Here is a 57,555-nt window from a genome sequence, read left to right as displayed (position 1 = left end):
TTGTCCTAGCACGGTTGCTTGAAACCTTCAAATGCTTCCCTGACTCGGTGGCCGCTAATTGCTGTTCTGGCCACTTTGGTTCTGGTTGGCTTGGGTGTTTCTGCGGAAATTTCGAGTTTTCTATTTTCGCTGCGTAATGCGTCATACACTGATTGTCGAAGCAGGTTATCCAGTGCATTGCTTTGTGGTGCGGGTGTCGTCTATACCCTATGCATGAACATCCGAAATTGGTGCATGGACAGTGATCCTTCCTGGCTTCTACCACTTCTGGTACTTGTGGTCGATATGTCGCGATGTACTTCTGGTCATGATGTGTGGAGCACATATCCGTGTAGCACACAATCCAAGGGAGTTCGTCGTGTTTCCAGTGTCCCTTGTTTCCTTTGAAATGTATACACATGCAGTTTCTGTGATCGCATCTCGGATCTGTCCCGGCCACCTGTACCTTGCGGCTGACTTTGAACAGGTGGTGGTGATAGTCCGTGTTATCTCGTCCACATGTTGGGCAAAATTCCGGATGACGGGAACATCTCTGTAGGTGTTGTCCCCAATCCTCGTTTCGCGTTTCCCAACATCTCAGGTCCCAATGTGGACAGTGTTGCATGACTTCTTTGAGTTCTGGGCAAAATCGCGCTGGATTTTCCTTAAACTCCTTCATGATGCGGTCCAACCAATAAGAGACGTCACCTTCGTCATCTTCCTGGTTCTCTTTATTTTCATCCCATCGCATGGGGCATGATTCATTGATGTCTGATGGGGGTTTTTCCGGGGTATCGGGTATCTCACTGAGTCTCTCCTTGCTGGGTTCAAGGCCATTCAACTGAGTACCGTACTCTTCGTCCAAAGGGTCGAACTCGTCCCAAACTATATCGGGGTATTCGTCCTCTAGAGCTGGCTCATTACTATCGTCGACTCCCGTGGGCCAATCGAATGGTTCGGATAGTCGGTGGATTTCTTGCGGTTCTGTTGGTGCTGTTGGCTCATCCGTGTCGGCCTGTTGCCTCAACCGGTTCTGGTACGTTCTGCTTACTGGCACTAGCAGTCGTCCTTGTTGTGTGGCGCGTAGCTCCTTGCTACTTCGTATCTGTACTGCGGATTTGATCCAACCTCCTGCTGGTCTAACCCCAGTGGTATCGTAGGCTCCTCTGGCCTCTTCATTTGGTTCTGACCGATCTTCGTCTGTGGCCCTCAGCTGCTTCTGAGGCTGTTGCCGTTTCTGCTTGCAGTCCTTCGACTGGTGACCTGCCTTGCCGCAGTTAAAGCATAAGCGGTCCTTTTTGCGCCTTTCGAGCTCCTCCTTGGAGACTCCATTTCGTCGAGTCTGATGCTGCGTTGCATCCAGCTCCATTGGTTTTGGTCCGTAGGGATCCTCGTATCCCAGGCTTCTAGGCTGTGCTGGCCGTCTATCATTGGCTCGGTAGCCCTGTTGGTTGTTTCGTCGAGGCATAGACCCACTGGTCCATCGGCCTTCCTTTCGTTTTGTGTTGTACTCGTACAATTTATTGTCGATCTTGACCGCCGCTGCGATCATTTGCTGCAATGTGTCCGGTCGTTCTTGCCAGATGAGTTTTTCTTGGATCTCCATCTTGAGTCCTTCTTCAAATCGTGCGACGTAGGCGTCTTCATCCCAGTCCAAGTGACTGATGACTTGCAAGAATTCGGAGGCATACTTGGATGCCGATCCCGTCTGCTTGAGTCGCCATAGTTTTCGTTCAGCGTTTCGTGCTGCGTCGATGTCTCCGAATGTCTGTTCGAGGTGTTCCTTGAACCTGGCATAGCTAGAGAAGATTCGTTTGGTATCGTCGTCCTGATCCTTTGCCGGCTTTTCCTGATAATCGCGGATGAACGGCTCGAACCAATTGAACGCCGTTCCGGTTAGATAGGTGGACGCGAAGAAGATTTTGTCAACCTCATTCTTGAGCTTTTCTTTGTTCATGTTGAGGTACAAGTCTAACTGGGTCAAGAAAGCCCTAAGCTTTGATCGATTGCCGTCGAACGGTTCCGGTGGTCTGACTTTGACAGACTTGACTGCCAATCGACCTTCGAGTAACTGGTTCCGTTGCTCCAGGGCAGTGATGCTTTCTTGCAACTGACTAACCATACCCATCAATTCCTGCGTCGTCGGGCCTTGCTGTTGCCCTCCTCCTTGGGCACTGGAGCCCTGCTGCGGAGTGCGCGGTGAACTTGAAGTAGTCGACATGATGGATGGTTATAACTGGTGAACACTCGTACTGACTGGTGCTCAATGTGTCAAACCCTAGGATCGCTTCTCTGTCCCGGTTAGCTTAGCTTCACTGGTATACGTACCGTCGAACTGGGTCGAGGAAGTATCAGGCTGATGACTATCTAAGGACAACTGGTCTTGGACACGAGAAGAGAAGTAAGGCCAGATAGTGCCGCGCAGCTATCCGTAAGTAAGTGCGGACGAGTGTTCTATCGCTAAGCTTCCAAATGTATGGTTACTTAAAGACAGTGTTATTGAGCACGAAGAACAGAACTAACTAAGTACATGAAGGAGTGTCCTTATATATCCTATCCTCCGTATACCATATCATATACCATTAGGTCTGTCGTATACCGCCATGGTAGTTGTAGACCGGGATGGTATACCATATACCATAGATCCGTGTGTATACCGTGATCACGTGATGCGTGGCCGTTCTGGGCGTCGTAAAGGTAATCGGGAATTGTACTAAATAACAACTTGGCTTTGCCCGAGCGCTGCCCTTATCGGCGCTTTCTGCCTGGCGAGTCCGCCTTACTAGTAGATTAACTAGCAGGGGTCCGTAACAATATTTTCCTGACTTAATGGCTGTTAATTACTGTTCTGGCTAATTCAGTTCTGGTTAGTTTAGATATTTCTACGGAAATCTCAAATTTTCCATTTTTGCTGCGTAATGCATCATACACTGATTATTAAAGCAGACTATCTAATATATTATCTTATAGTACAGGTGTCATCTATACCCTATACATAAATATCCGAAGTTAATGCATGGATAATAGTTTTTTCTGGCTTCTACCACTTCCAGTACTTGTGGTTGATATGTCGTGATATACTTCTAGTCATGATATATAGAGCACATATCCGTGTAGTATATAATTTAAAAAAGTTTATTATATTTCCAGTATTCCTTATTTCCTTTGAAATATATGCACATGCAATTTCTATAATTATATCAGGGATTTATCCCGGCTACCTGTACCTTGCAACTAACTTTGAACAGGTAGTAGTGATAATCTATATTATCTTATCCGCATGTTAGATAAATTTCCAGATAACAGAAGTATCTTTATAGATGCTGTCTCTAATTCTTATTTCACATTTCCCAATATCTCAGATTCCAATGTGAGTAATGCTGCATGACTTTCTTAAGTTCTAGATAAAATTATACTAGATTTTTCTTAAACTCCTTCATGATATAATCTAATTAATAAAAGATATTATTTTTATCATCTTCCTGGTTTTCTTTGTTTTCATCCCATTACATGGGGTATAATTTACTAATTTCTAATAAGGATTTTTCCAGAATATCAGGTATCTTACTAAGTCTCTTCTTGCTAAATTTAAGATTATTTAATTAAGTACTATACTCTTCATCTAAAAAATCAAACTTATTCTAAATTATATTAAGATATTTATTCTCTAGAACTGGCTCATTTCTATTATCAACTCCTGTAGGCCAATCGAATAGTTTGGATAATCAGCGGATTTCTTATAATTCTAATAGTACTATTAGCTTATCCGTGTCAGCCTGTTACCTCAACTGATTTTAATATATTCTACTAACTGGTACTAATAGTTATTTTTATTATATAGTACATAGCTTCTTATTATTTTATATCTATACTGCAGATTTGATCCAATCTCCTACTAATCTAATTCTAGTAATATTATAGACTCTTCTAGTCTCTTTATTTAATTTTATCTAATCTTTGTCTGTGGCCCTCAGCTGTTTCTGAGACTGTTATTATTTCTACTTATAGTTCTTTAACTAATAATCTATTTTATTATAATTAAAATATAAGCAGTCTTTTCTGCACCTTTCAAGCTTTTTCTTAGAAACTCCATTTTATCAAGTCTGATACTATGTTACATCCAGCTCTATTAATTTTAGTCTATAAGAATCCTTGTATCTCAAGTTTCTAGATTATACTAGCTGTCTATTATTAGCTTAGTAGCCCTGTTAGTTATTTTATTAAAATATAGATTTATTAGTCTATCAGTCTTTCTTTCATTTCACATTATACTTATATAACTTATTATTAATCTTGACTACTACTGTAATCATTTACTGTAATATATTTAGTTATTCTTACTAGATAAGTTTTTCTTGGATTTTTATCTTAAATTTTTCTTTAAATTATGTAACGTAGGTGTCTTCATCCCAGTCTAAATAATTAATGACTTATAAGAATTCAGAGATATACTTGGATGCTGATCCTGTCTGCTTAAGTTATTATAATTTTTATTCAGTATTTTATACTGCATCAGTATCTCTGAATGTCTGTTTGAGATGTTCCTTGAACCTAGTATAACTAGCAAAGATTTATTTAATATTATTATCCTGATTCTTTACTAGTTTTTCCTAGTAATCGCGGATGAATGGCTCGAACCAATTGAATACTATTCCAGTCAAGTAAATAAATACAAAGAAAATCTTGTTAATCTTATTCTTAAGCTTCTCTTTATTTATATTAAGATATAAGTTTAACTGGGTCAAGAAAGCCCTAAGCTTTGATTAATTATTATTAAACAGTTCTGGTAGTCTGACTTTAACAGACTTGACTGCTAATTAATCTTTAAGTAACTGGTTCCATTACTTTAGAATAATGATATTTTCTTACAACTGACTAACCATATCCATTAATTTCTGTATTATTAGGTCTTACTATTACCCTCTTTCTTGGGCACTGGAGCCCTGCTGCAGAGTACGCAGTGAACTCAAAGTAGTTAATATAATAAATAATTATAACTAGTGAATACTCATACTAACTGGTACTTAATATATTAAACCCTAGGATTACTTCCCTGTCCCTGTTAGCTTAGCTTCACTGGTATACGTACCGTCGAACTGGATCGAGGAGGTAATAGACTGATAACTATCTAAGAATAACTGGTCTTAGACACAAGAAAAGAAGTAAGGCCAGATAATACCGTATAATTATCCATAAGTAAATACAGATGAGTGTTCTATCACTAAGCTTCTAAATATATGGTTACTTAAAGACAGTGTTATTAAGCACGAGGAACAGAACTAGCTAAGTATATAAGAGAGCATCCTTATATATTCTGTTCTCTGTATATCTTTGGGTCTGCCATATACCACGATGGTAGTTGTAGACCTTGATGGTATGCCGTATACCATATATCCGTGTGTATACCGTGGTCACGTGAGGCGCGGCCGTTCTGGGCGTTGTACTAGCAGTCAGAAGTTATACTAACTAATAGTTTGGTGTTGTCCGAGTGCTGCCCTTATCGGCGCTTTCTGCCTGGCGAGTCCGCCTTACTAGTAGATTAACTAGCAGGGGTCCGTAACACTAGTTTCCTATTTAGGACTAGTATCACCTGACCTAGTTATATAATCATTACCTGACCATACCTTCTTTGATCAAGTGATCAAGATATTATATTAATTTCCCTATTAGGCCTAGTCACACTAGACCGCCTACCGTTTTTGGCCTAGTGGCACCTGGCCGCCCGACAATTATGATCCCAGATTCACCCTAGAATCCAACAATATCTATTTTTTCCAGGTTTTAAAAATTTTGACTTATATGAAATATATTGATATATCCAGAATTACAGATAAAATACATATATTGTACTGTGATAAGATACTATTCAAATTTATATATATTTTTGAGGAGTATTAGATAGTTATTTATATTATTTATAATCCATCTATGCAATATTGAGTCTTTCAGGCTTATAATGGTTGAGTTATCTTGTGTTCAAAAAGAGTCTATTGTATAGTATCACCAGATGGGCCGCCCAACCGTGTGGGCCGTCCAACCGTTGATACGTTATATTATATTATGTGTTATATACATGTCATCATGTGGCATGTGGACGCGGGGGGATAAAAATAGAAAGAAAATAGACGGTTGAGCCCAACCCGAATCGAACGGATAACCTTACGATCTGGAGTCGTACGCGCTACCAATTGCGCCATAGGCCCAGCCTTGTTGTTGGAGGCTTTGAGTTTTGGCTATATGCTTTAAATTTAAACATACAGTAAGGCAGTATCAATCACCTGTGAAAAGTATCGCATAGCATGGGCTTACTACCATGTGAAAGAGCAATATAATAAGGTATACAATATAAGCATCTGTACATTATGTCCTAGAGGCTAAATACAGACAGCTGCAACATACCGAGCGAGTGTTATACGAAGGCTGTGCTTACTTAGGCTTTGTTGCCGTATATCTACACGGAAATCGGTAGACTATCTGTTTGTACACCGAAGTTTCCAAACAGATTGACTGGCCGCAACGTGCTCGGTAAATACCTGACCATGTTATAAGCACAAAGGAAACCCAATAGTGAGCAAACGTTGCCTGGGACGAATCACCTGGATGTTGTACATGATACTATGACTATGAGGTGTTTAAGAACCATTGGCGCCGCTCTACCCCAGCACTAACCTCCTGAGAAAGCTGTGCCCATGCCTCGCTCTTACGAAGGAGTGAAGGGGATCCACAGAAAAAAAAAAAGTAACCGAATATGAGCCCAACCCGAATCGAACGGATAACCTTACGATCTGGAGTCGTACGCGCTACCAATTGCGCCATAGGCCCAAAGGTCATATGTTGGATCGCTGATTAGCGGCTCCTATCACAAGGCTTGCGAAAAAGCGATAAGAAATCCAGGAATAAGAAAAAAGTAAAAAGTAATGTCAAAATGAGCCCAACCTGAATCGAACAGATAACCTTACGATCTGGAGTCGTACGCGCTACCAATTGCGCCATAGGCCCAAAGGTCATATGTTGGATCGCTGATTAGCGGCTCCTATAACAAGGCTTGCGAAAAAGCGATAAGAAGTCCAGGAATAAGAAAAAAGTAAAAAGTAATGTCAAATGAGCCCAACCTGAATCGAACAGATAACCTTACGATCTGGAGTCGTACGCGCTACCAATTGCGCCATAGGCCCATTTGTCCTGAAAATTCTTTCGGTTTATCTATAGAAGTCACGTGTCAGAATGACTGACACTCGACGTTTATGTCCTTGTATCTCTCACATCAGTATTGCAATAAATTTATCGTCCCTCTAAGTACTGCAGTTACCATGTTTGTATAGGGACCAGGGCTTTGATTAGGGTTATATAAAAACCCATAATATCAGATGTACATCATCTTCAGTCGGTCGATCATCTTCGGATACGATGCTGTACGCTTACTATATATATCAGCGTGATTTACAACCCATTACTAGTCATCATTTCACGAAATGCAGAAACAAAAGGACTGTTATATACACTCCATTAATATATGCCCGGGTAGTTCTAATCCCCGTCATAATACATGTCTATCGTGATTCATTAGTCATACACATGGCCTCGGCCTGTCTACTCCCAAGCACCAACACACTCTACTACCAGCAAGCCATCAATTCCCGTTGCCCAAGATCAGGGCCCGCGCCTGTTGAGGGTCCGTTCCGAGAACAGTGATTAGGTATTCGATGCTGCTATTATTAACCAGTGGCCCTATCACGGATCTTATGGTATGTCTCACCTCGCTTCTGATGCAAGTCGGCGCTTCTCGTTCTGGAACTCTTGCTGACATGACTCCCAGGTTCCGGCTCGCTCAGTCGGTAGCACTGTCTTGACGCGCAGCTTGAACGTAGCGCTCACTGGTCGATGGTCGGATGCGCGGACTTCGTGTCGGCGGTATTCTAGTTGACGGACGCGGCCTAGTCCACGGTAGAGAACTCGGTCACACCATGCGGGTGCGCGCTTCTTGTCGCTGGAGTCGTACTCGTCGGTGCCGACGTCGTATTTGTATGTCGGTGCGAACGTGATGGGTGCCTCGTTGAAGGAACGCAGACGGAAGCCGGGGTTCTTGCGTCGCGAGGCCAGCAACTGGTCGCGTCCCAGTAGCTTGGTCAGGTTGTTGCTGCGGATGTCGTCGATGATCACGTTCCGTGGAATAGAGTCGATACGGTAGTTGAGATCACCGTTCAGAATACAGATCTCGTGATCCATAATCATTGAGCCATCGCCACCGCTCACGTAGTGATTCGCGCGAGTTGCGAGACTGTTCTCCGCGGGAAGCGACTCCGCCTCGAGAATCGCCGCGATATCATTGTTGCGGTGAGCCGTCTGCGTCTGACCAGCTGCCAAGTGGCAGTTGATAAAGCAGAGGGAGCTGTCATCAAGGACAAAGCGGAGTATAAGTGCACCCTACAGCCATCAGCAATCAGCAACTGACAGCAACCAGAAGAACTTGAGCCTACCTTGTTTCCATGCAACCCTCCCATACCGCGCTTAATCTCCGAAGCACCGATATTCTTGATCCGCTGGCGCTCCTTGTGCTTTACAAACACACACGTAAAGAGACCGATCAGATTCGCGCTATGCAGCAGCACATACGACTCCTCAAGCGGCATGCAGTCATTGATGCAGCGGGTTAGATGCTCCATCCACACCCTGTATTGACGACTCATGTGTTCCTTATCGCCGTGCTCCTTCTTCTTACTCCCGAGGAGCAGACTCTCTGGACGGAGTTAGCTACACCCAACAAAGTCAGTGGTATACGTACTGGCTGTGATCTTCTTATTCTCAAGGTCCACCAGCTCCTGAAAGCCGAACACCAAAATTTCTGGTGGGTTCTCAGGATGAATCGCATCCTGGATAAAAGTGGATGTGCGCACGCTTCCAGGGGTAGAAGCACCGGCGTTCCAGGTCATGATTACCGCCTGAATCTCACGGAACTTGCAAAATTCCACGTCTCTGGCCTGCATCCTGGTTTCTAAAAGGTGTTAGCTCATATCAGTCGGACAATCGCAGCCACTTACCCAACCAATCATCCTCCAACATGCCGTCCCAAAGACGGATGCAGTTGTCGTCTCCCAGCGAAGTCACTTGCAATCGGTTCATTGTCCACACGCTGCTAGAATCAAGCAAGAACCCGCTGACAGGGCTATCATGAGCACGCCAATCTTTCTTCACCGTCCACGGATTCGTAGATGTATCGTAGACATAGATCATGCCGGTCTTGTATGCTGCCCACAGATAGTCTCCCACAATACCCAGACAGTTGATCTTGTAGACACTGACATTGACGACAGACAGACAGGTGTAGTCGTGGGCTGAGTATACGGTCACCTTGCCATCTGCATGACCCAAATATACACGTCCACCATCCTTGGTAGTATAAGCACCTGAAGTTACATCTCCCGTATGCTGCAAGCCCAATGGCCTGCTGAGAACCTTAAACGAAACATCATCACGAGCATTTGGCTGATAGACATGCACCTCCTTGCCGGAAGCCAGCCACAAAAGGTCCCCAACCACCATCGAGAACGTATGCCCGCGGGCAACCCGATCGTAAGGGTTGTGGTAACTGTACTGGAGATTCGGCGTTCCAGTCTCATCTGGCGGCCATACCAGCAGCCGACCCTCATCGTCGAGGGTCCACATTTCCTTCTTATGCCGCAAGATCTTGACAATCTCCCGTCGAGAAGGGTAAGACCGCGATGCGACAATGGACCGGGTTGCAATGTCGACCTCGTGCAGATCCCCGGAGTTTGTGCCCAACCATAAGCGCTGGCCTTCATCCTCCAGACCCAAACCTGGCTTAAATGCAACCGACAGACATTTGACTGTCTCACCATGGCTAAGACTCATAATCTGCTCTCCAGTCGTAAGATCCCAGACCCGCGTAATGTAGCCGGTCGTGCACACATGCTTCCCACACACATCCATGAGGCGCGTATCGTACCGCGTGTGAATCTCCTGAGGCCCAGACTTAAGCAGCGGTGGCCGTCTGTTCGCACTGGACGCATCTGGATAATCCGTGCGAGCAACTGGCGTCTCATCCGGGACCTGCTCATCCTCACTGGGAATAGGGCGAACAGCTTGACGTTCCACCACAGGCCGTTCTGGTATAGGACGCTCTGACATAGGCCTCTCTGGCATCGGGCGCTCCGGGACAGCCGGGGGCGGCACTGGCCTAGTCTCCCTGGAAATGGACGGCTGCCGGGATACGTGCGTCGGGGTTGGCAACTCATCTCGATAAAGGGGCCTCGTCTCTCTGGAAATGGATGGCTGTCGGGAGACATGCGTCGGAGTGGGTAGTTCGTCTCGATAAAGGGGCCGAGATTCGCGGTAGGGTGTCGGGGGAGGCAATGAGAACGCCGGGCTTTCCACCTGATACGAATGCCGCGACGGTGACGGACCGCCCCTTCGTGCCAGAGATGGCTGTCGGGGAGGCAGTCCGGGGCGCTCCTGAGGATCATGCATCGGGGGCCTGTAGTTGGAGAGCGGGGCGCTTGCCAGCGGCTCCGGCGCTACATACTGCCTGGAAGGAATCTGGACCATAAGCGGCTTCGTCTCCCGGGGAGGCTCCGGAATTGGCCGCCTCAGCGAAGGCTCTCGATGTACACTTGGCTGAGGAGCGGGGGACCTCTCCTCAAGTGACCGGTGCGTCGGAAGACCAGGTACTGGACGGGCTGGCGAACGCCGGGAGGGCGAGCGCGGAATTGGTACCGCTCTGGTGTGAGGTTGCTGTTTCGGGGACGTTTTCTCGGGACTGCTCGGAGGAGTGCTGAACGGCGATACGCGATCTTCCGAAGACGCACGCTCAAGCTGTGGAGCAAGAGAGCTGGCTTCGTGGTGTGACAATGCCGCCGGTTTGGCGGGGATCTTGGGCTTCTCCGCCCGGTTAGCAGGCGGGGGAAGGGAAACGCTCTTGCCTTTGCGTTCCGATGGGCTCTCGCGTCCATTTGCCAGGGAGCCTGATGTGCCTGGCGACAAACGATCTGCTTTACTCTCCGTAGGAAAAGACGCAGAGACGGGGGTGGTTGGTCGATGAGCAGGAGGAATCCCTTGCGGTATGGTAGGCAGCGATTCCCGGGAAGCGTTCGGCGGGGTGCGAGACGAGCTGATTTCCTCCTCATGGTCTGCTCCAAACCCGCGCGGCGGAGACCGTGGTGAATCGACCGTCAGAGTCGGTGCCAACTGCGGCGACGAGTGGAGGTTCATCGACATGGGTCTGTTCTGCCGTCTGCCCGGGGAAATCCCGGGGGATTCAGCGTGCGGGGCTAGACCATTGCCATGTACGATGCTGTGACTCCTCTCCACCTCAGGCACTGAGCCCCAGGGAGAGCGTGGACGTGGTAGATCAAGAGAGGCTCTGTTGGAGCGGATATCATCACCGTATTCGGGCGTTCTCAAAAAGGACGGCGGATCGCGTGAACCGTTTGTAGCAGCGGATGGAGCCCGACGATGCGAAAGATTCTCGAAATGCGAAAGTAGGGAAGACACCGGTCTCTACAGAAGCCAGTAGATTAGTATGAAGCTCCAGAACAGCGGGGGGAGTGGCCGGCGCAAACGTACAATCGGAGCATTATCCGTGGCGTCCTTTTGCTTGCCGTTTCCCTCCATGGCCACAACAGCGAATCCAACAAACAGGCCGAGAAAAGGAATGGATCATAGGCTCCGCCAATTGCGATGAATGCAGACTACCACTGGGGAGAGGCTGAGAAATGGCACAGTAAATTTAATGGCCAGATTGGATAAGATAACGGGTAGCAGGGAGTTGAGCCGGGACTGACGATTGTGGCGGAGCTCCAGTTTAGGCGGAAGGAATTCGGGAGCAGTAGAGACAACAAGACGCCGTGCAGGGATAATAAGGGTCTAGAGCTGGTGATCCTACTCTGCGGAGGACGTGGAGGATGACACGGACAATATCAGATGAAAATCGGAGCGATGGGAGGAATTGAGCAATGAATGTGTGGAGAGAGAGAGGGGGGGAAGGACGGAGGAAGGGAGGGATCCAAACTAGAGTGGGGAGGAAGAGTAGGAGGAAGAGTTAAAGGAAGAGACAAGAAGAGGACAGGCGGGAAAAGAGAGGAATCACCGGGAGATGAAGTCACCCAAACCGACAAGAGGAAGTTGAGGAGTAAGTGGTAGTATTAGTAGGGAAGGAAAGGAAAGGAAAGGGGAGAGAGAGAGAGAGAGAGAGAGAGAGAGAGAGAAAAGAAACCCAGCGAGGCGAGGCGATGATCGACCCGCGCGTGATATGCATTGATGGAGGGAGAGGAATGAATGAATGGATGGATGGATCCATCCATCAATCGTTCTTTATTTTTAGCCTCCCCCCCGACCTGAACCACTGCATACTTTACTCCAACTTCCCACCACATTCAAGACATCTTTGTGTCTTTTGAAACTTGTCTATATTTACTTTTCTCTCCTTCTATACCCTATTCCCCCCCCCCGTGTATAAACTTTAGAAAATGTGGTATGAACCATACCCCTCACCTCCCATCCTCTCTACTCATCAGCTTGAAACCCAACTCACCAATAATCCTCAAAAATCCAGTAAACACATTCTGAACGCCCAAGTGGCCATCCGCTCTCCTTGCTGTAAGCCCTCATCCCCCCTTTAACCCCCCCTTCTCCTCAAAAACCAAATCTAATTATTCCTGGTGTGTCCGTGACAGGCAAAAAATGGTTCGACTGCGCCGAATGCCACCAAGAACAAGAATCGCACTCGCTCACCAAAACCACTGAAATGGTACTTTTACTACCTTACCTACCTACCACAAACCCTAAATCACCAACCAAATGAATCCAAAAATCTAGGTCTTCGCCTGCAAGAAGTGCAAGAAATGTTTCCGGAAGGACGCGACGGAGTTTGATGAGAGGTGCGTCCGGTCGTCGTCACCCGCCCCCACACCTGCCCTTAGTTACTGGGATGATAAACCGGAGGGGCTGGCCCATAACTATAAAAAGAGAGAGAGGAAGATAAAGGGGGAGGGGTAGAAGAGGTTACGAATGGTTGGATTGACTAGTTGACACCTATTTTATCTGGGTTTAGTGACGAATACTGCCCGCACTGCGATAACCATTTCGTGATTGACGCTGTGACGCCGACGCCCACGTTGCAGGTCGAGGGTGAAGATGCGAGAATTGATGCCAGGTGAGTGCCCCCTGATACTGTTTTTATGGATCTGGGATTTACTGACGATATTCCTTCGTGTAGAATGCTCAAAGACGACCGTGTTCGCGGACACCAGGAACGCTCCATCTTCAACTTCAAGGATATTTCCGATCGCTTGGGTTAGACGCCAGACCCTGAAACGAGGGGTCGATGAACGAGTTTTACGAAATTATGCATACACACTACTACACTTTACCTAAATAATTCCTGTATATCACCTGGAACCTAGAGCTTCATATATATATCCGGAGCACATCTGCATTACAGTATAACGGAGTTTATTTTCGTGAAAAAAGGACGTAACGCTTCTTGCAAGATCCCTAGACATTTAACCGGATAGAAAGCACACCTCCGCAACGAGAGTCTCATAGTTGCTTGTTCGACGTAGCCTCTACTTGGACGGCATGGCATCCACCTTACTCCCGGCTCTCACTCACTGCCCTCGCCGCCACCAGGCCGTGTTAGGATAGCAGCCGTCGTGGTGCCACCGCGACCCGTCTTCTTCTTAGCCGCCTCCTCCTGCTTCTCCGTCTCTATGCTCTTAACGTACGCCTCGATCTGGTCATCCGGGAGCATCTCAATCGACTGCCCAGGCGACATGATAGCCACCTCGATGTTCTTCGCACCGGTCTGCACAACCTCCAACAGCGACTTGATGGTGAGCTGGATAGTCTGTTCCCGATCCATCTCATCCTGGTGGTTGCGTTCGAGGAACTCGCGCACAGTCTTGCTGGAGCGTCCGATAGCATTTGCTTTCCTAATATCCCGGAACCATCAGTCAGCTTCAACTCTTCCCCACATGATCAACATAAAGCATAGGAGGAACACCCACCAAGCGGAATAAATCCCCGAAGGCTCAGTCTGATATAACCGGGGCGTCTTATCATTGGGGTCGAACCCGACGACCAGGGTACTGATACCGAAGGGTCTAACACCACCACTCTGCGTGTACCGCTGCTGCACACTAGCAATGTACTTCGTAATGTATTCGATAGTGACGGGGTCTTCGACGGTCAGACGGTGGGACTGAGCTTCTAGACGGGCTTTGTCGATAAGAATGCGGGCGTCGGCGTTCAGACCAGCGAAAGCCAGGACGGCGTGGTTATCCACCATGGCGATCTTGGACGGTGTGATGCGGGTATCTTGGAGCTTCAGTGCGGAGCGCTTCTCGCAGCCGAGAACGACCACGTCCTTGCCTTTTACTCCGACGGCGCAGGTTCCTGGATAGATGCAAAGGGAGAGAATAGGTGAGTTATGATGTGATTGATGGATGGGAGGATTCCCTTGGGGTCGGAGGGGCTGGACGTACCTCGCTTGACGGCTTCCATGGCGTATTCCACCTGGAAGACGTGCCCGTCGGGGCTGGGGGCGGGTTAAAATGTGTTTGCTAGAGCTTCATCAAGCTAGAAATCCATACCTGAAGACTGCGAAGAGGTTAGAATGGGTAATCCCTTCAGAAACCAGGCCCGTAGGCAAGGTAGTAGCTAGCTTGTCTTACCTGAAAGAGCTCGGTCATATCCAGACATTATGGGCAGTAGGCGAAATTAGGGGTTTCTGAGAGAAAGGAGACTGGAATGGAGTTCACGGGAGGAAGTAGGAGGTCAAATAGATACAATTCGGAGTCTTGGGTCGTAGAATGCTGGGGTCCGGTGTCCGGCTGGGCGATGACAGATGGAGGTGGACGCGAGGCCCGCCGCTGCCTTGAGAGCTCCCAAGCGCTTGGCGCGCGGCTAGCCGCCATGACGCTCTCCCTCCTGCTGGTTCTCCCCGACCATCCTACTACTGGTACTACTCTTGCCTCTAGTGCTTGCATATTCCATGCAGTAGACAGTAGCCACCTAGAATTAGGCCACAACAGGAAATTATAAGAAAATACCCCTCTAATGGTACCGTGAATTTCATCCTGGCCCTGACCTAATCACCCACCAATCGATCATGACAACCAATGCATAAATATCAACAAGCTCGATAAAAAGAGAATCCTCATATAGTTGATCTACACCCCAATCGCCCATGACTCCCTGCCTAGCTGAGATCGAACCATGCTGTACATCACACGCTGAAAGGCGATACGAGAGAATGCAGGCATCGGGCTAGTCAAACCAATAATCACGTCTCGACTTTTGAAGGAGGGAACGACAAAACCCGCAGGGAAAGCATATGTAAACACAAGACGAGAACAGTATAAGTAATATGAAGAACAGTACAAGAATTATGGACACTCAGAACAATCTTGTCGCACGCACGACTCCCAATCCATGTGCCTCGCAGATGTCCCAAATCCGTCGTAGCTGGTTGAAATTTTGCTGGCTCAAAAGGAATACCCCAACACCCCCAACAGAGTCCGTTCCATTGTATCCCAACCATGATCAATACCGTGATTCTCCAATGATCCCTATTGTCGAAGCGCGCAGATGAACTCGGAAAGCCAACAAATAAAAAAAAAGGAAAAAAGGAAAAGAGAAAAAAAAAGACAATATCTAGAATGCAATGCCATGCTCGAGCCCTTCCTCGCCAGCGCCGCGGCTAGCCGGACAGGAGTTCCTCACCTCCGCCGGAGGAGTATGCGCCCATGACGAGAGAAATGCGCGAAGCCCATGCCGCTCCAAGAAGGAAAGAAAAAAAGAAATGAGAACCAACAACAAACGCGAAACGATGATCCAGCAGGTGGTGAAGAAGCGCATAGGACCGCCTGGGCCCACCTGCCCGGGCGGTCTTCTTCTATACCCTCAAACATCGCTTGCAAAGACACAATAGTAAGACATACCGAAAATGGTCTGACGTCAAATCTGCGAGACCAGGCAAAAACAGAAAGGACCAAATCGGACGAAACGACGACACGCTACCGGCCTGCTCCTCCCAACCTAATGCACCAGAACTGCAGAATTCCTTATACAAATGCGCATCAACGGAATACCAACCGTCACATATACCAACATATCCAGACCACCATATGGACAAAAACCGTGAGGGAGAACCGTCGTAGAAAACAAATCTCTAATGTCCCCGGCTGAAACAAAATGTTGTCATAACTTTTTACGCGGGGGACTTGTTCGCACTGGCGCCGTTGCGACGAGAGTGGGCATCTTCACCCACAGTCAAACCTCCCAAGCCCGTCGAGAGGAAGGCAAACGGATCGCTCGAGCCATCATTGCCATAGAAAGCACCGTTGGACGCACTGGTCGACGAGTTGTGATCAGCCCCGGTGAAGGCAGCCTGGGCGGCCGGGTTGGCGAACGAGGCCGCGGAATGGGAAGCATTCGCGGAACCATAACCAGCGTTCATCTGACCCATAGGGGGGTATGCGGCCGGGGCGCTTCCCAAGCCCGAAGGCAAGGCAGCATAGTTGTTGGGGGGCGCGGCAAACTGTTGACCAAAACCGCCAAAGCTACCAGTGCTAGCCGCGAAGGGACCAGGAGCCGGGGTGCTGGTCATGGAGTTCGGGCCCATGCCAAAGCTCGAGGGGGGATCCATCGGGGACGGGAAAGCGGAGTCGGCCACCACTGCTGCTCCAGACCGAGGAGCACCGCAACGCAGGCAATTGATGTTCTTGGCGAAGTTGTGGTAACCGCAGCCCTCGGAGCCACACTTCCAGTCACCAGCACGGAAAGGCACCACACCGCCGTTGCCGCCCATGCCGCGGGAATGGCCCATTCCGTGGCCGTGGCCCATGTGAGGAGGCATCATGGACGGGGGGCCGTAGCCGTAGCCGTATCCCATCGGATCGGGGGCAGCGGCCATAGCCGGGAACGAGCAGCGGAAGCATGCAGTACGGCGCTGGAAGTTCGAGAATCCACATGAGGGGCAAGTCCAGTCGCCAGGACGAGGGCGGTTCTTGGAGGGAGGGAAAGGCGTCAAGATCTCCGCGGCACGGTCCAGGACACGGCTGGAGGAAGGAGACACCTCGATGGCCTTTTCGTTCAGAGCACGGCCGTTCATGCAAAGGCTCTCGGCAGCCTGCGTGGAAACAAATTAGATATCTGGTCTATGGTTTTAGGGTAGTGAAACATAGCAAGCCAGTTCATACCTCTTCGTGGGACGAGAAGACCGCAAAGCCGGTGCCGGTAGGCTTGTGCTGATCCGGGGTGCGGAGGGTCCAGAACGCGATCGGACGACCGCCAAACTGAGTGAACCAGCTCTCCAGCTCGGACTGAGTGGTGTCGTGGGGGAGTCCGCTCAGATGAAGAACCTTGCTGCGCTCGGCCAGGAAGGCACGAACGTCCGCTCTGGCATCCATGGGGCGGGTGAGGATCTCGGGGTGCTCATGCGGGGGCTGAGACTTCCGAATCAAGCCGCGCAGCACTCTGGCCAAGGTGATAGCCTCCTCCATGGCGCGACGGGGAGAGGCGGGAGCCAAGGCCTGCAGGTGGAAGGGAAGGTTGTGCTTGATGGGAGCGGAAGACTGAACGGGCTCAACCTCGAGGGCGGCGCAAATGTTGGAGAGAGAGCTGGGGCCGAAGGGCAGAGACTCGGGGTGGTGAGTCTGCCATCGCTGGTATTCGGTGCGGAGGTCGAATGTCCGGGAGTGCTGAAGGTATGCCGGAAGCACGACTGCCTTGTCCCGAGCCTCACGGGGCAGCTGCACACGAAGATCCCATGAATCCAACGTCACGAAGGCGAATTCCAGGTTCTTGCTGATGAGGTGTTCCTGGGCGAAAGCGTCGAAGCGGTTGATGGCGTCGCGGAAGGTGCCTGCCGAGCGGACGTGTTCCCATGTCAGAGTCGTCAAGCTCGCTTTCAAAGACCGTCAGCCATTGAACCAAGGGACGGATGGATGCGGAGGGACGGAGTGAGGTACGGAGAGAAGGAGAGGAAGGCATTATTGGGTGATTGGGTAGGCTGCGTTCGAACGGGGTGCACTTACTGCAAAGAGGCGTAATGGGGGTGTTGACGGGCTTGACAAGAACGCTCTCATGGTGCAACTAAGCCGAGGAAGGAAACAGTGTCAGCACATCATGGAGGATTCTCTTGTTGGGGGGGGGGGTTGAGTGGTCTCGGTTGATGAAGGAAGCACGGCAGATAAGCATCCGAGAGAGGGGGAATTTGTCAAGGAGGAGGGGGGAAAAGGCTGGGGCAATGAATGGATGAATGAGAGATAATAAAATAATCAAGCCGACGTACCTCCTCGCAGGTTTTGGTATCCAACAAGATCCACCCCAACTCAATCACTTCAGCAGAGTCCTTAGTGACGTAGACTCCATGTTCGTCGCAAGTGGTCGCAACGTGGATAACAATGTAGCGATCCAGCTTGGGGGTGGGTGCTGAAACGGCCATCGCTCACGGTTATTGTCTGGACGTTGGCTGAATCTCACGGCCAACGGAGCGGGCAGGGGAGGGTGGAGGAGGGAGGGAGGGAGGAGGGAGGGAAAGGGACGGGTCGGAGAAAGGAAAAAAACGTGTCTCTGCAGGCACAGCAGGCGACACGGGTTCACGACCGGGAGGGAGAAGGAGGGGGTAAAAGACCGCCGTGAAGAGAAGAAAAAGAACAAAGATCACGGGGGGGAAGGGAAAGAGGAAGAAAGAGGAGAGAACGGAGGAGGGGGAGGAGGAGGAGGAGAAAGCAGAAGATCGAAAGGGAAGAAGGGAAGGAAGGAAAAAGAAAGTCCCCAGGCCAGGATGGGAAAGCAGGACAAGTTCGCTTTTCTGGTGGTGGAGCGTCGAGATTAAAAGAAAAGTTTCGGCTTCGAGGGGATCCTGGCCCAACTGGACGGCGTCTACGGGTCAACGCCGACTGGTTTAGTGATTGATTATATATGAGAATTATTGAAAGGATTGAAATCAATTCCTTTCCTGATTTACTACACAAATTCCGAACTTCACAGCCTTCTTTTTTTTTTTTTGTGGTGGTGGGAGTTCGGAACAATCGAATATATTTTACTATCTGGTTTCCTCTCCTGAGAATTTCCACGGGGGAGAGAGAAAGAGGATACACTACTTACTACGGAGTACTAACTAACTCGATACATCCCACGACTGACCGTTTACCGTATTGTATGACAGGTCTGGTACAACAGCCTCTCTTAGTTGTCTTCCCAGCGGTATAATCAGTCATTGCTACTATTTATTCTTTCACTTCTCCCCCAAGGTGTCTATCTGTATCTGTATCTGTATCTGTCGGTCTGGTCAGAACACAACCAAATATGACACCGCTGCAAAGAATCATTGATTCAAAGTTGGTTAATTGACACACATACATACACACACACCCGACATTCGCCATACTTTACCAACACATTGAACACGACGGAACAGTCTAAATAATAATTAATATTACTGACTACGATAATCACCTGTCAAATCAACGAACCATCCCGATCACCGTGAACCCCCCAGAGCCAATGATAGAACATCTCACCCCCCATTGAATCGTGTCTCTGGAATGTCGGATCATTCCCCAGGCTCTCTCTCTCCTTCTCCTCCTCCCTTCATGGCACAACTAAATATAAATAGTAATAGTACCGAATCACAATGACAGACACAGATTAGAGAGTGTGTGGAATGGAATGTCCGGAGTGAAACCCGTACTTTTTTGTTCTTGACGGTATCTCCGACCCGACGCCCGCCGCCAAAAGGGAAAGCTCGACTCCCCCAAGGCTGATCCATTCCCATTAACCTTAAACCCTGGATATATTTTCTCCTCCAGGCAGCAAAGGTCAAGCAAGAAACAAGTAATGATGATGATAATGTTGTTACTAACGGCATGAAGAGGAAGTAGTAAAGTAGCGTGGCAATAACAGTAAGTATAAAGTACCTACTAACTTTACGTAGTCTACATGTCTAACAAACTACAACTACTAGTAACTATCTACTACTATCCAAGTTGCTCTGTGCGTGCCCAGATACTAATATGGCCGTGCCAGGTTTGGGGGTGGGAAGGAGAAGGAGGGGCGGCAAAAGGATGAAATGTCAAAGCAAAGTCAATTGAATGGATTTATTCGATCTGTTCCACAACCAAAGCATAAGGGAAAAAAGGGAGAAAAAAAAATGTGAGAGGAGAAAAACGCGAGTGTTTCCGTGGAGGTGCCTGTGGGCGATGGCCCAATGAGAGGAAGTGGAAGGGCCCACTATCCGCCAGATTTCGCATCCGAAAGATTGAAAGTTGCTGGGCGAGGGATTCCGTGATTGGGTTCTGTCTGAATTAATTGTTTAATTACCAACAAACACGGAGTAACTTCATGAGAATGATGATCAAAGGGAGAGTTTCAATTGTTTGATGTGCCTTGCAATTAGTATCATATATATACAGAGTAACCAATTAAACGAGGATACGGTGCTACTCTACCGATTCATTGAGGAAGACAGTACCATATTCTCGACCGATAGACTAGGCCTACTTACCTACAGTACTTACTTCCCGGCTGCGACATTTCACTCCCCCAAATCCCGACGGACTTATCACCACGCGCCATCCATATCAGGCCATGACAGTACTAATTCCACCTCATCCCGGTCTAAAACTGCCACTAGCGCCTAAGCTACCACCTGGTCCACGTTCCAGATCACACGATTCCCTTTCCCCCCAGTCACAAGTACTAAGCCAGCCATGGGCCAGGCTGACGTTGCCCGTACAATCTCCGCCTATGTACCGGTATAGCCCACCAACCATACGTAGCAAATATCATCATGAAATTAAGTGTCAACCAACTATAAACATCATGTACACTCGTAACCAAACACCTAACTACACGGCCCGTCCCATGTCAAGCCAACCCATCCCAACGCACCGGGTGAAACCTTTCTCAAACGCCTTTCCCAATCCCATGTCCAACTATCTTCGGATTTAATCGTCATCCTGACCTTCCGACTTCACGATCGTGGTCCGGCTATCGTCGTTCTCATCCTCTTCTTCGATAATACTTGGCTCCAGTGAGAAGCCCCGCCGCATGGTCCCGGGCTCAATGGATGGTCGTACACTACCAGACCGGACGCTCATGTTCGACCGCACGCTCATAACATCGCTATCGCCTTCTTCCATGCCTTCACGGGCTCGCCCGCTGGTCGGGCGTCCCCCATGAGCCGCGGCCAGAAGCTTGAGGACCGCGTTCTTGACCTTGACGAGCGCGTTCCGCCCGGCGGCCTCGGCGGCCACGCCTTCCTCGATCGCCTCATCCAGCAGCTCCTTCACCCCCTGCGCCAGTTCCTTATTCTCCGGCGTAATTTCCGCCTGCGCACTGCGAACGCTGGAACTGAACGGATCCTCGCCTTCAGGAGCCCGGGACCCAGACCGCGAGGGAACGACCGGAGGAGCGATATAGAGCTTGCTCATAAGGGAGAAGAGCAGCTTCTTCTCTTCCTTGGAGCAACGGTTGGTGCCGGTGCTAATTCCTAGCACCCGCTCGAGGATATCCTTGACCAGGGCGAGGTGGACAAAACCGCAAGCATTGGCGTTGGCCGGACCACCCGCAAGAATCCTCTCCCCGCCCAATCCGACAACCCGCCGCTCATCAGTCCACTCAGCCAGCATACCCACAACGCCGGTCATCAATGCCTTCAGCTCCCGCTGGCCCACCGACTCATCAATATCACCGTCACTGTCTTCCTCAGCCTCGAGCGAGTAATATTCTTCGGCGGCATTCAGCGTGGCCCGGATCACAGGAACCGCGACCTTTCGCATGTGCTGGGTGTTTTCCAGTCGTGAATGGCAATACACGGGGAAGAAGTAGGCCAAGGCCTGTCTCAGCGCAGGGTTGTCCCGAGTACGAGGATGGAAGAAGGAAAGGATAAGTGACTGCAGGAGAGTCTCGACGGAAGTCTGGTTATATTCCTGAATGGCCGGGGGGATGTTCGCCCCCGCTGGTGTGAACGTGTTTGTGAGCAACAATTTCGAGAGCGCTGTAGCGGCAGCTGTTTGCACGCTGTTAGGCGAGCTGGACTTCAGCGACCGAGCAAAAACCTTCAACAATGGCTTCTGGAAAACTGGCGGCGCCACGGTCTCACCGTCATCTTGTTCCACAGGCACAAGCAGCGTGGGATGCGTTGTCAGCATATCACACAAGATGTGGATGGCAGTCACCTGCAAAGCCTCGTGGCCCTTGCTGAAGCAGTGGATGAAGAGAGTCATGTTCTCCTCAGCCAGAGTCTGTAGAATCGTTAGTAGACCATTGTAAGCACTTCATATAATAGTTCCTACCTTATCGAGTAGACAGCAAAGACCCAGACACTCAAGACCTCTCTCACGGATAGGGGCCTCGTGGCTTCGAACGGCAGGCACGACGAGGTTGTTAAGCATAGTCACCAAGTTCATGTTGGCCTGGAGGTTGCCCTCGACATTCTGCAGCATGCACTGCGCAATGTGCAGACATTTCATGTTGACCATGATCTCCTTCAGTACTTTCGCTTTAGCCTCCTCTTTGTTGAAAGGCTTCTCTTCTTCGGACTGAGGGGTCTCGGATCGGTGGCGGGTGGAGCTGGCATCGCTGATTTCTGACCTTGCAGACACGAAGCTGTCCTCAGTCACAATAGTGTCGTGGACTTCAGCAATGGCTTCCAGAACAACGCTACAGAATTCCTTTTCAGCAGCAGCGTTGGGGCCGCAAACACATCGCAGGGTCTCGACAGCAAGCTTGGTGCACTCCTGAGGGAGTTCCGGTACGGCAAGCGACTCACGCAGTAGGGAGAACATCTTGCGCCGTCCAACTTCATCACTATAGTCCAGAGTCATGGAGATATGCAGCAACTGTTCCACGATAAATTCTTGCTCCACGGAATCGTCATCATTGGCATCACCGGTCTCTTTGGCGATCTTCTTCCGCTGCAACAGGTCGGTCATGTACTTGTGTAGGTAAAACGCAAGGGCTGTAACTTCGGGCATCTTCTCGTCTGCAAGCTTGTCGTACTTCCCTTCATTCTCAACGCGGCAGAAGTCGCTGAAAGACCGGATCATGAAGGCCGATTCTGCGGTAAGGTTCTCCCAGAAAGGCTCGTCGAAAACAACCGCCTCCCGATAATCCGGGCGACCTTCCCAGAAGCTACGCATGGCTTCGTGTGCAATTCCAGACTCTACTCCGGAGTTGACAACATCAATTCTTTCGAGGAGCTCAAGCAGCCCGTTGAAGTTCGGTGGGGAGCGTTGGCCTGTAGGTCCGGCTTCGGGGTCGTTGTTGGTGCCAGCGCAGTCTTCAACCCAGCGGTCGTAGAACAATTTACCCGTGGCTTTGCGAACGCTCTCGTCACGGTCACGAAGACCCCATCGAAGAAGCTTCTCTCGCATAGACAGCGACAAATGCCGGAAGTCACCAAGGGTGGGAAGAAGACGCGAGTACAAGGCACGTCGAGTGGCGGCATCGAGATCGCGGGCTCGTTCCAGGAGATATTTCAGGGTACCCGGCACCAGAGGGAGGTTGATAAGTAGGGTCTTTCGTACATCGGCACTGGTATCATTCTGCATAATATCGATGAGTCGCTCGAGCACGGCCTTGCTGTCATCGTCATCTTCGTCATCGTTGCCTGCGAGACGGCCAAGTCCCATGACAGCCTGCACTCTTACGGCAGGCTCCTTGTCTCGAATGCGCTTCACAAGACCGCCGCGAATGGCGTGATATTGGTCGTCGTCTATCGTTTCGAGGGAGTTGACAATGTGGGCGATGATTTGGGTGGCACGAAAGCGGACCGTCTTGTCTTTTGTTGCTAATAAGGGAACGATCATGTTGATCAGACTGGTCGTCAAGCGGGAAGTTGGCGTTTCGGGCGAATTTTGCATATCTTCGTCATCATCATCTGCAGCATACAGCTCTGCATCCTTCTCGGAAGCCAATGCCAGGAATGCGCCGAGAAAGCGTAGGATGCGGTCTCCGACCGGCTCTGATTTCTTGATAGGGAGAATGCGCAGAACGCAACGGCCGACTTCCGTGTTAAACTCTGTCTCAGGCAGGGTCTCTTCCATAGGAAGCGTCCACTCTGCCTGGGACTTGTTGCCATCCTTCTTGGAGCTCTTCTGGGATATGCCGCAGCAAGCTTCTTGGAGCTTCCTCAGTCGGACGACGAGTTTCCGATGCCCGGTTGTCGAGCGCTGCGCATCGGCGAAAAGAGAGCATACATCGCGGCGCAAAGTGGGAATAGCCTCTGGAAGTGAAGGCTCCTCGGGGATAGTGAAAGACGGGGTCACTGAGCCTGCGCGCGAGGGCTGAGCGGAGGTCTTGCGCGTGGCGGTGGACGTTGAACGGGCGGATCGGCCAGGCATGGTGGCTCAATGGCGGGGTAGATGTCTCGTCTCAGACAGTTCAGTAAGGGGTCGGGAGTCAATAGTTGTCATAAATCATCCTAAATCAGTTGCATCGATGGATCTTAACGCGTCGTCCGTCCCAAGCGTGTCTGGCGTGTGCAAGAGTTCGATGTGTTCAGGAGAAAGACTGATGCTGTTCCGATCCAAACATTGCGGAGGCTGTCACGGGGCTGGATAAACAAACAGCCCAAACGGGAAGTCTGATAAGGGCTAGGGCTGCACGTGGTTCAATCTACAGAAGATCACTGGGCTGTACGAGAAACATGCAGTTCACACTGAATGTGATGTCATTACACTGAACATGCACAAGACTGGGCTAAACATTATCCTTTTCACGGCCATCAACATACAAACACAATACAATACAGGTGCCAATGTCAGCTCCATCATGGAATCTCCAGTCAAGGCAGTGAAAGCAATCACGCCATCGACCACGTGACGTAGCTTACTAACACCGATCATCGGCATGCGGACAATCTGGGGAATCGCTGCGTTCCTCCCTCAGCATCCAGGCGTTCTGGGTTTGACAATTAGCGAGCCATTGACAGCATGTTTCGTCAGAGTATCCGTCGATTCGGCACAACGGCCCTCCGCGCCGCGGAGGCGTCCACAACCTCCTACAATGTCCGGGTATCCAAAGCCCAGGGCTTCACCAATGGCCTCACGGAAGGTATATGCACCCATACCGGACTACTACCACCCGCAACTCAACCGCATAACTAACCCCCCCCCCCCCTCCGCAGCAATCGGCAACACCCCCCTGATCCGACTGAAGAAGCTCTCCGAAGAAACCGGCTGCAACATCCTCGGCAAAGCCGAGTTCCAGAACCCCGGAGGCAGCGTCAAGGACCGCGCAGCTCTGTTCGTCGTCGAGGATGCCGAGCGAAAGGGCCTCCTGAAGCCCGGCGGTACGGTAGTGGAAGGCACGGCGGGAAACACCGGAATCGGACTCGCGCACGTTTGTCGCTCCAAGGGCTACAAGCTCGTCATTTACATGCCCAACACCCAATCGCAGGGCAAGATCGACCTGCTGCGTCTCCTCGGCGCCGAAGTGTACCCCGTCCCCGCTGTCGCATTCGACAACCCGCAGAACTACAACCACCAGGCACGTCGGCACGCCGAGTCCCTGGACAACGCTGTCTGGACTAACCAGTTCGACAACACCGCCAACCGCCAGGCGCATATCGAGACGACCGGTCCGGAGATCTGGGCGCAGACGAACGGTCAGGTTGATGCTTTCACTTGTGCTACGGGTACCGGTGGTACTTTGGCTGGTATTACGCGCTACTTGAAGACTGTCAGTGACGGGAAGGTCAAGTGTTTCCTTGCCGATCCTCCGGGTAGTGTGTTGCACAGCTATATCCAGAGCGGTGGGAACTTAGTCGAGCGCTCCGGTAGCAGTATCACTGAGGGTATTGGCCAGGGTCGTGTCACGGATAACCTGCAGCCGGATATTGGTCTGCTGGACGGATCGCTTAACATCCCTGACGAGAAGTCGATCGAGATGGTGTACCGCTGCTTGGATGAGGAGGGTCTGTACCTCGGTGCCAGCTCGGCGTTGAATGTGGTGGCCGCGCAGGAAGTGGCGAAGAAGCTGGGCAGGGGTAACACGGTTGTTACTATCTTGTGTGATGGTGCTTACCGCTATGCGGACCGGTTGTTCTCCAACACGTGGCTGCAGACGAAGGGACTGCGTGGCGCGGTGCCGAAGCATTTGGAGCGCTATGTTGTGCTGCCTTAGGATGTAAATCAGACAAATTGTGAATAGACATGATGTATGCTAGAACGGACTCTTCCAACTCAGCCTCATAGTATTAGTAGTAGTAGTAGTAGTACTACTCCAATGGGACTCATGATGATACTACCCATGACCCACTAGTATATAGTAGTTGTATATATATATCCACACCACACCCAACTCCAAGTCTCCAACATGATGTATACTAGTAGGTGAACTACCGAAACCCAAAGTCCTCCATAATCCCTACACTACTTAGTACCTACCTTTCAAAATCAATACCGACTTACAAGTACTATAATAGACTGGTTGAACATAGTTGGCCCATGGCATCATCCCGCCCAGGAATCATGTCGTAAAAATAGCCAAAGTATATACAGAGTTATCTACCGTTACAACGACTTGCCAACAGTCAGACATAGTTTACTAGTCGCTATTCAATGATAAATATATAAGCGGTACTAGTAGGACCTCTATATGTATATCATTGTTGACTTGACGTCATTGCATACTTCGATACTACAATCTAAGAATATAATTTTAGTGACAGCTAGTCTACATTTACCAGTCCACTACTATACGAGTAGTAACACCGCTGCAAAGAGATCTATTCTATCTATACACAGTAGTAATATTATACAATGAGTCGAGTCAAGACCATACATCCATCCATCCATCCCCATCCCTCTCCCACAAACCACATACCTCAAACCATGAAGTCTATCAACATCAATCAATCAACATCATCCGAAATAGAAGTAAAGTAAAGTAAAGTTAAACGCCATGAAATGCACCCAACCCGAACGCCACCCATGAAAACAAACACAACCCACATTACACCCTCCCTTTCTTCCCCACCTCACCCATTCTCTCCTTCGGAGACTCGGGAATTAATTCAATCATCCTTCTCCGGCATCCTCATATAAGCATCAATCGCAGCACTGAACGCCGCAAAGCCCGCACACCCCGCCGCCGCAGCCTGGGGACCAGCCTTCGCACCCAGAATCCCACCAGTAATGCAACCCGCAGCGACCGAATTCGTAAGATCATTCTTGGCCCGCAAGCCCTCAATACAGCACTCAGTGCCGGAGTACAGCGCACCCACGACACCGAAGTTCTTCGCGCTAGACCATGACCGCTGGCCCATGTCTTTAAATCCCCTCCGCACTTGCTCTTTCCAGGGGAGGTCGGCGATCGCTTTGCCTTGCGGGGTGAAGGTGGAGTCGTAGGACATCTACACATATACCATGTATCTGTTAGTTTGGTTTGGTTTGGGAGATGGAAAGGTATGGGGTTAGGGATGGGGGCAGGCGTACGCTAGCCATGAACAAACCGAATACACCACCCAGACCGAAACCCATTGTTCCGGCCATGACGGTCTTCATGGGGCAGGATTCCATGGCGGAGTACATCTATCATCATAATTATTGTGTTAGCTTGGTTTTCTGATGTGAAAGGGAGAGGGTAAGGGTAAGGAGAGGAGGCGTACCATCTTCACCATGGCTTGTTCTTGCTCACTCATACCCTGCATGTTGGGTCCTGCTGCGCCGGGGGCGCCGCCGAGGCCGCCCATCGGCGTGGTCATGCCAGCGGGGTTCATTGTGTATGTTGTTTTAGTGTCTGAGGTATGTAGTGGAGCTCGAGAAAGGTTGATATGGAGGCTGGAGTGGTGGAGGAGCTCCGCGACACGGTGGTAGTGAGTGGTGTAGACAGACAGACGGCCGATTATCGCATCCCCCGGACTTTTTGCGGAGATGGCGACAGGCGCAAATTTATTTTTACGGGACGCGGGACGTGCCAGAGTTGCAGTGTCACGTGATATCCCGGGATTATACGATACTATACCAACTACCCCTACTAATACAGAGCAAGATACTTTAAATCTAGGCAATAAGTAATTGTTTTTAACAGCCAGTACATTCTGACATAAATACATTCTAAAACATGCAAGAAGGTAAAGAGTGAAATCAACGCTCATCGTAAAGGGTATTGCAACATTCATAACCCTGCGTTAATCCGTCGGTCTCTGCTTGGTCGCACATATCGTGTCCATATTTACAATAGCATTGGAAGAAATAATCGCAAGCCGTAATCAAACGGCATATTCAGAGTAATCGAGCAATCAGTCACGCTTGTCGTCCTTGTCAATCGGCGAATAGGGTTCCTTTCGTTCGGGGGAGAGACTGCGCTCCCATTCGGCCATCAGGTTGGACGCGGTCCGGGTCAACTTCGAGGGCGCCAGCTTGGTAATGGCTGGCCAAGGGATACCGTCGGATACGCTGGGATCGGGAACAATGGACTCGTGCAGGGCGCGCCAGTCGCCAAAACTAGTGCCAGTCAGCGTATCACTGTCGAGGGCCAAGACGAGGACAGATGCCTACGAAAGATATAAACACTGGTTAGGACCTACCTGGTACTTGTACGTGGACTGCTGCTCTGCGTCATCGGCGACTGGTCCTGCTTCGACTCCAACGTGGAGCGGCTGGACGACGGCGTGTGTGTCTTCTTCGGCGAGTCCCACTCCCAGTTGTCTTCAACATCGGGGATGTGGGAGTCGCCCTGTTCGATCCGCCCGCTTGGGGTACTGGAGGCTCCGCGAGCGCTCCGGGACTTCTGCCCAGCTGTATCAATGCCGAATTCACTCCAGAACGACGCGTCAATGTCCGCCGAGTTGGAGTCTTTACCAGAATAATTCGTCCCCGAGCGTGACGTTCTGCCCCCCTGCATGGATAACCGGTCTCTGCTTCGCGATGTCGAGCTGGATGAATCCCGCTTGCGTACAGGAGGTACGCCCCGGGATTCGGTCGCACTGATGCCCTCTTCTCCCACGGTCGCTTGTCGGATATCCTCCAAGAATGTCCAGAGTCCCTCTCGCAGGTCGGACGCCATCTGCTTGCCGGTGCGCATCAGCGCCTCACGAGACGGAGGAGGCATGGTGTTTCGCCACTGCGCGATCATGTCCTCGGTGGGCTTGGAGGAGTCGCCGGAACCTGCACTGCGCTCAACAGACGACGGCAGAGTGGCTGACCGGGGAGACCGGCCGATACGACCATTCACAGAATTAGTCTCCGACTCCGATGCGGCCCTGCCGTCCCCAGAGACAGACACCGGCGACAGCAAGGACAGGGTTCGAGTGTGAGAGCCTCGGAACACCCGTCGTCCATTAGCTGAGACGGTCGTGCCTTGGGTTGCAGCTGCGCGCAGACTGTGGCGGCGATCCAGCTCCCGGCTGAGTCGTGCGTGCGCCAGCGAGGGGCTCGCGGAGCCGCTCAGACTGGGGTCACGACGATGCGAGCGCTCCGGTGTCTGATCGGGGGATCGCAGCGGGATCAAAGGCTCTGCCCGATAGCTGATCTCCGCTCGCTTCTTGGTCCTCTCGGACGAGGCCCACTGCTTCTTCAACGAGTCCAGCTCAGTCTCCGCACGATGGAGCTCCTCCCGCAGCTCCAGCACTCTTCTTTCCTGCGAGGCGATGGCGGTCAACAGTCCGGAGCCATCATCTTGTTCGTCAAAGGCCAGGGGAGCTCCCAGATGGGGGATCGGCGAGGGGTAGGCGGAGGAACGAGTCACGGGCGTCATGGATCCAGGGGAGGCAACACTCGCACTAGGGTCGACGGTGGCGGGCGGCGGGATGTTGATGGGGAAGTTCAAGGTCAGTCGTTTGGCGTGTCGAGCAGCACCATTTGGACGTGCTGGTAGAGAGGATCGCTTCGACTGAAGGGTAGTCCGATCATGCTCAGTGGAAGGGTTTGGGTGGTGGTGGTGGTGGTGGTGCGTGAGGTGGTCGGGCGACGACAGCTGCAGCAATGTCTGGGACGTTTCCGGAGCCATTCCCGCCCTGCCCGTTCCCGGGGAATCCCCCATGACGGACCAGCGTACTGAGGATGGAGAACTTGGATCAGACGGGTCTGGGGAGTTTGGTTACAGAAGCTGAAGCGACAGAATCATGGCAAAACCCTGGAGAGCCCGGCAAGAAAGATAGAAACAATCGATCAGGGGCCCGGGAGTCAGTCAGATGAATGCTCCAGGGGGGGCGGCACGAGGGAGAGGAATTGGCTGATAAGAAAGCTAAAGAATGTATGGGCCAATCAGCCGCATAAACAAGTGGTAGCCGTTAAGAGGCAGAAAAAGGAGGAGATTGAAGAAGAAGAAAGAGAAGAAGGTCAGTCAGGGCAAGGGAAAGAAAGGAAAAATAGAAGAAACGGGGCCGGGAAGCAACACGGCCAAGAGAGAAGGGAGTGTAATCAAATCCCATCAAATAAAAATGCGAAGAGCACGAGAGGAAAAGGTCTGGCCGAGGGAGCCAAAGTATGGCTAAGAGCCAACGGGTCTTAGTGAAGGTCACTAAAGCCACCAAATTGGCGGGCGAAGGAGGGAAGTGGATGGGCTCCAGCGGGTCGCAACGCGCATCCTTTCCGCCTGCAGTCTTGCGTTTCACCGCGTCCTCATTTCATCTCTCATTTCTCTTCTCTTTCTCTTTCAGGGGGTGATGGGTGATGGGTGATGTCCATGGAAATTACTCACCCGGTAGTTAGATGAGGATGGGCAATGCAAGAAGTGTATACCCAGTATAGATAGTATATGATTATCTATCTACATGATCATCCATCACATTTCATTATCTTTGCCTGCTGCACGATGCGGGGAGACATGCACGCAAGGGGGGGAGGGGAACATTTAAACAGCATGATCAATGAGGATCACATCCTCCCCCTCCTCATGTGGTTGACAGCCCCAACGTGATGCCAATTTACCTGCAACTGTTCTCTTCCGCACACGAGATCCTCTCTCCCTCACTTCTCTGATCCCCCAAATTACTTGCTCCTATTTTTAAACCTTCGTATCGTCCCGACCCGTCTTCTCGGAGTCTGGATGGCCTGCCCGGCTGGTCTTTCCGTTATTACTTGGTACTATCATGTTGTTCCTAATATACATCACGTAGGAGATTGAATTTTTGAATTTTTCATAGAATTGTGGTTACCCATACATGCAGCAAATACATGCAGGTCGCAGATCGCCTCAGGTCCACCAACACCAGCTATAGTTCACACAAAGTCCATACACTGTCCAAGATTATCCTTCCATCCAAAACAACAACAACAATGATCACATCATCAAAAGAACGAAAGAAGGAAAAGCAGCAAAAGACGTATCTATCAGAACAGAATTTAGTACATATGCTCGCCCCGAAATATAATCAGCAGAAATGAAAGTCGTCGCGCAGATTCGGAGCTGAGCCATCGAACCAGTCCCACGGGTTGTGCCACGCTGCCACACCAGTTCGACCAGCACCTGGCCTCCAGGTTGGCCCCAACCCACGGAGCCCAATGCAGCAAGGAAACCGTACCAAGCGAGGGGAATTATGCAGAAATGAAATCAATAGGTGCAGCATACAACAAGCCCATGGACCCAACATGTAAACGCCCCGGGAAACCGATTTTGTACAGATAATAAGGATAAAACAAATCACAAAAAAGACAGGGAGCCGCAAGGGACCTGTCAATAACGTCAAGGCGTACAAGGAGGAGTTTAGATCCCCGGCCAGCGGTTGCGGAGGCCTTCCGACCATCGTTGATAGAGCACATCCGACAACTGCTTCGTGTGCTCCATCCCCGGCACTTGCTGGCCCGGGAGATTCGCCAGCTGCGCCGGCTGCAGGTTGGGCTCGGCCACTGCCGCACTCTGGCGGCGCCGGTGACTTTTCAGATGTGGGTTGTTTTGTGCCAGAACCAGTCGCGGCCTCTGTGGGGATTCGGCCGGTGGAGCGGGTGGGACGAGGCTGGCCAGCTTAGGGTCGCTAGAGTAACCGCCATTTCATCAGCTTCCCTTGCCATTCGCTGCAGGAAATATCGCCACTTACCCTTGCAGTCGCTCCGTCATCGCCCTCACGATGTGATACAGACCCTCGGGGTCGATCATTTCCAGATCACTCCACGCCTCGGCCAGCCGGGAAATCGCCTCGCGCTTCTCGTCATCTCCCGTCGTGCCCAACACCTCCTGACAAGCAAGTCCCACCGCCTTGCTGTATGCGCGACGGCCCAGCTGTGCTTCCTTGCTGTTGGGTTCCGAGAAGAGCGTCTTGGGACTGGCATTTTCATCCGTGTAGGAATACTGCGGGGGGTATGAAGCGTCGGCGGGGATCTTATCCGACACCCGGCGGAATTGACGGACCGTCGAGGGACTGTTCCCAAAGCTCATGTCCACCCCCAGAGGTTGCTTCACCCCGCTGGATCGTCGCTTGGCACGCCGCAAGGATGGACTGCGTTCGGGGGCCGGTGCCCGTCTGACGGCGGTATTCGTTGCATGCTTCGGTGGAATAGGTGGGCTAGAGATGTGCAAGTCGTCCATCAGCTCGGAGGCTTCATCAAATACCCAGTCCTGGGGTTCCGGCTCGTTCTCAAAGTCGTCGGGCTCTTCGCGGATAGCCATCGTGGGAGCTTTCACGGTATCAAAGACCCATCCGTCATCATCGTCCAGGTTCCGAATCGTATTGCTGCAGCATAGTAGTTAGTGGATGTGATGTGTGTTCGGGGGCGGGCCACATACAGAGACTCTGCATAATACTTCACTTTGTGTGTCACACCCCGACCAGCATCCCAGTCCTGCCTCCGGTGAATAAGCTCCTGTAAAGCCTCCGTTTTCCCCGCATTGCGGATGAACTTATGTCTCAGAAGCTCCTTGGCGCTCGGTCTTCGGTCGGGGTCCTTGGTCAAGCATTGTGCAATAAAGTCCTTGAAGGTGTTGCTATAGTCGTCACCTTGCAAGCGGGGGGCGGGTTCCTTAGGAATCAAAAAAAGCACTTTCATGGGGTGAGTGCTGGCGTGTGGCGGCTCGCCGTTGATCATCTCGATCGCCGTAATACCCAGGGACCAGATATCCGCTTTGTAATCGTATCCAGCCTGCTGGATCACTTCGGGCGCCATCCAGAACGGCGTGCCGACAAAGGTGTTGCGTTGGGATTTGATATTGATTAATTGTGCAGCCACGCCGAAATCCGCCAGCTTGACCTTTCCGGTATGCGACAGAAGTACATTGGCGGCTTTAATGTCGCGGTGGATCTTGCCTTCACTGTGCAGATAATCCAGACCCAGCAGCAGTTGCTGGCAAATAATGGCGACGTGGGCTTCGTTAAAAACGCCGGGTTTCAGCTAGAAGTGGTTAGCGAAGCGCACCCATATTCGACAGGTCACTCATGGATTACCAGGTCCAGACAGGATCCACCACCGAGATACTCCATCACAATCCACAGCTTATGACCTCTCAGAAAACTCGCCTTGTATTGCGTCACGAATTGGCTCGCACAGGTAGCGAGGACGGAGATTTCCTGCTGGATTTCTTGGATATCATCTTCACTGGATTCGAGATCGATCTGTAGCAGCGGGCGCATGTCAATTAATGGATACGTTCACCGGGCAAAAAAACCATGCAGAGTCACACGCACATGTTTAACCGCCACAATCTCTCCGGTAGCCTTTTCAATGGCCTTGTACACCGTTCCAAAACTTCCACCTGCAGGTGCAAACGGTCAGTTCCCGATGCGATTGCCTCCACTGACACATTCCGCAGGACCACTCACTTCCCAGCTCCTCCAGCATCTGATAATGACCTGACATGTCGTCCTCCATGGTTATTGTGCAGGAAGTCTCCTCCACGTATGAGACAGCGACGACGTGAAAAGTGGAGAGAGAAAAATAGAAAGAGGAAAAAGGTGAGCAGGGACCACACACACACACACAACTCAGCACACAAGGGGCAACCCGCACAGCCAGCCAGCTGAATTAATCCTGTGGATACAAGATATACACGCTGAGCCGAACAAATTCGAGTGAACCAACCTTGGAGAGCGGAGGGATGGAGGAGCAATCAACGGGGAGCTGAGGCTATCTACCAGGGACTCCTCCATTCAAGGACCAGCCCGTCGCGCATCCGGTGGTCGGCAGCCGCTCGCTCCCATGGTTCGCGGCAGACACAACAGGCGGTAGCTCATGGCAACCATGGTTCCCGCTGCTTCTTCCCCCTCACCGCCTGCCGCTGACCGCCGGACTCGGATTATTTGGCCTGCCGTCATGTCAGATCACATGCTGCTTTCTTTCCCTTTTAACTAACTAACTAGTTAAGTTAACTATAACTTGCTCCATGATTAAGCTTCTGACCTCAGAAAATGGCTGGAGTAAGACAATGTCTTACACTGAATTGTGCAAATATTTTGGTTACCTAGCTGCTCAGCAGCCACTACACGAATACGGATCGAAGTCTCGATCGTGCATCACCGTTTCTGGCAACTTTCATCGACGGGGATCCCTAAGAATTGGTGATCGGTTTCCCCGCATAGCCAGCCATCTACGGAGTATATATAATCTAGATTGACTAGGGTGGGTTCGTTATGTCGGAAATCTTAGAAACCTGGCTATCTCTCCAAGAAATTCCGGATGCGACAACTCAGCTTATGCAATCTCTTCGCCACATCTGTTCAACTCAACAAGGCCTCCAGCATATGATGGTACCGTACACAGTGTACTCCGTAATGCTATATTCACCATAATCCATGCTTACGGTCTCCCAAGGTTGGCATTACTAAATAGGTTGGAGAGTTGAGGTGACGATTATTAGGATATCTACATGCAAGAGAATTTCTTTTTCCAACAATTGAGAACTATTAAAAGTAAATATAAGTTTAATGTTGAACGAAACATGCAGAACATTACCGAGCACAGTACTTTTGTGCTCACCCGATCTACAAGTGGAGCTTTCCATTTGTAACTAATATACTTACTAAGATCCTTCAGCTACTCTTAGTTACTAAATGTAGGTATGATTTTGAAGACAATCAATACTACGGGTCAGGTCAGCTGTAGCCTCGGGAACCGAGGAGTCCGTGTGACCGAAGCTACCGTGGATCGTCGATGTATATCCTCCGTAGCACTAGTCAGGAACTGTAGGGTCTGGAATCTCGGAAGGCGCGATGCTAGGGGTATAACCTTTTCAGTAGCTGACATTTAACCCCTCATCTCCTCTCGTTCCCTGTACTCTATTCAACCAACACCCCACCGTCGTATCGGCCGAATATCCCACCATGGGGTTGTTGTTTAACTCCCACACAAACCAGCTACTCCTGCTGCTAACGGTCCTGGCAGCACTCACATTTGTCACCTCCAGGGTCCGTCGCTATTTTATCCGCCGAGAATTTGTACGCCGCCATGGCTGCCAGGAACCGCCCAGTGTCAACAAGGATCCTTTCCTGGCACTCGATCAAATCTGGGCCTCCGTTCGCTATTTTCGAGAGCACGTTGCCCTGGAGAAAAACGCTGAGCGCTACCGCCTCTATGGGGATACATACGCCTGGAAATTACTGCTGGGGCACTACAGAGTCTTCACTATGGAGCCGGAGAATGTAAAATCGGTCTTGTCAACGAGTTTCAAGGACTGGGGTCTGGGTCACCGTCTCCCGCATTTCGAACCGCTTCTCGGTAAAGGTATTTTCGACACAGATGGTGAGCACTGGGCTACGTCTCGTGCCCTCATCCGGCCCAGCTTCACCCGCGACCAGGTTGCGGACCTGGCAATGTTCGAAGAATTGATCCCCAACCTCTTTGCCCGGATTCCTCGTGATGGAGTGACGGTGGTGGATCTGCAGGATCTCTTCTTTCGCTACACTATCGATTCAGCCACCGCATTCCTGTTCGGTCAATCGGTCGCCAGCCTGAAGATGGACCAGTCGGAGCTTGGCTTTGCTCAGGCCTTCAACTATTCCCAGGAGGCCATTACATTGCGTTTCATTCTGGGCCCATTAGGCAGAATCTTCCCTCACAAGAAGGCAGATAAATGTTATCGTCTATGCCGGGACTTTGCTGCGCGGTTCGTCGACGAGGCAGTCCAAGCAGCCCAGTCCGAGGGAGCCGATGGAACTTCGGAGACAAAGCACGAGAGGTATATCTTCTCTCATGAACTGGCACGACGCACGTCTGATAAACGCCGCATTTTGGACGAGCTCATGAACGTTCTGCTTGCCGGCCGTGACACTACTGCCGGCCTTTTGAGCAACATGTTTTTCATGTTGGCTAAGCACCCAGAAGTCTGGGACAAGCTGCGCCAGGAAGTAGCTACCTTGGAGGGGCGATTGCCCTCGTATGAGGAGCTTCGTAACCTGAAGTATCTCCGATGTTGCATGAATGAGTGTGAGTAAATCGCTGCTGTGATTATGCCCCATATCATCTCTGACAGTCCATCAGCATTACGGTTGCATCCAGTTGTACCAGTAAACGGGCGCATTGCACTGAGAGATACAGTATTGCCGAAGGGAGGAGGCAAGGATGGTCGGTCGCCGGTCTTCATGCCCGAAGGGTCTACAATTGAGTACAATGTATATGCGATGCACCGGCGGAAAGATATCTATGGACCCGATGCAGATGTTTTCCGCCCAGAGCGCTGGGAGAATGGACAATTGCAGCCTCGCTGGGAGTACCTTCCCTTCAATGGAGGCCCACGCATTTGTCTCGGTCAGCAGTATGCGCTGACTGAAGCCGGATATGTCACTGTTCGCATGGCCCAAGAATTCCGGACCTTGAAGAGCCAGGATCCAGGACCGTGGGAGGAGGCATTGACCTTGACTCTGTGCTCACGGAATGGAACGAAGGTGTCTGTCACACCGGCTTGAATCTAAAAGTTTGCCTGTTGTAATTGTATTGCTTGCTTATTGTCGAGGGCCATATCAATAGCCAGACTGTCATGTTGTTTTTAGCCTCTACTTTTGCAATTCAAGCACCTTAGGTATGCCGAAGGGCTTAGAAGGGGATGTGGCGGGAAAGCCCTCCAACCCGAGTTGTGTGGACACTGTAAATGACACATCACATCAACTATAACTATGAGTTTACATATGCTTCTTGGCCCTGGTTTGTATTCCCGTCTTAATAACCTTCTGCTCCCGTGACTCATCCCATATAGTACCGGGATCGGTCTCCGAACCCCGATTCATATACCGAGTCCGCATACAACCAAGGACAACTGCTACTTGTGGGATTCTAGCTTTATTCCTCCCTAGAAAATCATCATAAACCAATACACTTTGATTATTCCCCAGAGAAATAATCAATCGAAATATTCTCGAATTTTCATTATATTATCTATGGGTTAGGGCATCTCCGGCATACCTAGTGTATCGGTATCCGGCGTGCCGAACCCCGATGATCATGAAAGCAGACCATTCCATCACTCTCACCCCTCTTTACTTCCTCTATTCTGTGATACAAACCATAAACATTATTCATCTGGGCGGTGAAGTTATTGTCGTGTTTTAAGCCACGAGTATACGCCCAGAATGGCCCCTCAATCATACGGACGGGTACGTTCAGCTCACCCACTGTCTACATCTTGCTTACCAAGGCCGGCGAACAGGCTTGTCAGAATTGCTCGAAAGCCAAATGCAAATGCGTTGACCGACCAGGAAGCCAGGGGTGTGAAAGATGTTATCGGCTGAACAAGACGTGTTTGCGAGGTACCTCAACGAGAGCGATGCAATCCCAGAAGAACAATACTGTCGCGCGCATTGCTCAGCTAGAAGGCAAGCTGGATGAGCTGGTGTCATCTCTGCAGCCACACAACCCACCAAGCACCTTCAGTAGCTCTTTAAGAAACTCTCTTTCTACTCCAGCATCTGATTCCAGATCCCCTACTACATATGGAGATCATAATATTCCCGCAGCATCGACGTCTAGTCCGGACAGCTTGGAGTCTTCACCGGAAGAGTCTCTAGACATATTTCGTACTCACATGCTTCACTATTTCCCCTTCCTACATATTCCTAGCGACGTGCAGTGGATGCGTCAGGAGCGGCCATTTCTATTTCTCTGCATCATGGCAGTGACTTGTCCGTCAATACCGACCAAGCTCGCCTTAGGGGAGAAGATCAGAAAGATAGCTACAGAAAGAATGTTTCTTTCTAGTGACCCCGGTGCAGTGAACCTCGATCTTCTCCTAGGTCTTTTGACAGTTCTAGCATGGGGCTACGATCACTTACTACACGACATCGCAATGGGCCTGCCGCGGTTTACTCAGCTCGCTATAACGGTTGTTTACGAATTGCGTCTTAACAAGCCAATTCCTGATGACACCAATGTCCTTACTGCCGGACTCGGCGGCTGCATTTCATCGAGGGCACCAACGCGAACGCTCGAGGAGCAGCGAGCAGTCCTAGCATGTTTTATTTTGAGCTCCATGTAAGACTATTGCACGCCTTTACGTGATTATTCCTGACGCAGCCAGCGTATCGACATGTCTTGACAACATCCAACCAATGCAATGGACGTCACATATGGAAGAATGTCTCGAAGCTCTAACTCGGAAACGTGAAACGCCGCTTGACGAAGTATTCGCTCATCAAGTCCGACTGCATCGTATTGCAAGAGAGGCGGAGCACATACGAATTGCGTCCACGGCCGTTCCGGCAGCGTTTCACCTCACTGCTTTGCAGAGGAAGGTCAACGAGGTCAAGCAGAGTATTACACCTGACTTGCAACAGAACAGTAAGTGCATCATCAATTATACGTCTGCCAACCACCCACAGACTCATACTTATGGACAACAGGCCTATTCCGCGCCTCGACGTACTACACTGAGCTGAGCATCCACGGCCTCGTCCTCTCAAAGAAGCAAGACATCCCAGACATACAAAGACTCGAAGGACTCCACGCCTGTCTCGAAACCGCCAGATCAGCATTAGATAGCTTCTTCCAGATATCATCCACCGACGACTATATCGGAATTTCATTCCCTTTCTTCAACTACCTGGCGCGGAGCATCCTAGTCATCATGACACTGTCAACGATGAACGACCCCATCTGGGACACAAACCTGGTGCGATCGACGGTGGACGTTCTGTGGATACTGGACCGTCTGATCAACGAGGTGCAACAAGCCAAGGCGTCAAGAGGCGAAGAAAACGAGTCAGCCAATGGATTCTTGGACAAGTCGACCAAGAAACTCCAGTCGCTTCGTGCTTCTGCATACGCCGCGCTGATGCCGGCGAAGCCGCAGCTGCAGAGTAGTAGCGTTGCCCAAGCGGCCGAGGAAGACTTGCAGGTGTTGCGCATGTTTCAGGCTTACGAATTGATGGACGCGGGACTGATGGCTAGTTTCATGGAGGGGACAGCTATCTTCGATGGATTCTATTAGCTGATATCTATATCCCAAAATAACTCCTAATCCACTCATCAACCACCTCCCATCCACCCCAACCAACACCCCCTACTCAAAACTAGTTGAATGTGCAATCTCCCTCATGGCCTCCAAATTCTCCCTAACCCCCTCAATCTTCCCCGAAAACCTCTTCCAACAATCCGGCCCCAACACCACCCTCAAAAACCCCTTCTCAGCAATCCCCTCCGCCATCCCATTCCCATCCACCACCTCCAGAATTCTCTGCGCCGCCTTCTCCGGATCCCCCTCCTGACTCCCATCCTTCGCCTTGATCAACTTCAGCGCCGCCTCCACCGGCGTGCCCACATAATCCTCATTCAACCCTGCCGCAGGCGCCACAAACGCACTGAAGAAGTTCGTCCGGAAGTACCCAGGTTCGATGAGGAGAACGCGGATCCCGAAGGGGTGGAGTTCTTTCGATAGGGACTCTGTCATGCCTGTTCCCATCCCCATTAGCATACATACATACCCACACACAGATATCATCACATCATAGATGATATAAGATAGAAAGGAAAGGTGACGTTACCCTCAAGTGCAAACTTCGACCCGGCATAAACCGCACACCCCGGCGCACCATCCACGCCCGCACTACTACTAACATTCACCACCGTCCCGGCCCCTCTCTTCCTCATAAACGGTAACACGCCCTTCAACACCCTAATCGGGCCGTAGACATTCGTATTGAATTGGGACTCAATCTCCGCTTCGCTCATGTCCTCGATACTCCCTAGCAGGGAGTATCCCGCGTTGTTGACGACGACGTCGATGACCCCGTCTGCGTGTGTGTTGATAGCCTTTTGGATGATGGACGGGGTGGAAGGGTCGTTCACGTCCAAGGGAATCCAGATTCCCCCCAGTGAGGTGATTTCGGGTTGTAGGGTCGATGCTGTGGTAGTGTTGCGCGCTGTGGCGAGGACGCGGTGGCCGGCGCGGAGGGCCGCGAGGGCGAGGGAGGCGCCGAGGCCGGAGGATGTGCCGGTTATGAGCCACGTTTGGGGCATTTTTCTTGAATTTTCTTTTGGGGGGTTGGGGGGAGGGGAAGGTGGTGGTAGGAGGAATGTGTGTTGTCTTTATACTATGTAGTGGGGGTTGGAGATGGAATAGCTAGGCTTATCTATGAATCGTCGCTAGGGTATCATGGAATGGTGATCCTCCGGGGATTGAGCTTTAATGCCATTTACTCCGATGGGGGTGGATGGTAGGTGCGGAGTTTGCGGAGTTAGATGGAATCATTTCCGTGGGATATGGAATATGGAAGTGGGATGGAGTGGATGTGGGTTTGGTAGAGTGGTTTATGTTGTATGTTCTGTAGTGTATTGGGGTTGATATGCTATGTATATGGTGAATTGCATGAAGATTGACCCTGGTAGGGACGGGAATATGTGTATGGCTAATAATGCTTTAAGCATTTTGTAAGTTGAGATGGCTGGATCTTGCAAATGGAGAAGGTATAGTAGGATCGGATATAGGGGCTGGGCTTTACCCCCTCTCATTATATATTGACAAGACAGAGTTACTAAAATCTCACGTCAGATTGATTTTGGAACGAGGGATCAAGTCATGGGCTCCGATGTGAATATTACGTATACTTTGGTGAAAGAAAGGGTTGGTGCTCATTATAGCTTACGCTCCTTCAGGCTCGAATAATCTCCATTTTTAACGTATGATATCAAGGTAACTCCAATATGCTGCAAATCTAGATGTACTTGTAGGGGTTCAAGATTCCATTCTATAGACATCAGTAAACGTTTCCCTAATGTTGGAAAGAAACTCACCGGGTCGTATAGCCCCTTCAGCTGCTTCATCAACTTCACCATGGTATCATTCTGGCTGTATCCGATAAACTCCTTCTTCGCAAGACCGAGACCATGCTCGGCACTGATGCTGCCATTCCGCTTCTGGATCCACTCGTACACCCAAGGCTCAATGGCCTTCTCGACCTCCTTGTTGTACTGGCGCACCGAGATGTTCAGGTGCAGGTTGGAGTCACCCATGTGGCCGTAACCCACAACAGCACGGACAGGGAACGAATCGTCATCGCCAACGAATCCAAGCTTCGTCAGACGCTCCTTGCAGTCCTCGACCAGCTGGTACAGGTCCGGCAGAGGAATGGAGACGTCATACTTGTAGGTGCCACCCAAGTGGCTCAGCGCCTCCGTGATACCCTCTCTCCAGCGCCAGATGGCGTGGAACTGGGTCTCGTCCTGAGCCAGGACACCGTCCGCAACAATGCCCTCGCCCATGATGTGCTCTAGGAATCCCTCCAGCTTGGCCATGTCGTGCTCGGCATTGGATCCGCTGGTCTCGACGAGACAGTAGAAGGGGTACTCGCCTTCCAGGGGATACTTGGTGCCAGTGGACTCGTGGACGAGCTTCTGCGTGCGGCCGTCCATGAGCTCAAAGGCGGAGAGAATCTCGGACAGGTGGCCCTTGGCTTCCTGGTAGGCCTGGCGGACCTGGTCGTAGCTCTCGAGACCAAAGTAGGCGACATTGACGGCCTTGGGACGAGGGGGGCACAGGATGGACACACCGGTGATGATACCGATGGTGCCCTCGGAACCAATGAACAGCTGTTTCAGATCGTATCCAGTGTTGTTCTTGCGCAGGGTCGACAGAGAGTCGACGACGGTTCCGTCAGCCAGAACAGCCTCCACACCGAGAACGGTGCCGTGGAGACTGCCGTAGCGGAGTAGACGCAGACCACCAGCGTTGGTAGCCACATTGCCACCGACATGGCAGGAACCCTTGGCACCGAGATCCAAGGGGAACAGGTGGTTGCGTTCAGCGAGGTACTGATCGGCAACCTCCAGGATGACACCGGCATCGACAACCAGCACACCAGAAGCCTCATCGAACGAGCGAATCTGGTTCATGCGAGACAGGTTGATGACAATCTCGTCAAACACCGGCACGGAACCGCCAACCAGTCCGGTATTGCCACCCTGAGGAACCACCGCCAACTTCTTCTCGTTACAGTATTGCAGCACCTTGCTGACCTCCTCCTTTGTTTGGGGCTTGAGAACCAGTCTCGTGTGACCGCGGTACTTGCGCATCCAGTCGCTGTTGAAAGGCTCGATGTCATCGGCCGCGTCGGCGGTAACGCCATCGATCACGGCGGACTGGGCGCCCAGCAATTCCTTGAAGAAAGCAACATCATCGGCGGAGATTTCGGCGAACTTGGGATCCCGCTTGAGGTTGGGGTAGGCGTTGCTGGTGTACTTGATCTCCTTGGTCGCATTGGCCGCGGAGGTGACGCTGAAGGCGCGGGCGGCAGTGGTCGCGGGAGACGGGGCGCAGGCGGACAAAGGACGAAGCAGAGAGCGAGGCTTGGGCACGCGAGCCCGTCGGAGGGCGACGGAGATGTTCCTGGCACCGGACATGATGGGGTGGTGGTGGTGGTGAGGAAGACGGAGAAGAGCCAAAGGCTATATCTGAAAGTCTAAAAAGCTTACCGGTCGGAGTTGCGGAGGTCCTCCGGTGGTGCTTCCGTCCCGTCGGGAAGGGCGGTATCGGCCTGTACGGCGGAGATCTCGGTTTAACCTATGATCCCTGAATTGGAATGTTGGAAGGGAGGGGACAGTATCCCGCGGATATTCGGGATGAATGGCCATTATGATGACGATGCTCTTCTTGTCTGACTTGGGATTGAGTAACAAGTGACGTTATATTAATATCCCGTGATATTGAGTAGCGCGACCGGGATGTGTGACTGGTGGGAAAGATGAGAATTCCAGTTGTATAGGGTTGGACCAATTGATGCAGTATGAGATGGTAATTCCAGATACTCACTCAGCAATTGACGTTCAAGGCCAATGGAGTGTCATGATAACCAATTGTGATAGTATTGTTGGTGGATGAAACTGAGGGCAAGGGACTTCCCAAGAAGGAATCGAGGCAGCACGAGATGCCAAGCCCCGCATGGATGCAGCCTCACAAATCAAATGTACATTCATCTCATGTCCAGTTGGGGATCAATTGTGCCTGGCCCATTACGCTGTGTCTCGACCCATCCATCCCGATCAGTTCACCGTAACAGACCCTCAATTTCCCACCCACTCTTCCACAAAGAAAATAGAACAGTAAGAGACTCACCCGTCGTTACGTCATGAAGATGCCCCGCAGTTGACCAGCTACCAGAAACATCTCTTCAGCGCGTCATTGTTCCCCCCTTCTTTTGATCTCTTCTCACCATGTCCTCTACTGAGACGCAATTCGGAAACATGTCGACTACTGTTCTTGTCACTGGTGCTACCGGCCTTCTGGGCCGACAGGTATTCAATACCTTCAAGCACTCCGGCTGTCTGGTCGTTGGTCAAGGCTATAGCAGAGCCATACCTCCCACGATACAGAAGGCCGATTTGGAAAAGGAGGAGGACATTAAGAATCTATTGAACGAAGCGAAGTAATTCAACTCCTGACTACGACTTCCGCCTTGCATCTCACACTCAATACCCCCCATCTCACACCCGCGTTGTTCACGAATTGAATCTGACTGATGTCCGTGCCCCTGCAGACCTCAGATTGTCATCCATTGTACGCCACCTCCTGCTTGGAAATGCAGCCAACCTGCATCCCGTTGCACGCTGACCGTTCCGCTCTAGGTGCCGCAAACCGTTTCCCCGACCTGTGCGACCAGAACCCGGACCAGGCGCGTCGGGTCAACGTTGACGCCACCCGCATCCTCGCAGAAGAGACCGCCCGCCGTGGTGCCCTGCTGGTCTACATCTCGACCGACTATGTCTTCCCCGGTAAGGAGGGAGAGGCTCCCTACGAAGCCGACGCGCAGACCAACCCGCCCAACCTCTACGGGCAGTTCAAGCGGGATGGCGAGGTGGCCGTGCTGGAAGCCACCAAGGACACCGGGCTAGGAATCGTGCTGCGGGTGCCCGTGCTGTATGGGACTGCTAAGGAGAACTCGGAGAGCGCCGTTAACACCCTAATCGATGCGGTGTACAAGGCGCAAGATGAGAACGCGGGGGTGAAGATGGACGACTGGGCCCAGCGCTATCCCACCAACACTGAAGACGTTGCACGAGTGTGCCGTGACATTGTAATCAAGTACGTCAAGGAGCGGCAGCGCATCCAGGAGCTTCCCAAGATCCTGCAATTCTCATCGGAGGACCGGATGACCAAGTACGAGATCTGTGAAAAGCTGGCGGATGTGCTCGGACTGTCCCTGGTTGGAATGGTGCGGAACAAGCAAGGAAACGACCCGAATGCGAGTGTGCAGCGGCCCTACGACACTCACCTGTCGACCAAAGCGCTGAAAGAGCTCGGCATTGATCTCCGGACGGTTGACTTTGTGTCGTGGTGGTAAGTTATTTCTTTCCTTACTAGGATTATCGTTGGTGCATAGTCGAGGGGCTAACATCGGGCGCAGGCGGAAACACTTGGGAGCGTACAAGCATTAAATTGAGTGAAAATAAATTTAGTCTACTACTAGTATGGAGCCCCATGCTGCGCAAATTGTCTAGCATGAAATCATGCGCACTGCTTGGTGTCTGAAACAAAATGAAACAACCGATGATCATCCCGGGGAACGGATCTAGCTAAGGTGTGTAGAGTAGGAGCTGCTGTAGTCTATTGTTGATATATTGGATGTTTAATCCGCGGTGGGTCGCACCCGATACAGCAGTATATTAATACAAAATCTGGTAGGGTCGTTGGAAGTCAAGTGGAGATATAGTTTGATAGTCGCCGTCTAAAGACAGATACCCACATTGTAAAGATGAGGGTAGATAGAAAAATACATTGGATGATTAGGCAATGATAGAGCTGCTACTAAAGTAATATGCTAGGCTGGAAGTAGCGGGATATTATGCCAATAGTGTAGAATTCAATACAGGTGTGAAGAACTTAGTCGCTTCATGGATATAGTGAGATGAAAAGGTACACAGCGTTCAAAACAATATCAACAGTACCTCCTAGAGAGACTTGCCTTTTGCGTCGCCTTCAAAGTAAAGAATTCCGTGATCCAAAGCGAAGACACAACAAGCAAAACCGCCCCAACTCCAAGAGAAACCACAACTTTCCAGAATACTTGAATGTCCCCAACTTTGACAGCGCTGCTTTCTCTGCTCTCCCCTAAGTTCATTATTGAAGCAGTCACTGAAATTGGCGAAACCAACCAGGCCCACAATGCCAGAATCAGGAGCAACATATTTCGGTTTTGTGATCGTGATTTTTCAAAGTCATCCTCGATTGACTTCAAAAAGCTCATGATCCTTTTGATCCGTTGATTCAAGCGAGACACAGCCTTCTGCAGGTAGGCGAAGTCATTCGCTAATTCCGAGTAATCTGGCAGACCGGTGAGCTGCTCTCGAGCTTTGCAATACTCTTCAGCTTCGTGCATAAACTGCTCGTACGGCTCGATCTTGATTAAGTCACTGTGTAAACCAATCAGATCTCCTTGGAGCCTTGCAGAAATATTGCCGTTTGGGTCTGCATATAGGGGAGCCACCGGGGAGGGAACCTTCCGTCTACTTCGTGTAATAGCCTCCTTCTGATAATACACCTCCATCCAGGATAATTCCAAGTGTTTAGATTCAATCTCAGCCACCCAGAAGCAACCGATCAGTTGAAGTACATCGACAAATAGAAGGCTCGGTGATGTCAATGCGGCATTACGAAAATCATCTTTCTCGAGATGGCAGGTGAGGTGGTACCAGAGGATCTCCTTAATGGAATAATTGGATTTTGGAGCTCGTTGAGGCCGTCCTTCCCATTCTTTTGAGATTTCCAGATTATCCATGACGAAGCGTTCAACAAACCGTGGCCTTGGAAGGAACTCTCGGAATACATATGAAAGGCCTGGCTCGCAGACCGGTATCCTGCTACTTTGGTTCTTCACCACAATGACACCTATTGAGTGTTACTACTTCCTGAAGACAAACCTTGGAGCTGTAAGTCACTCACCTATCCACGGTATATCCCGTGATGGGGTTTCAGTTTCACCCTTGGCCCTCTTCCGCGCATGCTGGTTTTCCCATACAGTGAGATTATTGCGTAGACTGATTGAGTTGGCGCAAATTGGAGGCCCAGGTTTGGCATCACCACAAATGGGATAGGACGTCGATAGTAATCTATAGCCATCCATATTTGGGCCAACACAAACCTCAGAGCTACCTGGTGTTGGCTCTCTGTGGGCAACAAACCGAAAGCAAAAATGCTCCTGCTGCCTCGCAGGCCTTGGTAACGGCCAAAGCTGCTCTAGCAGGCTGTCATCTCTGTATTGGACGCTTGGTTCACCGGGTCCAATATTTACCGTTCCTGACCCAAACCACGACGGACCGACCAGGAAATCTGCCCAAAACTGAGGATCAATTCGCAGTTGCCCTCCGAGCTCTGCGATCATCCTGGGAGTGGGGTCTTCCAAAACTATAAGTATTGGGCTTGAACCATCATCCAATTCGGGCAGAACCTCTTCCAATTTCAGGTCACGCTGTACGGGAGGAACGTTGCTTGGCTTGACGAGCACGATTCCGAAAGTTTGTCTCTGGAGATATAGAGGATCCTGTAGATAAGCATCCAGATAGGATAATCCAGGCCACTGGCCTGCGAGTCTCTGGACATATTCTCGATATTCGTTGGCTAGCTCACTGAAACCACTGTATGGGTTCAGTTGACTGTCATGAGATGCTGTGTGAGTGCTGATCCCATTGGACATCTCAAGATCTGTTGCGGGCTCTACCCGGCCCTTCTGAAACAGGATCTCCGTCGTCCGCATCTTCAACTCTTCGCGTGCTACTTTGCTTCATCTTCTCCCGAACTAGCTTTGCGATGGAATGAATCAGAATTTTGCACTCTCCAATTCTTAAACAGATGCCTTCTTTTATAACAAAAGGCCACCCGAACCGAGGTGGCCTAAGCACGATCTATGAGTCGAGACCCATTGGATTTACTGACCGGTATGGATAACCTAGTTACTCAAAAAGATGCACTGTGCTACATCTAGACTGTTCTTTATCCTCTATATACATCCCGACATCCATGGCTCTTCCTGACGCATTAAATACAGTTTACGAGGCCGTAATAACCTTATTCTAACTACTTGAAGAGGCTAACTCTGTGAGAACGTCTGATGAAGACCATGAACACGGTCAGAGTCTTTTCAGGAAAGTGGATGCAATGGCTAGACTCCGACTTCGTATTTAGGAGTCGTATCTCTTATGCAAGAAGGGTAGCCTCTAACACTGAGTAGGTCGGCAAGCTAAGTTTGTTCGTATTTAGTCCAGCCTCTCAACATCAAACATTGTCTATAATCGCCGCCTTCGGCTTGAGTATCCGTGATCCGGGCGGAGTTATAAGCTTATACCCATTCCGCAGATTTAAGCTTCGAATGGCCCAAGGTAGGGTTGAACATCACTTGACATCATCCTTTCTACTACTGGAGTCTGGAATGTACATGTCCTTGCATTGCTCACTCAATAGCTATAGCCTTTGGAGAGCGAACTCTTCGTCAGCAAGTCATGTTGAATACCGGATGTGTTGAACTCTGAAGAGAAGAATATAACCCTGGAAGTCACTATTTTATCTACCCAAGAGAGCAGATTCGGAACCAATAAAAGCGAAGGGTCCAGATCTTGGCATAATGCATACGGCGTAAAGCTAATTGCTTGACACAATCACAAGAAGTAAGGTCTGATGTGGGGGTCCATGTCCCTGTGACTGAATTTGACTTTGAACTCCACCCCAAATTGCTCTTGAAAAATTACAGCGATTGAACTATGACACTAGAAGAACAGACACTAGACTGTGGCTAATTTAATAATCTGCATAGATAAACAGGATGGGTCAGCGGGTGTGGTTTCCTCCTACATTCCTCTATCACTGAGTCAGAGAATATCCATCAGCTCTGCCCACACTCTGCCTGTTGATTGAGATAAGCTACAACAGTGATGATGAATATCTTAGGTGACGTTCTTGGGGGGCTAGGGTATGCAGCTACATCTGCGTCTACATTTGTGGTAGACAGTATTGGTCATGCGGACAGCATCATCGAATCCGCGACGCGCATATTTCAAAAGGCTAGCGGACATTCGGTCCGAGGGCTTATTGACGCAGTGTTAAGACGCTCTCAGAAGCTGATAAGCCCAGAACTTCTTCTGGAGACTTTGACAAAGCTTCTTGTCAGGATAACCGAGCAGAGAAACACAGAACCCGTGGGAAGCCTGCTTCAAGAAGCGACCATATCATTATTCAGATTAATCAAGTCCATGTTGGATAGGATCGATCCAGAATCACTTCTCAAAATTGGGAAGGAGCTCACAACAGTGACTGCGAAGGCAATAATTGCCAGGGTGGGAGCACTTCGGATCATACACGAAGGCGTAATCAGCAACGATGTCACTTCGGCAACCCTGGGAGCCATCTGGAACAATGGCGGTGATTTGGCGAGGTTTTTGGTTGACCTTATCGAGCCTGCCAAGTGCTATGTCCCAGCAGACTATATCCCAGCTGATCCACCCACTGGAACCATCAAAGGGTCACCACGTGGTGCATACAATGAATTGGACTCATCAAAACATATGAATCAGCACGCTGTAATTTGTCAACTTCAGAGGCTCGCCAAATCGTTGATCTTCATTGTTGGGGGAATGGGCAAAACTGTCAATATCGACGAGCTGGAAGACATTGGCATTACCGATGCAACCACACTCGGAAGCGACGTCAAATCCGTCGACTCGAACATCACTGTTGGAAACTTTGCAAATGACATATCACTAAATGAGAAGTGGCTATTTGTCAATGGTGTAGGTGGAGAGCTCTTCTGGTTGCATCTTGCTTGCAAGAAACTGGCAACGCATTACTCAAGAGAAATAAGAGGAGTTTTCAATAGGGGTGATGGCCTTCTTTGGGACTTGGTTGAATGTGCAGGCGAGAGGACCGTCCAGAGAAATGGCACTGCAAGAGAACAGAAGAAACTGATCAAAAGAACAAAGAGCAGCAGGATGGCACAGAAGTCATTGGTAAAGGAATTGAAGTCAGCCTTGAACGCCAATCCAGAGCCCAAGCATGTCGTGATGATAGCACATTCCCAGGGCTGTCTACTTTTACGCCTAGCATTGGAACAGATATTGAATGATTCAGTCAACGATACCGAGATTCCTGAAAGAATGAAGAAACACCTTTGCATCTTCACTTTCGGCAACCCCAGCGTCGACTGGAAATGGGAATTGGGTGAACAACATATTGAGCAACTAAACCTTGACGACCAGCAATTGGACGATTATACAAATCTCAGTTCGCACGTTCTTCGCACCGAGCATTTTGCGAACCGAAATGACTTTGTAGCGAAACTCGGGGTGTTGAACGAAAACAAATTAGAGGATAGTGGCTATGCGCCTGAACATGTCTTCATCAATGAAAAAGAAGACTGGGCTAGCGGCCATCTCTTTGGGTCACAGTACAGTCTTGACCCAGATGACTACTTAAATGCTGGAAGCAAATTGAGTGGCAAGAGATCCTGGTTGCTCCCGTGTGAGAAGGGGAAATCTTTGGAGGATGTGCAAAGTAAGCTCCTCGTCTGTATTACTAATTCTAGGCTAAATATCTGTTCGATCAGGAGACCGCACGCCCAGTCCTTTTTGAGCATTGGTTGACTCGGTTCGGTACTTGAGACAGGCGCAGGAAACCTGAAAATATACTATCAACAGAGCCTTCAACCCTGAATCTGGGAGATAAAAGGCCATACTTGGCCTGGGGGTCACTCTTCATGCCGTCCATCGTATCCATGAACGAATCCCGTACTATTTGCCGTATTCTGGCTTTAAATTCTGATCAAAGTTCCTGTCATTCTCCAATCTCATTTCCACATACGGCTCACTTGATTACTTGAAACGATAACTCTACGCAACAAGACTTCACCTTCACTGTAAATAACTCCTTCCAGTCCTGACCGATCATCCCCCTAATCAAACCTCGCATAAACCCTCCACGCCAAATCCACACCCGTAAGCTGACTCAATTCCAACTCGTCACCATCCAACACCTTGATCGTCCACTGAGTAAAGACAGTCGGATAGGCATGGACCTCGTCCCCGAACGATCCATCTATATGGACTTCCCCGATTTCCCCGTTAGCATCGATATCGTAAGACACTCGGGCAGTCTGCGGCCCACGAGTGAAATGAAAGATCCTTCCATCTTGAATATCGGCATAGAGCCCCGAGGTCGAGAGATTGATGTTGACGCGGTACACGCCGTTTTGGAGATTCTCTGATCGAGGACGCGCGCCCCGGAGATAGGCTATTAGGCCGGCCGCGCGAAAGTGCGATCCATCGGTGAAGATGCTGGCGAAGCTGGGATCATTGTCTGGATTGGTACTCGGGGTGAGAGTGAAACTGGCTTTGTGCGTTTCGCTTTGGAGGTCGGAGATTATTAGTGGACCGTAGTTGGATGGGAGCTGTATAGGTAAATTAGAATGTTATATGGCTGGTAGCTTCGAGAAGGCAGGGCTTACGTCATTGGAAGACACAGTTTGTGTGAGTACTGAGAATGAATTTGTCAGTTTGTTCTGGAAGGGTAGAGGGTGAAGATTGTTGTCGACTTACACTGCAGGATTCGGTCGTACTGGGAGTTGACGGTATTCATCGCGTCATCAATGAGATACACATCGTTGCGAAATTGAGCCGTGGTCTTTTGGGAATCCAGCAGTAAAGGGCTGTCCTCCAGGGCCCAGTATTTATATGCCCAGGCCATATTGCGCATCTCCACAGCCACCGAGGTTTGCATGAACAGATAAGAATCGTAGAACTTTGCTTCAGCTGTAGCATACAACTCTTCTTCACCAGTATACTTGTCAATTAGCTCTTGCAGCTCTTTGATATCCTTCTGACTGGTGATCACTTCCATTTCTGCTAGCACGTATTCCTGCCCTGCTTTGGTGGCTTGAGCATCCGCCTGAGCCAGCGCCTTCCCATTGATGCTATATTTCTGAATAGCCAGCCGATACGCAGCAGCGCCCCCGATAGCATGGGCGACGGCGAAGTCCAGCTGCGCAACAGAATTTACGGTCCAAGTATCCCATGCAGCTAAGGTGAGGATCAGTCTCGCATCGGCATCTCCTTGGCTGGTGCCGGAGATATCGTCCACGGACGGGATTGCCGCGTTTGGGTCAGTCTCCAGTTTCTTGACCGCCGCGGCGACTGTGACCATGGAGAAATACAGAGTTTCCAGAGGGCCCATGCACCCCGTGAGCTGCTGCAAAGTCTCCGACGAGATGTGTCGATCTTGTGCAGCGGTGTTTTTCTCTGCCTGTTTGACTTGATCGATAATATCTGTTGCACCCTTTATTGCTTTCAACACATCATCCAGGACGGAGGCGGCCGAGATACGGTACAGCTGCTCGCCAAATGTCAATATTCCTGTCAAAAGGCCGTACACTCCAATGAATACCGCTTGCTCTTCCCAGGCTAGCAGGCCTTCCTCGAACGCTTGCTGGGCGGCATCCAACTCGTGGCGACCCGCTGTGACTAGATCATGGCAGCTGTCTCGAGTGGCGCAGGCATCTGAGTATTTGTCAGAGGCGAGATCCCGAGCCTGTTCCCGCAAGGCTTGTTGATTGATGGCCTGTTGCAGCATGGTGGTCCAAGCGGCCTTGTGATCCTCGACACTGGCTTTCTGATCTTGAAACCGCTCGTACTGTGCCTGGAACGCCTCCAGAGCATCAATGGCATCCTCTACAGTTTGCCTGTACTGGCTAATAGTCAATGCAGGGGCATACGAGGTGTCAGGACCGGTCATGGCCTGGGCAGCTAACTGCTGGCCCAGGGAAACTGCCTGTGTATTGAGCGCCGGGTAAAGCGCGGGTCGGGCCGTTGCGGTGGCCACATGCGCACACAATGACATGGCAATGGAAGGCTTCTGCCAGAACAGTGCTTGTGCAATTCGTAACTGTGTCGCTAGTGAGGCCTCGAAAACTTCATCCGGGAGGTCGAAATACTGTTGGTAGTACGCGACACTAATGCTGTCCGTCTGGACGGTAACCACCGCCCCAACATGATCCGTCCCTTGACCAAGCTCCAGGCGGACACTCTGCGACGCATTGGGACTCTGCACCGTCACTGGCTGGTCCAAGATAGAGGCATAAATCCGGAGCACACAGCCTGTGTACGGGGCAGGCTGGACTTTCAAAGTCACAGGGGCGTCGGCAGTCAGGACCCGCGCAGCCAGGACAAACATACTGTCCGTCGTGGACGAAAGGGTAGTTTCTGCGGAATCAAATACCAAAACATCTGTGTAAATATACATTGGGTTGTATGTTAGGGATTTGACAAAGTTAGTAGAGGTCATATACACGTCTCGTCGATAGCCAGTGTCCTATTGTCCACGTAGGACCTCGCTCATTAACACTCCCCACACCGTAGATAGAGCCTCATTGTGAAGACTTACCCTGTCTTTCATCCCAGCATCTTTCTTTACCGGTACTGCCAACACCGCGTCGGAGAGAGCATACTGATCCTGCCACTCGGCCGGGCAAGCTGGCTGGGGCTCGTATGAATTGGACATGACTGACTCTGATGCTCGAGAAGCTGGGGGTTTGAGAGACCGCATCTACGAAGCAGGAAAACTTATCCTATGCTTTATATGTATGGACAGGGATGTATATCTCAGAATAGCCACAACGTTTTACAAATCATCTCAGAATAGCATATGTCCAAGTGGGACAACGCAATATATTGAAGGCTACTAAGCGGACAGAGTGACTCGACTGTATGCATACCCCGCTCTGTGGCAATGGCTACCTTGAAGCAGCAGAAAATGCCTCATACTATGATTATTCCTTTAATGTTAGAAGACCGTATTATTCGGTTCTATTGGACATACTGTGTGCACAGTTGACGTTGTTGTGCATCGACGGGGTGAGGGGAAAGCCCTGATCGAAATCGCGGGAGATTCTTCTGCTGTTTTGAGAAAATGCCCTCGACTCCTGCTCACACCCCTCACCGGTCAGAGATTGCTGTAGTGCATGCCTCTCCATATTAATTGCAGCCATATTCCCGCTTTGATTAAGGAGTTAGCATCAACACTACAATCCTCAAGCTCTCTTCCTGCAAATATCTCTTACCAACCATCATGAGTGAAACCGAAGTCAGCAAGCGTCTGCAATCCTCCTTAAGCACCGACAAGGGGCGATTCAATGAGGTACTTCAATCATGATGAGCCGTTCGCATTGGTGAAGAAATACTTACAGCTCACATTAGATCACAGCCCTTTCACAGAAGGCCATCAATGATGGCATGTCTAAATTGTTGGAAAGTTATTCGGAGCTAGCTAAAGTTGAGGCTTCAATGGAGGGCATTGGCACTCTGAATGCTACACTACAGAATAGTCAACTTTCCCTGGACGTCACCGGGCAGCAGAATGCCGTCTCCATGTACTACTGTACCTTGGGGTCGGGAACTATTCATTTTTCCATCGGGTCAGTTCGAAAAGGTTCATTTCAGACGCTTAGCTAACAGTGTACGGGTGGTTGAATTAGGAACAAAGATGTTGAAATAAGCAATTGGACTACCGCCTGGACATGTACGCTTGATAAGGAGGTAGTAGATCCGAGCTCTGACGAGTTCAAAGAAATCCAAACGCAGATCCTGCAACCCGGGGACTACTCGATCAGTTCCTTATTCTTTGCTTTCACGAGTAAGTGAACAGGCCGGAATCCCCACATTAGATAGGAGGGCTTCAAGTCACTGTTGACTGACGTTGTTGCGTTTATCTCAAGATGATCACATCATCTTTTTCGAGTCAGTGATCATACCCCTTATCATGGTCAGCATTCGTTACTGACAATCCTCAGCCGTGAGCATAGTACCTTCAACAACGTTGACTTGACCGAGGACGAAAAGTCCTATCTAGGCCTGATTCTCGGCCACTGGTATGTAGGCGAGAACAGTAAGTGGCTGGACCGCAAGAAGCGCACCCTGGCGTATGCGTTACATACGGACAAGCCCAAGACCGTGAACGAGGAGGCGCCATCCTTTCCTCCAACATCTCTGAAGCTGCAGACCTACCCTTATATCGCCCCCAATGAAACGAAGCCGGGACAGGGACTTGGGTCGGTCGGCGAGAACAACATGCTCCTCTACCTTCAAATGACCGACAATCAACCCTTTCCAGATGTCCGGGTATTGGAGTACTCGGGAAATTACGTCTCCAAGGGCATGAATGGCACGTTTATCATCGATCGGAGCATCATTTGGGATAGCTACCTCTTTCGCACTACGGCCCCTAAGCTGCTACCTATGTTCAATGTTTATACCTACGCCTGGGTTGCCAGCGCCAGCAATCCGAACCTATTCGGAGAGCAATGGTCCATTGGGCTCGGAGACCCGAGCCATTCAAGCGACGCTAGCTTTTATGCGTGGAAGCAAAGTGACACGGATGCTTTGACTTGGAAGTGGACTCCCACAAATGAGGAGCAGGGATATAATCATACATACAAGTCCGATGCAGGCTGGAATAAACTTAACATTGATTGTAAGTGTGCTCACTGATGTTCCCGTAATAGAAGGGATTCAAATCATAACACTAGCGGTCCAGGCACCACTTCCAACATATTGAGCACCGTTCCCGGAACTGGCAACATAGAAGCGAGTGGCACTACGGATGTCACCATTGTTTGCCAGGCAGTAGCCACTACCTACCCAATGGTTGCGGAATACGATTACACGTGAGTGTACCACTCCCAAGTCTGACTTCTTCAATCTGATTGGAAACTCTCAGCATCCATGTCCAAATTTCCTGGCAAACCAATATCACCGTCACCACTACCGACGGTGGCCTGAAGTTTTCTCTCAATTTGCCCACCGATCTGACCAAGGCCTTCAAGGTGACGGCAGATCCGCTGAAGTGGAACGGTGACACAGCGGGGTTTGATAAGCTGGACGAAGTCAAAACCATATATCAGAACTTTCAGGACCAGCTCGTGAAGCAATTCCAGAATACTTCATTCGGTGATGCTGAGAAAAGCTTGGAGAGCGATCTCAATACCTCGGCCCGGTTCGTGATCCCGGGTAAGGGCTCGTTGGCATATAAAGATCCGATTTTCAAGAACAATGGGGACATGATGATTGAGGCCGATTATGTGATCTAATGTCCTTTACATCCTGTTTCAAGATGCAGAGTCAAATGTGTATTCGAATTTACCTCGAGCTAAATATGACATTGTAGGTTGGTGTCAGAGGTGGTGGTCAGATGCAGGCACAGGAGATGGTGGAGGATCAGGTGATGCCTAGCTACAGCATATATCTCAACATCTCGTCTTTCTCATTTTTGAACAGGTATGCAGCGCTAGCGATGGCAACTCGGATCCTTTTCGTGCCTGAAATACGTGTTTCGTGTTGGTTAGCCACCAAATTGCTTCTCAAGGCTTATCCTGCAAACTTTGGCTTTATTTTGCGCGTAATACATAGGAGATCCTTCGTTAGAGTTCATGTATTTACGAAGATTGTTATACGCAGGTAGCTCCGACTGATGTAGATAGGCGGTCTCGCCTTCACTGGAAGATAGCCTCCAACCATGGGTCTCTCATGTTACTCGGCATCATCGCGTCACTGCTTTCTAGCACTTCTTGCGAAGATAGCAGTGCCCTTTGAAAAGATATAGCTAGTCCTCCGATAGAAACAGGGATAAGGACCTCTGAGAAGCAAATCGTATCTCGGCTGATAAAGATCCTTAGATTAAAGGCAATGAACTAGCGGCGATAGCTAAGCATAGCATAACAAAGTACAGGTGTTAGATTAGATGAATACATGTGATCGATGATCGCTTATCTGGGTAATTAAACACTACAACAAGTCCCTTGCTCACTGTGGACAATGTGGTAGCAGTGAGCATCAAAGTTCTACCATTGATAATGTGGGCAGTCTTGGAAGTCTCGAAGCCTAAAAGCAGATCTTAATATCCCAGTCAAACCATACACTAATAGCTAGGGAACTCGCTGAGCACGAGTGTTCTATACAAAGATTACCTGCTGATAGGGTATACACAGGCAACGGGTGCAGAAATCAGTGCGACAGTGTCAGACTGGAGTTAAGAATGGCTCAGCAGGTCCAGCGAACCTCATACTTTGCATGCGATAGAGGTTTCGGACTATCTAGTACATACTATTCATGATTAGGATACGTTCAGGAATATCCCGAGACGTCTCGTCTAATGTATAGTGTTAGTAGTTGTTATCCATGAACTGAGCACAGCTATGATGCTCTGCCGAGTCGCTGAACGACCTGGAGAACACCCCTAGTTTGCCGGCATTCCCGGTACGTTTTCACGTAGGTTCTAATACTGGATCATAGTTCTATCTTTATACCCATTCTCGTTTTTGGGCCTTTGTGTATAGTTATAAAAGTTTGGAGGAAGACCTCATGGAAGAGACCCACAGAAATCCGTACGAAACTCGTGTATGGGACGACAAAGAAAGGAGGAGGGCTATGATCTTCTAATGTATATTATTTATGTATTTTGGATATCTTTGAGTCACGTGTATGAGTATTAGGATTTTCTGAATCAGACTAATTTCTGAAGCCGTCGCGTGTTGAGACAGACCCCTGGCATTCCCTCCCCACTTGGTCCGAAGAAGGGGGGAGGGGAGAGGAGCACGGCAAGAAATTAGTCTAGATAGTTCCTGGAAATGTGGACGAGGTAAAATAAAAGGTTAATCATATTTATAGCGCGGTCAATGATTGACGAGTAATGGAAGTTGGAATGGGGCCTGTCAGACTGTCAGAAAATGGAATCAACTGCTACTTTTAGCGGCGGAGGAATTTTTATGCTTTGCTGCGACCGCCACGGGATCCGGAATCTCCCGTTCAATGGATTGTTTTTGTTCCCCTTTGTGAAAATAATAATTTGGTGGTTTTCAGGGGGATCGTACGATACTAGTAGGATCTAGCATGCATTCCATCGCAGTAGTCCCCTGCACACCCCTTGCAGGTGGCCCGACAGGTAGCAGGTGGAAGGAAGCTGCAGGTTTCCATGGAAGTATCAGCAGTATCTAGTATGTATTGTTGTGGTACGGGGAGTACATACACTACTAGTAGTTAGTACAATGGTTACTCGGGATGCATTTGGCAATCTATCAATCGATCCATGCTAAACCCAGATGGTCACTAGTATTCCCACCGTTTTAAAATTAATGGCTAATGCCCATTCGATCCTCCACTCGAACCACCTGGACCCTTTGGGTTGCTCCTCCTCCACAGTCCACACTTAGAGTCCACACAGACACAAGTCCAG

At 50.2% G+C, this 57,555-nt stretch overlaps 17 protein-coding genes and 4 non-coding genes across 21 annotated transcripts; 6 read left to right on the top strand and 15 right to left on the bottom strand.

The window, feature by feature from the left end:
* Window positions 1–6,109: 6,109 nt before the first annotated feature.
* On the bottom strand, window positions 6,110–6,182 carry BO83DRAFT_t215. The gene has a single exon. It is a non-coding gene; the product is annotated as a tRNA-Trp (tRNA).
* Window positions 6,183–6,728: 546 nt separating this feature from the next.
* BO83DRAFT_t214 lies at window positions 6,729–6,801 on the bottom strand. Its single transcript has one exon. It is a non-coding gene; the product is annotated as a tRNA-Trp (tRNA).
* A 104-nt stretch (window positions 6,802–6,905) lies between these two features.
* Window positions 6,906–6,978, bottom strand: BO83DRAFT_t213. The gene has a single exon. It is a non-coding gene; the product is annotated as a tRNA-Trp (tRNA).
* A 103-nt stretch (window positions 6,979–7,081) lies between these two features.
* On the bottom strand, window positions 7,082–7,154 carry BO83DRAFT_t212. The gene has a single exon. It is a non-coding gene; the product is annotated as a tRNA-Trp (tRNA).
* Window positions 7,155–7,719: 565 nt separating this feature from the next.
* On the bottom strand, window positions 7,720–11,872 carry BO83DRAFT_109387 (putative inositol polyphosphate phosphatase). Its single transcript, XM_025525920.1, has 5 exons — window positions 11,560–11,872; window positions 9,018–11,493; window positions 8,762–8,971; window positions 8,457–8,716; window positions 7,720–8,403 (listed from the first exon to the last, which is right to left on the bottom strand). The coding sequence occupies exons 1-5, from the start codon at window positions 11,605–11,607 to the stop codon at window positions 7,732–7,734; spliced, it is 3,666 nt and encodes a 1,221-aa protein (XP_025385169.1). The 5' UTR covers window positions 11,608–11,872; the 3' UTR covers window positions 7,720–7,731.
* A 589-nt stretch (window positions 11,873–12,461) lies between these two features.
* Window positions 12,462–13,462, top strand: BO83DRAFT_367118 (CHY zinc finger protein; the record flags this gene model as incomplete). Its single annotated transcript, XM_025529750.1, has 5 exons — window positions 12,462–12,591; window positions 12,669–12,742; window positions 12,811–12,872; window positions 13,046–13,147; window positions 13,211–13,462. The coding sequence occupies 5 exons, from the start codon at window positions 12,462–12,464 to the stop codon at window positions 13,290–13,292; spliced, it is 450 nt and encodes a 149-aa protein (XP_025385168.1). The 3' UTR covers window positions 13,293–13,462.
* pre6 (proteasome core particle subunit alpha 4) lies at window positions 13,401–14,534 on the bottom strand. Its single transcript, XM_025531894.1, has 3 exons — window positions 14,478–14,534; window positions 14,001–14,388; window positions 13,401–13,925 (listed from the first exon to the last, which is right to left on the bottom strand). Exons 1-3 carry the CDS (start codon window positions 14,494–14,496, stop codon window positions 13,598–13,600), a joined length of 735 nt encoding a protein of 244 aa, XP_025385167.1. The 5' UTR covers window positions 14,497–14,534; the 3' UTR covers window positions 13,401–13,597.
* Window positions 14,535–15,042: 508 nt separating this feature from the next.
* On the bottom strand, window positions 15,043–15,670 carry BO83DRAFT_452095 (uncharacterized protein; the record flags this gene model as incomplete). The annotated part of the gene is made up of 1 exon (XM_025536857.1): window positions 15,043–15,670. A coding segment is annotated over one exon (393 nt), but the record flags the coding sequence as incomplete, so codon positions are not given.
* Window positions 15,471–16,390, top strand: BO83DRAFT_452091 (uncharacterized protein). The gene has a single exon (XM_025536856.1). It carries the CDS (start codon window positions 15,766–15,768, stop codon window positions 16,180–16,182), a length of 417 nt encoding a protein of 138 aa, XP_025385165.1. The 5' UTR covers window positions 15,471–15,765; the 3' UTR covers window positions 16,183–16,390.
* BO83DRAFT_109324 (putative RNA binding protein (Arp)) lies at window positions 16,194–18,551 on the bottom strand. Its single transcript, XM_025525919.1, has 4 exons — window positions 18,290–18,551; window positions 18,033–18,090; window positions 17,196–17,902; window positions 16,194–17,125 (listed from the first exon to the last, which is right to left on the bottom strand). Exons 1-4 carry the CDS (start codon window positions 18,440–18,442, stop codon window positions 16,205–16,207), a joined length of 1,839 nt encoding a protein of 612 aa, XP_025385164.1. The 5' UTR covers window positions 18,443–18,551; the 3' UTR covers window positions 16,194–16,204.
* Window positions 18,552–19,471: 920 nt separating this feature from the next.
* On the bottom strand, window positions 19,472–20,051 carry BO83DRAFT_109312 (uncharacterized protein). The gene has a single exon (XM_025525918.1). It carries the CDS (start codon window positions 19,868–19,870, stop codon window positions 19,556–19,558), a length of 315 nt encoding a protein of 104 aa, XP_025385163.1. The 5' UTR covers window positions 19,871–20,051; the 3' UTR covers window positions 19,472–19,555.
* A 758-nt stretch (window positions 20,052–20,809) lies between these two features.
* Window positions 20,810–24,477, bottom strand: BO83DRAFT_381050 (condensin subunit YCG1). Its single transcript, XM_025531893.1, has 2 exons — window positions 22,299–24,477; window positions 20,810–22,247 (listed from the first exon to the last, which is right to left on the bottom strand). The coding sequence occupies exons 1-2, from the start codon at window positions 24,345–24,347 to the stop codon at window positions 20,949–20,951; spliced, it is 3,348 nt and encodes a 1,115-aa protein (XP_025385162.1). The 5' UTR covers window positions 24,348–24,477; the 3' UTR covers window positions 20,810–20,948.
* A 411-nt stretch (window positions 24,478–24,888) lies between these two features.
* Window positions 24,889–26,234, top strand: BO83DRAFT_344170 (cysteine synthase A). Its single transcript, XM_025528718.1, has 2 exons — window positions 24,889–25,059; window positions 25,133–26,234. The coding sequence occupies exons 1-2, from the start codon at window positions 24,939–24,941 to the stop codon at window positions 26,128–26,130; spliced, it is 1,119 nt and encodes a 372-aa protein (XP_025385161.1). The 5' UTR covers window positions 24,889–24,938; the 3' UTR covers window positions 26,131–26,234.
* Window positions 26,235–27,022: 788 nt separating this feature from the next.
* BO83DRAFT_319790 (translocation channel protein TIM22) lies at window positions 27,023–27,700 on the bottom strand (the record flags this gene model as incomplete). Its single annotated transcript, XM_025527791.1, has 3 exons — window positions 27,023–27,361; window positions 27,444–27,539; window positions 27,617–27,700. The coding sequence occupies 3 exons, from the start codon at window positions 27,698–27,700 to the stop codon at window positions 27,023–27,025; spliced, it is 519 nt and encodes a 172-aa protein (XP_025385160.1).
* A 549-nt stretch (window positions 27,701–28,249) lies between these two features.
* BO83DRAFT_391690 (uncharacterized protein) lies at window positions 28,250–29,991 on the bottom strand (the record flags this gene model as incomplete). The annotated part of the gene is made up of 2 exons (XM_025532911.1): window positions 28,250–28,475; window positions 28,538–29,991. The coding sequence occupies 2 exons, from the start codon at window positions 29,989–29,991 to the stop codon at window positions 28,250–28,252; spliced, it is 1,680 nt and encodes a 559-aa protein (XP_025385159.1).
* Window positions 29,992–31,656: 1,665 nt separating this feature from the next.
* Window positions 31,657–42,701, bottom strand: BO83DRAFT_401520 (Pkinase-domain-containing protein; the record flags this gene model as incomplete). The annotated part of the gene is made up of 10 exons (XM_025533469.1): window positions 31,657–31,924; window positions 31,988–32,620; window positions 32,674–33,227; window positions 33,329–33,496; window positions 33,569–33,636; window positions 33,704–33,746; window position 34,315; window positions 35,503–35,529; window positions 38,908–39,080; window positions 41,097–42,701. 10 exons carry the CDS (start codon window positions 42,699–42,701, stop codon window positions 31,657–31,659), a joined length of 3,540 nt encoding a protein of 1,179 aa, XP_025385158.1.
* Window positions 42,702–43,286: 585 nt separating this feature from the next.
* Window positions 43,287–44,954, top strand: BO83DRAFT_381040 (dTDP-4-dehydrorhamnose reductase family protein). Its single transcript, XM_025531892.1, has 5 exons — window positions 43,287–43,400; window positions 43,459–43,723; window positions 43,835–43,854; window positions 43,923–44,634; window positions 44,702–44,954. The coding sequence occupies exons 2-5, from the start codon at window positions 43,512–43,514 to the stop codon at window positions 44,730–44,732; spliced, it is 975 nt and encodes a 324-aa protein (XP_025385157.1). The 5' UTR covers window positions 43,287–43,400; window positions 43,459–43,511; the 3' UTR covers window positions 44,733–44,954.
* Window positions 44,955–45,219: 265 nt separating this feature from the next.
* BO83DRAFT_452081 (uncharacterized protein) lies at window positions 45,220–47,047 on the bottom strand (the record flags this gene model as incomplete). The annotated part of the gene is made up of 2 exons (XM_025536855.1): window positions 45,220–46,182; window positions 46,237–47,047. The coding sequence occupies 2 exons, from the start codon at window positions 47,045–47,047 to the stop codon at window positions 45,233–45,235; spliced, it is 1,761 nt and encodes a 586-aa protein (XP_025385156.1). The 3' UTR covers window positions 45,220–45,232.
* Window positions 47,048–48,218: 1,171 nt separating this feature from the next.
* Window positions 48,219–50,129, top strand: BO83DRAFT_452078 (uncharacterized protein; the record flags this gene model as incomplete). The annotated part of the gene is made up of 2 exons (XM_025536854.1): window positions 48,219–49,833; window positions 49,886–50,129. 2 exons carry the CDS (start codon window positions 48,219–48,221, stop codon window positions 49,909–49,911), a joined length of 1,641 nt encoding a protein of 546 aa, XP_025385155.1. The 3' UTR covers window positions 49,912–50,129.
* A 58-nt stretch (window positions 50,130–50,187) lies between these two features.
* BO83DRAFT_344145 (uncharacterized protein) lies at window positions 50,188–52,830 on the bottom strand (the record flags this gene model as incomplete). Its single annotated transcript, XM_025528717.1, has 4 exons — window positions 50,188–50,725; window positions 50,783–50,811; window positions 50,874–52,641; window positions 52,714–52,830. 4 exons carry the CDS (start codon window positions 52,828–52,830, stop codon window positions 50,231–50,233), a joined length of 2,409 nt encoding a protein of 802 aa, XP_025385154.1. The 3' UTR covers window positions 50,188–50,230.
* Window positions 52,831–53,243: 413 nt separating this feature from the next.
* On the top strand, window positions 53,244–55,521 carry BO83DRAFT_367079 (uncharacterized protein). Its single transcript, XM_025529749.1, has 7 exons — window positions 53,244–53,466; window positions 53,526–53,698; window positions 53,804–53,961; window positions 54,044–54,065; window positions 54,119–54,798; window positions 54,862–54,991; window positions 55,045–55,521. The coding sequence occupies exons 1-7, from the start codon at window positions 53,398–53,400 to the stop codon at window positions 55,412–55,414; spliced, it is 1,602 nt and encodes a 533-aa protein (XP_025385153.1). The 5' UTR covers window positions 53,244–53,397; the 3' UTR covers window positions 55,415–55,521.
* The last annotated feature ends 2,034 nt before the right edge of the window (window positions 55,522–57,555 follow it).

The sequence above is a fragment of the Aspergillus eucalypticola genome (assembly GCF_003184535.1).
Source record: "Aspergillus eucalypticola CBS 122712 chromosome Unknown BO83scaffold_24, whole genome shotgun sequence".
Lineage (NCBI taxonomy): Eukaryota > Fungi > Ascomycota > Eurotiomycetes > Eurotiales > Aspergillaceae > Aspergillus > Aspergillus eucalypticola.
This window is presented reverse-complemented; position numbering and strand designations above follow the sequence as displayed.

Coding starts and splice junctions, on each gene's coding strand:
- BO83DRAFT_109387 (XM_025525920.1), bottom strand. CDS start 11,607: ATGGAGGGAAACGGCAAGCAAAAGGACGCCACGGATAATGCTCCGATT. Junction 11,494..11,559: donor CCACGGATAATGCTCCGATT/GTACGTTTGCGC, acceptor TGGCTTCTGTAG/AGACCGGTGTCTTCCCTACT. Junction 8,717..8,761: donor GAATAAGAAGATCACAGCCA/GTACGTATACCA, acceptor AACTCCGTCCAG/AGAGTCTGCTCCTCGGGAGT.
- pre6 (XM_025531894.1), bottom strand. Junction 13,926..14,000: donor TCGGGGATTTATTCCGCTTG/GTGGGTGTTCCT, acceptor CCGGGATATTAG/GAAAGCAAATGCTATCGGAC.
- BO83DRAFT_452091 (XM_025536856.1), top strand. CDS start 15,766: ATGCCGCTCCAAGAAGGAAAGAAAAAAAGAAATGAGAACCAACAACAA.
- BO83DRAFT_109324 (XM_025525919.1), bottom strand. CDS start 18,442: ATGGCCGTTTCAGCACCCACCCCCAAGCTGGATCGCTACATTGTTATC. Junction 18,091..18,289: donor ATACCAAAACCTGCGAGGAG/GTACGTCGGCTT, acceptor TCCTCGGCTTAG/TTGCACCATGAGAGCGTTCT. Junction 17,903..18,032: donor CCCCATTACGCCTCTTTGCA/GTAAGTGCACCC, acceptor GGTCTTTGAAAG/CGAGCTTGACGACTCTGACA.
- BO83DRAFT_109312 (XM_025525918.1), bottom strand. CDS start 19,870: ATGCCGTTAGTAACAACATTATCATCATCATTACTTGTTTCTTGCTTG.
- BO83DRAFT_381050 (XM_025531893.1), bottom strand. CDS start 24,347: ATGCCTGGCCGATCCGCCCGTTCAACGTCCACCGCCACGCGCAAGACC. Junction 22,248..22,298: donor TTTGCTGTCTACTCGATAAG/GTAGGAACTATT, acceptor ACGATTCTACAG/ACTCTGGCTGAGGAGAACAT.
- BO83DRAFT_344170 (XM_025528718.1), top strand. CDS start 24,939: ATGTTTCGTCAGAGTATCCGTCGATTCGGCACAACGGCCCTCCGCGCC. Junction 25,060..25,132: donor CACCAATGGCCTCACGGAAG/GTATATGCACCC, acceptor CCCCCTCCGCAG/CAATCGGCAACACCCCCCTG.
- BO83DRAFT_381040 (XM_025531892.1), top strand. CDS start 43,512: ATGTCCTCTACTGAGACGCAATTCGGAAACATGTCGACTACTGTTCTT. Junction 43,855..43,922: donor ACCTCAGATTGTCATCCATT/GTACGCCACCTC, acceptor GTTCCGCTCTAG/GTGCCGCAAACCGTTTCCCC. Junction 44,635..44,701: donor GTTGACTTTGTGTCGTGGTG/GTAAGTTATTTC, acceptor CATCGGGCGCAG/GCGGAAACACTTGGGAGCGT.
- BO83DRAFT_367079 (XM_025529749.1), top strand. CDS start 53,398: ATGAGTGAAACCGAAGTCAGCAAGCGTCTGCAATCCTCCTTAAGCACC. Junction 53,962..54,043: donor CTTATTCTTTGCTTTCACGA/GTAAGTGAACAG, acceptor GTTTATCTCAAG/ATGATCACATCATCTTTTTC. Junction 54,066..54,118: donor GATCACATCATCTTTTTCGA/GTCAGTGATCAT, acceptor GACAATCCTCAG/CCGTGAGCATAGTACCTTCA.